We start from the raw sequence: 72,089 nt of genomic DNA on the forward strand, positions 1-72,089 counted from the left end.
ACTCTAAACACTTCACCATGTCCAATGGGCATCAACTCAGATTTTTTTTCAAACTAAATAAAGTAGTATTTACTTAGACAAACTTTCAAGTGTGAGGAAAAATCAAACAGGGTTGAAATATTTATCCCAATCAATTGACAAGTCAACATTCCACAAAATATAACTATATTTCAACTCAGATTTTTAACTTTACCAGCTAAAGTTTACCTAAGTATTGTCACTCCACTTCTCATCGTGCACAGGGCACCATAAATCTTCCAGATTGCTCAACTATGGGAATGAAGAACTTCAATTTTCTGTGGAATCATTGTTTTTGCTATTAAACTGGATTCTTTTTTGTTTTGTTTTTGTTTTGGGTAGTGCTGTGGGATTAACTCGGGACCTTCAGCTTACTAGGAAAATGCTATACTACTTGAGTCATTCCCCTAGTCCTTTTGATTTTAGCTTATTTTACAATAATATCTCATACTTTTGCACTGGGAGTTTCAGACTACACCTGAGTAGCTTGGATTAAAGGTATATAAAATCAAGTTTTCTTTTTTTTTTTGATTCCCATAAAGCCCTAATCTCCCAAGATATGATTTCTTTTACATTTATTCTTTTTCTTCTGGGGCTCCAGTTCTACACATATTAGGTCATTTTGACAATGTTCTATGCCCTTTTCTCATGTTTTATGTTCAAATTAATTTTCCTGATGTACTGCAATTCGTAGTGTTTCTGTTGAACTGCATTTACATTCACGGTATTTGCCTCAGAATGGCTGCTCAGGAAATGTGTGTTGAATGGGTAAGTTCTCAGCATGAACAAAGACATAGACATTTGAGACCAATAGTCTCTGTATAAAAATTTTAATTTCTTTATATTCTAAAACTAGAATTGTAAATGCAGTGCACATGGTAAATGGGAGGTGAAGCTAAAGATAGAGAAATTGAGCATTTGGGCTTTAGAAGTTAAAGATGCCAGGAATGTGGAAAACCTGTCAAACAGAACTGTAGGCAATGATCAGAGATTGCTCAAGAGAGGGATCAGGTGGGCTGCTGTCAGCAAGTCCATCCTGTAACTTACATGCCAGACATGGAGCTATAGGATCTAATATTTTTGTCCCTCTGAGTTTCAGTTATCTATCTATCTATCTATCTATCTATCTATCTATCTATCTATCTATCTAGTTATTTAGTTATTTATTTTTGCCACTCCTGGGGCTTGAACTCAGGACCTGGGCACTATTTGTGAGCCTGCTCAAGGCTAACACCCAATCATGTGAACCATAGCACCACTTCTCACTTTTTCTGTGTATGTGGTACCAAGGAATCAAATCCAGGGATACATGTATGCTAGGCAAGCACTCTACCACTAAGCCCTGCTCCTGGCTGAGTTTCAGTCTTGTTTTGACTCCTTCACCCTTTCAATAACACCATTTCTCCTGTTTGGGATATGCGTGAGTATTCTGCCTGAGCGTTATATATGGGAAATACATAGTTTTCCTTTTTATTTTTACACAGGCTGACAGTGAGAGCTTGTCTTGAGTGTCAGGAGACTCTGAGTTTGGATTTTTTGAGAAATGTTGGAAGTACTTAGACGTTGGGGATTTAACTGAAGAGAATGTGAAGAGTTATGAGGCCAGCATTAAGCAAATTAAGAAAAAAAAATGATGAAGCACCCAGCGCCCATAAAAAGTAGGGTACTTTTAGCACACTGTAGGTGACTAATTGATGCTTTTCTTCTAAAGAGGTCTACATCTGATTGTTGTCCTTAATGTACTATGTTATCTCTCATCTCTTTTGCTTTCCCTTGGTTATCTCATATTGTTATAGTATTACACCAGTTATCTGATATATATGCATATATGGTTATTTGATAGGGAAGGGAAGAAAACAAGATGAAGGGCTGGGGTGGGGGTGGGAAATGGGGACCAAGACATGAGAAAGTATATCAATGTATGTGAAGTAATGCACCTTCTATCTGGTGAATATAATGTAACCCTTCTATTAACTACAATAAAAATATATGAAAAAAATAAAAACAACAACAAAAAGAGATCTACATCTGAGATACCAAAACCCGTGGATACATGACATTATGGGCAAAAGAAACTTTGCCTATGTAATCAGGTTAAGTACATTGAGGGAAAAAGATGATTCTGGATTATCCACATGTGTCCAATGTGATGGTAGAATAAGAGGCAGAGGTCCGTGGCTACACTGGTAAGCTTTGAAGATGAAGGATGAGCCCACGTAATGTACATGGCTTCTAGAAGTTGAAAAAGGTAAGACAAGAAACTTTCCCTAGAGACTCCATAAAGCAAGCAAGCAAGCAAGCAGTCTCCCTAGCAGCTCTTCAGACCTTTTTTAGGCTTCCAAACTCTAGGATTCTAAAGTAATATTTTTGCACTACTTTTAACCTATTATATTTGTGATAATTTGTTACAGTAGAAATAAGAAATTATTACAGACCCCTTGGCCTACAAGGACAAGGAAAGAGGAAAGTATCACTAGAGCCTAGAAAGAGCTGGAGTTGTGGGCCAGGAAAGGCTGGATGGAGCTTGTACCCGCAGGGCAAGCCAGAATCATTAAAATAGTCGAGCTGCATTTTAAACCTATACTGCCTAGCTCTAGCCAGTGTGCTTCACAGTGCATTTGACAGTCATTCTGTAGGCTGCATGTGCTTTACTAGGGTTCTTCCTTCTCTGTTCAACTAACCCTGTTCATCTCCCTAGCTGGATAAGTACACTTCCTTCTAGCAAGTTTACCAGTCTCCTGCCCATCACATCAAAATTCCATCCCCAGCTCAGCCTTAGAGACATATTTAGATTGCCCATCCCATAGAACTTTCAGACTTAAAATCCAGCAGTGGTTTCCTGTTTAAAACTTGTTTTTATTTTTGATGTTGCTGAAAATAGTACATTTGAGTGCTTGCTGGTCACAGAAACTATCCTTCAAGTAAAAGCTTAATAAGAAACACTGTACATGAAAAGGACTATTTCTGATGGGAATCAATAGTGATCTATGTGAATAAATGATTTGTAATATTATATACTAAGAGATGCTAATGTTTGGAAGATCTTTAGAATTCCTGAATTACTATGTTTTTGTTTTTTGCCAGTCCTGGGCCTTGAACTTAGGGCTTGGGCACTGTCTCTGAGCTTCTTTTGCTCAAGGCTAGCACTCTACCACTTGAGCCACAGCACTACTTTTGGCTTTTTCTGTGTATGTGGTACCGAGGAATGGAACCCAGGGCTTCAGATGTGCTAGACAAGCACTCTTATCATGGAGCCACATTCAGAGAGGGAGAAAGAACAGTCGATGTGATTCTAAGAGTAGAAACACATCACCAGTGGTTTCAGATTTTATAGTGAATCTAACACAACAAATCACACGGTTAAATTTTAGTACAATAGAAAAGGACTCCACAATTATGTCTCTCTTTTCTAACAATCTGTTTATGTGAGGTTCATCATATAGTCAAGTAAAGCAATATATCAAAATAGATCGAGCACAGAAGTAGACATGTAGGGCTGTCTTTTACAAAAGAAATTTGCAAAATACAGTAAGATAACTTTTTTACTAGTAGTTTAACATTTCAAAATCTAATTTGTTTTTCATAAATGGTACATTTTACTTCAAATGAATGAGGGATGACTTTTCTGAGTTTTCAATATGATAGGCATTATTGTAGGATTTTGTTGCACTTCATTATTTTGAAAATACATTGTTTGACATATTACTTTACAAATAAATATATGAGTGAATTCATGAAAAATTCAACATATACGTGTGAGAAGATGTGTTGAAGGATTAATTATAATTATATAGTCACTTTTGTTCAAGACAAGCTCCAGCTGTCTCAGAGTCTTCTCTGCAAGTTTGCAAGAGTTCTAGGCTCCACTATTATATATAAGGTTGTGTTTAAATTTCACCCTTGAAACATCTATCCTGGCTTTGATAATTACATAAGGTAATTTGTCTAAAATTTCTTCCCCCTTCCCCATTGTATAAGCCTCATGTTCTATCTTGATGTCCTTGTTCCTAGAATGCTTGTGTATAATATGTACATAGTTTGGGTAATGTTTACAAGTACCACCACCACCACCCCTGGGGATTGAATTCATGCTTGCTAGGCAAACACCATGTCACATGAGTCTCTGTGATCATCCTATCTCTACTTCCACTTAACTAGGATTATAAGCATGTACCATCATGTCTGCTTAGCATGTTTTCTTGCTAACATATTTGTAGAGTGAATGAATACATGCATGTCCCTACGAGCAAAATTGGGGAGCTATTTCGAGTGGGGGGAGTAGGAAGGACATCTAGAGATGTGACATTTCAATGGACACAGGAAGGATAAGTAGGAGAAACATTTAGGTGTGGGGGTGAGTAGCGTTTGAAACTGAGAGTAGAAAAAAAAAGTTTTGAGCTAGATTGTTGAAGGACCATTTGACCATTCTCAGAATCTTAGATTGTGTGCAAAAATTAGAAGCTATTGTTAGTGTAGACATGTGTAGTTGTATATGTACATATAATATGCATATTTACTTTTAAAGGAAGTTCTGATCAATGTGAATAGAACTATTGAGAGCCAAGCACAATGGGGTGGGTGTGGAGATGGGACTGATACAGGGAACTCATCCTGTGGCTTGGATTTGGGGAGTGGCAGAGACTTTGAGAATCCATTCATTCATTTTTTTTATTCAACAAGAATTTACTATGCTCCAGCTGACAATATTCGAGGAAATGTTGAGTGTCATAGAGGTGGTGATACAGAAAATGTCCTTGAACATATGGGATTGGTACATTAATTGGGAAATCAGATATTGACAAATGAATGAAGAAATAAAGATATTGCCAGGAAAGATAAAAGTACCTGAGAAGGAGCAGCCAGAGGACTGGCTGGGATTTCCAACTCATACTTTGGGGGCCCACGTACAATGGAATGGCATGTGCCCATTTCTTTTCTCTTTTTTTTTGCCAGTCCTGGGCTTGAGCTCAGGGACTGAGCTCTGTCCTTGGACTTTCTCAAGGCTAGAACTCTACCACTTGAGCTTCAGCACCATTTCCAGCTTTTTTCTATGTATGTGGTACCGAGGAATCGAACCCGGTCTTTGTGCATGCTAGGCAAGCACTCTACCACTAGGCCAAACTCCCGGCCTGGCATGTGCCCTTTTCTAATGAGAAAGAAATGCCTAGAATGTCTTAGGAATGTAATGCATAGATTATATCCAAGTCATGAAACTTGTGGTGAAACATACCTGAAGATGATTCAGAAAGGAAGGCCCTTTTGTTGTAACCTAAAGATTCCATGAATGAAAAAAGATGTATCAAAAAGAGGGAAAGGCCTGTGAGTTTAGTTGTTAACAATATATTAGAAATAGTCTTTGAGGGGCCGGGAGTTTGGCCTAGTGGTTAAAGTGCTTGCCTAGCATGCATGAAGACCCGGGTTCGATTCCTCGGTACCACATACATAGAAAAAAAAGCCGGAAGTGGTGCTGAGGCTCAAGTGGTAGAGCTCTAGCCTTGAGAAAGTCCAAGGACAGTGCTCAGGCCCTGAGCCGAAGCCCAGGACTGGCAAAAAAAAAAAAAAGAAAGAAAGAAATAGTCTTTGATCCTAATAAAGATTCATCAGAAAGATGAACTATAAAACCATCTCCCATATAAAGAAGAAAAATAAGAGGAAGAAGAGGAAGGAAGAAGACAAGAGAGAGTAGGGGGAGGGAAAGAGAGAGGGCAAGAGGAAGAAAGCGGGGCTAGAGGTGAGAATGGAAGGAGAAAGCAACTGATCTTCCAGTGTTAACAGTAGGAAGAGGTTAGGAATGCATGAAAAAGACCAGGCAATGCTGTTTCTGTGTTGGAGTTTGAAAAGTAATTTTCTTTCCTTCCTTACCAAGAGCATTTTGAAATTGGAACAAATCATTTCATTTGCATGGACACATTTCTTTAGTGTCCAGTGTCTTACTATATAGCTCAAGTTGACCTTCACTTGGATAACTTCCTGCCTCAGTTCTCCAGGGATGATCACTGTGTGGCCAACCAGCAAAACCACCCAACAGCCATTTCCAATAGCTCAATTCAGCCACTCCTTAACATGTAGGGGAAGTCAGCATTCTATGTAAAAGACATGCTTTAGTAACTCAGAGGTGTGTCACTTGTGATAAATGTGGTGCCCGTTAGAGAACTGGGCAGAAAAAGGATAACCAAGTATAATTAAAAAGGCGGAAACAGCCAGACACTCGTGGCTTATGCTTGTGATTCTAGCTTCTCAGGAGGCTGAGATCTGAGGTTGGAAGTTCAAAATCAGCAAACAAATTGACAAACCATCAAAAAGCCAGAGGTGTAGGTACAGCTCCAGTGCCAGCCTTGAGGGAAAGGCTGAGGACTGATGAAAAATCTTGAGTCTCAGAGTTCAAGCCCAAGTACCAGTGCAAGTATGCATGTATGCGCGAATACACAGACACAGACACACAGACACACACACACACACACACACACACACACACACACAGGCGGAAACATCGTACGTTTTATATGAGTTTAAAATTAGCCCTTCTTCCATTTAAAGATGTGCCAGAATTTTTGAGCATGCTAATCTTTTCATGTCGGTGGACATGATTCGGAATAGAGGTATTTAAACATGTCTTAGGAGGTTTCCATGCAATATAGCTAACACTTTATTATGGGCTTTGCATAATCTGTTCTCTTTCTTCTTCTTATCTTCCTTCTCTTCTGCCCCCTCTTTTTTCTTCATCCGTCTGTCTGTCTGTCTGTCTGTCTGTCTGTCTGTCTGTCTGTCTCCCCCCTTGCTGGCATTAAGGAGCACTGAGATGATAGGTTTGACCTTCCGCTTCTGGCACATGTCCCATGACTCGGTGAGCCTCCTTGAATGCTGGCCTCTCTTCTTCTGCATGGACTCACAGTCCTTTGGCCTCTGCTCTCCCCTTTCTTCTTTTCCACAGTCAGTTCTCAGGCGGACCCAACCTGTCTTCCTAAAGCCACTTTTGAAAAGATGCAGAAACACGGATTTGGGAAGGGAGTTGAGAACATTTCCAAGTCCCCACAGTCCAAACAGTCTGCTGGGGGATTCACACCTGGAACCGTGCATGGAGGCCAAACCCTAGGGACGGGTGAGAAGTTTCCTTGCTGAAGTTTCGGAAGGGTGTTGGAGTGATCACCACATGGAACTTTCTGGATCCTAAGGTGGTGGGGTGGGGGAGGGGGGAGGGTGAGAACGTCTGTGAGGAAGATTCAGTGGCCTATGGGGATCTCTGCCAAGCCCTCACCTGATCCTGCACAGCCCACCTCCAGCATCCCCCGGCAGGCCACTGAGCATGGGCCTTGACGGGAGGCGGCACCAAGGCACCCATGGCACCCACAGCCTCCTCCTCCGAGGCCCCACGGGAGGGGGGTGGAGAAGGGTTTTGCTAAGAGGGAGGGAAAGAGGGAGGGCGAGAGGAAGGAAGCGGGGCCAGAGGTGGGAGTGGAAGCGGCAGCCTGGCCCGGGCTGATTGGCTCTGGGGCCAGCCCTCTCCATGCGGTTTATAAGGGTTGGGGCTGCCCGGGGCGCCCCTGCCCGCTCGGTCCCCCGCGCGCCCCACAGCCTCGGCTGGGCACCCAGAGAGCTCTCCACGCCCCGCCTGGCCCCGAGTCGGCCCCGCGGCTGCTGTGGAGTTGGCTGGGGACCTGGTAGCCCAAGAGGGAAGCGCAGAGTCAGGAGAGCGCCCGAGTCCGCGGGCGGAGCGTCATGCGCCGAGCCAGCCGAGACTTCAGCAAGTACCTGCGCGGCTCGGAGGAGATGGGAAGCTGCGGGTCCGGGGCGGCGCACGAGGCTCCGCTGCACCCCGCGCCACCGCCCGCGCCCGCCGCGCCGCCCCCGACCCACGCGGCCTCGCGTTCCACGCTCGTGGCGCTCCTGGGGCTGGGGCTGGGCCAGGTGGTCTGCAGCGTCGCCCTGTTCCTGTACTTCCGAGCGCAGGTGAGTGGCCGCGTCCCCGGGGCGCGCGGGCGCCAGGCTGCGCCTCGGGTCCCCCAGAGGGGGCCTGTCCGGGAGCGGGAAGTGACTTCCAGAGAGGGAGCTGGGGGCTGGGACGCCGCCACCGCGGGGCTCCCTCGCCTGGCTGGGCACATCTGGCCAGATGTGGGGGTTGGACACCCCCCCTCCTCCCCATCACACATACACACACACCTGGAAACGTTAGCCGCGCACCTCTTCTGGAAGCGATTGCACACACATTCTCTTTGGCATTTCTCACATGGAGTGAAGACTTGAGCAACTTTTAATCCACTTGGGGATAAAGTGGTGCGCCTTGTTCACAGAGCCTTGGGCTCTTTTCACCCCCCACCTGCCGTCGGGTGACTCCTCGGGGTTGGTTACTTTGCAGGGATGCTCAGGGTCAAGGCGCTGGAGAGGTGCGCGGGAATGGTGCCCAGATGTCCAGATTGGCAGAAGGGGAGAGCCCTACTTGAGATGCTCCGGGCTGTTGTGTGATACTCTGCACTAGACTGGCCTGTGAGCCTGACAGCAGTGAGGTGGGTGGAGGAAGGAAGCAAGGTGAGTGTGTGTGTGTGTGCACACGTGTGTGTGCACAGGTGCACGCTCGTGCTTGTGATGATGGCATAGCATTGCTGCTGCAATCTAGCCAGCAACCGACCTTTGAAGAGATGAAGAGGTGCAGTACTGCAGGGAGATGGCAGAAAGGGGTGAAGCGGTAATATTATGCTTTCTTGGTGGTTTGCTCTCTTGTGTTTTCTTGGAAATTGCAGAGCAGTTGCTTGGATTCATTCAAATCTTCTTGTCTGGTGTTGTAAACTCTTTCTCAGAGGAAGTGGGGGTGCTGACTGTGCGTTTTTTTTTTATGGGAAAAGAAAGTTGGGTTTGGACTTCATGGGTTTTCAGCTTCAAAGGTGATTACCAAACCAAGCTGGCTGCCTTAAACTGTGGTGGTGCTTCCAACACATAGGTTTTTAACATGCGCCAAGTCTTGATTTCTACTTTTAATCATAGGTTTTGTTCTTTTGGGTTAAATATTCATTATCCACAAATTTGCATCTTATATTATTGGTGTGGTTTTCTCCTAAAGGAAAAGTAGCAATGCTGTGAATCATACTTCAGAAAATTGTATTATTGATAGACATAACTGATACCTGTTGAAAGGATAATATTTGAGTGGTTTATTTGCAACTGGAATTATACAAGTCTGTGAAAGTGACTGCATTGCTTTTTATAAAACCTTTTTATTGTCTGGGTAATATATAGAAGGGTTACAGTTTCATTCATCAAGTAGTAGGTACATTACTTCTCACACATTGATACCCCTTCTCATGTTTTTGTCCCCATTTCCCTCCCCCACCCTTCCCAGTTACCTTGTTTTCCCCCTTCTCTTTCCTATTTCAAATAAACAAATAAATGTATATACAATATACCAGATAACAAAGTCAGATACAATAACAATATGAGATTAACCAAAGGAAAGTGACTATTTCTATTGTTCTTTCATCGGAAAACTTGGCAGTCAAGAAAGAATGGCTTATCCATTTTCCCATCCAGCATCTTGCTAACAACCCTGTGTAAGGCTTGTGTTACAAGAGCCTGCCTTGCACATGCATGACACTAGTGAATGGGGTGGGAAAGGACTTAAGACTCACTATTCAATACCTCTACGAAGTGGAATTGACAGGGGTACCTCCAGCAAGAGGCCATTATTAATCTAATTTTTGGTCCAAAGACAGAGCAGTGTTTAGGATGGAAGAGGCATTTCTCTACTTTTGATCTTTCTAACACTTGAGGGTCATGACATTTTCCTAGCAGTAATAGTGACATGAAGATTCTGTGTAGAAAGAATAGTAGGGGTTGAACAAGTTCAAGGGACCACGAAAGCTTAGCTTGCCAGGAAGCATGCGAGGGAAATTGGCACAGCCATTGCAGGCAAGTGCCCAGCTGGGATCTGGTTACAGTTTTCAGCTTTCTTCAACACTGGGGATGGGCCAAGATGTCTGCCCTTCTGTTGTCACATAGTAGTGTAGGTGGCAAAGGCATAAAAATGAGACACTGAAAAACATCTCCCTAAGGTAAACAAGAAGGTTTCATTTAGAGAATTTAATGTCATCTGATTTTTGAGTGCCATTTTCCTGTCAGGATATTGGTTTCTCTGATATTTTGCAAAGTGTTGTAATCATTAGTCTGAAACCAATTCTGTATTTTGTGTGTGAGTGGGGGTGGTGGTGCTAGGACTGGGGCTTGAACCCAGGGCCTTGTGTTCTTGCTTAGCTTTTTTGCTCTAGATTGGCACTCTATCACTTGAACCACACTTCTACTTCCAATCCTTTGTGGGTTAATTGAAGATAAGTCTCTTGGATTTGTCTGAAGAGCTTGGCTTTGAGTTGAGATTTTCGGATCTCAGCTTCTGAGTAGCTCGTAGTGTAGGTGTGAGCCACCAGTATCTGGCTTATATTACATTTTTAAAAGGTCATGTAGAAATAGCTTGTTCATCTGAATGTAGCAGAAGGTCTGAATGAATCTTAAGAGTGTAGTATCCCCATTTAATACATTCTTAAACAATTGCTAATCATTTAGAGACACATTCTAAACCAGTAGCAAATGAAACACTAGGAAGTCTGGTTATTTGTTTCATGGCTTGTGGGTAAATAAATAGCTGCTTATAATGAAGCAAGTTTCCTCTTGGATTGGGAATTGCAGAAGCTTGGCTGTGAACATGCAAGACCCAGTCTCCAATTCTTTCCATCCTTATATGCTTGGAAGGCTCTCTTTCACAGTTCTAATTAAGAAGAATCAATTCAGCAAGTCACTGATTTAACATTTTTGCTTTTATTGATTCCTTTTCATGAGAACTTGGTGCCAAATACAAATAGAACATTTGGAAAATTGTAGATCCAAGTACTTAGGTTTCTGAATGAGTTTGAATGAGAACAAAACCATGTGGTACCAGGGGACGCGTTCACAATTCTAATCTAAAGGAAATAACTAGCTAGGCACCTATGGCTTTTGCCTGCAATCCTAGCTACTCAGGAGGATGAAATCTGAGGATCCCAGTTTGAAGTGAGCCCTGTCAGGCAAGTCCATGGCTCTTATCTCCAACAACTCCCTATAGCCCCTCCCCAAAAAAGGGACAGCTGTGGCTCAGGTGGTAGCTTGCTTGCCTTTAGTATTAAAATAAAAGCTCAGGTCCCAGGAGTTCAAGTCCCAGGATTGTCATGCACACAGGTGCACACATACACACATATACACATATGTACACCTACATACAAGAGCTTCTTTTAGAGTCAGTTTCATTCCTACAGTTAAAGGTGAGAAAGAGTTATGGATATTTACAAGGAAATTAGTGCATTCAGAAGAATGCCTGGAGTAGTATAAAAATTATAGCAACTTAATTTTTTTCTTCTTTCAACTCATATTTAAGCCGGGCATGGCGGTACATACTTATAATCTTAGACCTCACAAGGCAGAGGCACTAGGATTGAAAGTTGGAGGTCAGAACAAGTGTCAGGCTACTTTGTTGGGGCAGGGGAGCAGGAGAGAGGAGTCCACTGGTTTTGAATAATTCGCAATAAACTTTCTGGGTGTTTCAGATTGGCTGTGCTCAGATTTGTCTTTCTTTCTTTCTTTTGAAAATGTATATACTAGACCCTTTGTAGATTTGCCAAAGTGAAAATAACATGTGGCTTGTGCTATATATTTAACCACATAGTACTCATACTTTGGTTTGCAAAGGAAAGGAAAAAAAAATCTTTCTAAAAACTTGCTTGTGAAATGTGCATGTGTGCTTAACGTCTGTGTAACCACACTCAGGGGGGGAAGGGTTTATCTCTAAGATAAGCTTTTCAGAACTTTTCAAGCTCTTTTCACTTTTAACTCCTTCCCTTCATGCCCTTCCCCACCTTGGTGGCTCTTTACCTAGGACAGCAGCCACTGCTGAGGTGCCTGGGTCAGATAAGGAAGTGGGGCAAACATCAAGCATCCTGCCTCACTCAGCCTGCCAGTGATTTTGTGTGGAGGATGTTGCATTAAATAAAAACATTCCTTTCACAGGCATTCCCTCACCTGAGGAAAATGCACTTTTAGATTTTTTCTTTCTTTTTTTTTGTGCCAGTTGTAGGATTTGAACTCTGGTCCTTGAATTTCCTAGGAAGGTGACCTCTCCACTCAGCAGTGTCTCTGGCAAGTAAATATGTTACAAAGTCCATTTTTAAAATCAGATGTTCAGGTTTGCCTAGGTACAACGAATTTATTTGGAAATCAGCTTTGCTGTGATCTTTCATGGAACTCATGTTTCTCAGCTGACTGTAATTTCCATGAACACAGGGTCTGTCTAGTGTATTTAATTGACTGAATGGACCTGGCAAATGACTGCAACACTGCACCTACGTCCACTTCTAATTTATGATTTTGTTCATTATCTGTACAACTGATAAAACTGGAGTCACACAACTCCTCTGTTAGGTTACAGTGCACTAAGAAACAAGTTGTTGGGACCGAGATGCACTCATTGGGTTGCATGGTGAATGTTGGTTGGGACTGCAGCAGCAGTTCCGCCCCCACTCTGTGGTGTGTTTTCCTTGTTTACCTGGAGTGTGTTTAGTACCCCACCCCCAACCCCTCCCTAGTTTCCATACTTGTTTTTCTCCTGGGCACTAGAGTGAGAACATGTGGTCATAGGTTCTAAGCTGGGTATGGTGACTTAAGTCTGCAATCCAGAACATCATGGAGTTTCCAGATCAATCTGAGCTATATAAGGAGACTTTGTTTATAAAGCAAACAAAACCAAAGAAAGAGGGGGCAGGAAGAGGTGGGGAGAGAGGATGAGATATATAGAGAGAGGGAGGGATGGAGGGAGAGAGGTGAGAAAGAAAAAGCAAGTCTAATTACGCCATGCAATCACAATTTGTTTGAGGGAATAAACAGCTGATAAAGTTTAAAATATACTTGAGCCCTAAATAGTGGATCTCAACTGCATTTTTGAACAATTTCAAGGGAGATACAACCACTGGACCAATCTTAGGAGTGCTGATAAGGCTGACAGGCTGGCCTAGCTCAGTGCTCACACTTATAATCCTAGCTACTCAGGAGGCTGAGATCTGAGGATCAAGGTTCAAAGGCAGCCTGGCAACAAAAGGATCTGAGACTCCTATCTCCAATTAACCTTTAGAAAATGGGAAGTGGAGCTTGGCTCAAGGGTAGGGCAAGTAGGCTTGGGCTGAAGAGCACAGGGACAATGCCCAGGATGAGTTCAAGCTCCCTGCCTCCCTCACCAAAAAAAAAAAAAAAGCTGACAGGCTGGGTGTGTGGAGGAAAAGGGAATGAATGAGGTGTGGGCATGGTCATTTTTAAGAGAAGAGACAACATTTTTGCATTCTACTTCCTTTTTTGTACTAATTACTGTTATTAAAATTTGTGAAAAGGTATTAAAATTTGTGTCGTTGGAGTTTTAGTCATTTTCATAATCATTTCATATTATCAGTATGGATTTTAAAGCAGTACCTTTCAAATGTTTATGTTTAAAATTCACCTTGGTCTTAGTTCAAATGCAGCTTCCCTGGCATGTGCCAGGGTGGGGTCTAACATTCTGCTTTTCCTTGTTTCTGTTGTACTAAGAGTTGAACTCTGGGTCTAGGTATGCTAGGCAAAGCCCCCTGCCACTTGAACCATACCTTTAGTGCCTTTGGGGTTTGTGTTTGCTACATTGTTGCTGGCTGCTCTCAAACTTGCCATTCTCCAGATTTGAGAGTATGTATTTCTGACATGCTCCATGCAGCAACTGGTGCTTAACTGCACATTAAGCATGGATATTGGATGGTCCCACTGCTTCTGTTAGAGAACTCTTCCTGTTTTAGCACGACTCACTTACTCAGCGCTGGAGTCCCTGGGCTTTTTCTCACTAGCTACATTTCCCCCTTCATTCAGTCTTATCTAGAGATGAGATAGCTTTGGCCTTTGCACTCTAGTACTTAGCTGAAGTCTGAACCCAATGGGCCTTCACCTCAGGTGCCCAGGCTTTTCTGGTTTTGTGGAGATACTTACTAGCCCAGTCAGACTTTGTCTCCCCCATTCTCTCTCTTTCCTATCCTTCCCTCCCTCCCTCCCTTCCCCCCTTCCTCCCTCCCTCCCTCCCTCCTTCTATCCCCTTCCCTCTCTCCTTCCTTCCTTCCTTCCTTCCTTCCTTCCTTCCTTCCTTCCTTCCTTCCTTCCTTCCTTCCTTCCTTCCTTCCTTTTCTTCCTTCCTTCCTTCCCTCCTTTCCTCCTTCCCTCCTTCCTTTCATTCCATTCTTCCCTCCCTCCTTTCCTCTTTCCCTCCCTCCCTTGCTTCCTTGCTTCCTACCTTCCTTCCCTCTTTCCTTTCCTCCCTCCCTCCCTCCCTCCCTCCCTCCCTCCCTCCCTCCCTCCCTCCCTCCCTCCCTTCCTCCCTTGAGTATGATAGAATGCTATCCTTCTAGAAATATATAGTCTAACTAATCTAAGTAATCTGAAGGCTGAAATCTGTTGATCAAGGTTCAAAGCCAGCCCAGGCACAAAAGAACCCGAGATTCTTATCTCCAGTTAACCTCTAGAAGATAGGAAGTGAGGCTTGGCTGAAGGGTAAGGTGGTAGCCTTGAGCTGAAGGGCCCAGGGACAGCGCCCAGGCATAGTTCAAGCCTCATGACCCACAAAAAACAAAAAAATAAACAAAAACCCCTATTATTCCATTTTCAATTTTAAGTATTGCTAAGATACTTTCTAGTTTATTGCTGGTGATTGGTTGATAAATCACAATTTCCTAATTATGTTTCAAAATCTAATTAAATCAAGAAGAGACTTCTGACTAAGTTGGACTGAACTGAGCTCTAGTTATTATAAGCTTATCATGTGTTTGCTTTCATATTTCTTTTAGTTTCCATATTTTAATGCCTTTAAGTAGTCTGTATTTCAAGCCAGTATGTTAGTTTATGAGTACAAAGCATGTTGATTAGTGTCACCTCTTTTATTATTATTTTTGACTGAGGTCTACTACTAAGCCAATGCATGGGAAATACATAAAATTTCTGAAAATAAGGACAAGTCAAACTGTCCATCAATTTGGTGAACAAGTAACAAAATGTACCACAAAGGGATTTGAAGTAGGAGAGTCCCTTCCTTCCAGCCCCAGCACTTGTCTATATGGTTACTTATGCAGTCCTCCCCAATCTAGTGTGACTATAAATGTCACTCATACATTCCAAACACCTTCTGATGAATATACACCTCTAGGCCAAGAAATATGGCTGAAAGGTTCAGTTAAGAGACATTGTACTTCTGAGCCAGGAGTTTGGCCTAGTGGTACAGTGCTTGCCTAGCATGCATGAGGACCTGGGTTTGATTCCTTAGTACCACATACATAGAAAAAAGCCAGAAGTGGTGCTATGGCTCAAGTGGTAGAGCTCTAGCCTTGAGAAAGTCCAAGAATAGTGCTCAGGCCCTGAATTCAAGGCCCAGGACTGGCAAAAAAAAAAAAAAGAAAGAAAAAAAAGAGAGACATTATATTTCTGACTTCAAGTGTTGCTAGGAACTAGGAGATGGATTTCTCTCTCCCTTGTTGGATTGATTGAAGTATGCATTGAGGTCAAGCACGGATGGCTCAAGCCTGTAATCCTAGCTATTCAGGAGGCTGAGGATTGGAGGATCCTGCCTCTAAGCCAGCATGAACAGGAATGCCCTTGAGATTTGCACCTCCAATTAAGCACCAAAAAAGTCAGAAATGGAGCTGTGGGTCAAAGTGGTAGAGTGCTAGCCTTGAGCAGAAATGCTCAGGGACAGTGTCCAGGCCCTGACTTCAAGCCCCAGGACACACACACACACACACACACACACACACACACACACACACACACACACCTTTCATTGAAGAAAAGGAAACGCTCAACCATACATGGTTTAATGATGATGTTAACTTTGCCTTATTTATGTAGGTGTCATGTTCTAAAACCTCCAGGTGAGTTGTAGGATCCCACAAAGACTGTTGTGTAGAGATAAATCTTTTGTATAGAGATGAACTTTTTTCTTTTGTCTGTATAGACTGATTACTTCTGATTTCCTTGATGGTATCCATTGTCTCTGACTTCAGTGTTAGATGATTTTGAGAAGAACCCTGTGAGTTACACGTGTACATTTCTCTTGTGAATTCCACCAGAGTCATGCCTCATGTTGTGCATAGCACTCAAATTCTCATCAAAATAAATTAGAAGTCAATGTTTTCAACGACCAGAGGGTAATTATATTAACTGGGAATCACTGGGGATATAAAATCTCTTCTAACAATGAACTTTTATTCTCACTTTTTATTCAATAGCAGAATAATTAACAATAACCACTCTAATGTTCTTTTCTGTTTTTTTTCTTCTCAGATGGATCCTAATAGAATAGCAGAAGACAGCACTGAGTGCATTTACAGAATTTTTCGACTTCATGAAAATGATATGCAAGACACAAGCATGGAGGGTGAGGACACCAAATTAATACCAGATTCGTGTAAGAGAATTAGACAGGCCTTTCAAGGAGCTGTACAAAAGGTAAGTGAAGGGTCCTTGCTAAAGCTATGTTCCCAAATATTAAAAGTTACTAAGAGTTATTCACTGTTCTTTTTCTTTTGATAATATGCAAAGAGCCAAAGAGAGTGCTTTAAAGAGATTAGCAAAATCTTCTGATGGTGATGGTGATTCATTATGGCACTGGGAGACATTTATGCAAATATCCTTTTCTTTCTAAGAGGAGGGATGTACATTAAGACTTGGCAAGAGTTCAAACGTAGCTTGTGCTTAGTGCATGGATCATTTGTCAGTTGGAGTTCCTTGGCCTAGAAACGGCTCCTTGGGTTTTCAGGGCTTTCTGGTAGCTATTTCCTTTCCATTTGGCTTTGCAATGGTAGACCCTTTGTGAACAGGGCTCTGATGAGAAGCTGTTGAATTGGCCCTTTGTTGGCACATGCGGTAAGGAGGTAAACAAGCAGGGCAGGAAGTGATGTGTTGGCAGAGTTGGAATTATGAATCTGTGTTCTCACATTTGGGAAGAGTCAGTTGACTGAAGAGGAGATGGGAGACACACAAGACCAATGGCTTTCCTTACACCAACAACTTAACCTGGAGACCCTTTAGTAATTACTTGTTTTGTTTCCCTGAATTTAGTCACCTGGGAAGTCTGCAGCCTTAGAATTAGGTTACTTACTGACTCCACCAAGAGTTGGATATCTGTGCCAAGAATTGGCATCCATGTATCTGCTTGTATTCTCCAACTTTTACTCAGCCATTCTCTGGATTAGCTCTTACCATTCAGAGTAAATCTGGAAATTCTCAAATCCTTAAATCTAAAATTTGTTCAGATTTAATAACTACCTCTTAAATTTAATCCTATTAAATTTATTTAAATTATTTATTTAAATTAATTATATTAAAAATCCACCTAGAGTATAATATTTTTTTAAAGAGGGTGTCAGAACCAGATGCTAGTGGCTCTGTAATTCTAGCTACTCAGGAAGCTGAGATCTGAGGACTGAATTTGGAGTTTCCCTGGTAGGAGAGTCTGTGAGACTTTGATCTCCAATTATCTCCAATGAAGACAGAAATAGAGGTATAACTCAAGTGCTAGAAAGCTAGCCTTGAGTTTGTACTCAAAAGGTCAGGGACAGCACATAGGCCCTGAGCTCAACCCCTAATATTAGCATCAAAAAATAAATGAAATTAAAAAAATAAAGCACAACAATACACAAAAAAGAGGTACAAGTCAGAGGTACATGAGACAGAGGTAGAGGATGAGTGGTGAATCTGTTTTGTAAAACTAAAGGTAAATAAACACATATCAAGTTGAGATTTGCTTGTTTTTTTTTTTTTGTCAAATTTAGACAACATTTTCTAGTTTCCCTCATTATTTCATGCATCACAAAGAAAGAACCATCATCAGATTCTAGTGGTATCTTCATTTTGGAGAATCTACACAGAACATCATGAATGATAGACTCCATAAAGCACATATTATTGTAATATGTATAAAAGAGCACGAACATCTGAAAAAAAAGGGTTTCATTATCATTAACACGTGGTTGCTTAACTTTGTCCTTGTGGTAAATGCGGAAATGTGGGTTTAAATCACTATTTTATGTTAGAGGATAGCCTTCGAGCTATAGCCACATCAGTGTTGCTAATCTAGCTATTGCTCTGTTGTTTTATATGCATTAATTGTTTTTTTAAATCCCATTTGTGAAGCTTATCTCTTAAATACTGAGTGCCTACAAATGACCATTTACACATGCTGGGGATTAATCCATTACTTCAGGGCTGAATCTCTCAAGATAACGTGGGTTAGGTAAAGGAGTGGGTCCTAATTTTGTTTATATTGGTTCACAAAGAATCTTATAAAATGAAGAGATGAAAGTGTAAGGTAATTGATGTTCCAGTTCTTCAAAAGCATCTTTTAAATAAGCTAAATTCAGAAATGCATACTAGTGAGAACAGACTCCATTTACATCTACTTACGAGACTCTAAGAATTTTTAGCTGGCCTACAAAGAAAAATATTATCTTATAGATCATAAAAGGAACTGAAGAAATTCATCTGCTTATGATGTTCAAAATCTACTGATAAATGAGTATAATTAGATGGGCTCTTGAGGTTATCACAAGATCTTAAACAGAAAATTAGTTGATGAAAAAGTAGGAGTGTTTTTTGTCAAAGTCAGGAACACAATGGGCAGAGTTCAGTAGTTCAAGGCCATGGAGAGAGAGAGTTAATGCGACTCTGTTTTAAAGAACAAAGCCAGGTTTGATTACATGTGCCCACAATTCAGTAGTCGTAGTTGGGAGGATCAGTCAGTGACACACACTATCTAGAAATGTCTAAAGTAAAAAAGGATGGAGGTGTGGCTCAAGAGTGGCACACAGTGCTGCATAGCCAAGGTTGGCTCTAAGTTCAGACCCTGAGTACTGCAGAAAAGTAAAATGAAATAGAAAGACAATTAGGAACACAGCATACCTACCCACTGACCCACTTCATTTAACATTGGTTTGAAAGTGCTAGCAAATACAGTTTTATCAGGGAGTGAACTATGAAACATTCTTTACTTGACTCTACCTAGATTTCACAGTAAATTGAAAGGCTTAGGCAGTTTTTAAAAATTAGTACCCATCACTAGCTGTCTCTATACTTAACAATAGAAATTATAATTAGAAAATGAGTCCTTTTAAAATCTGTAAAAATAGAAAGAAGGAAAAAGAAAAAATGCCTAAACAACAAAAATGGTAAAGCTTATAGAAATAAATAGAAAACTCTAGAGGAGTGTGTGCAGTGCATTTGCACAAAGTACAAAAACAAAGGCATGGAAAATCCTGACAATTATTGTGATATAACTTGGGTGAAGTATAGCAGAGAGATACAACCACAAAAATGCCATCTTTAAGGAGATCTTTCTGTGTGTGAATGTATATGTGCATATAATTTAATATAAAAGTTTTAAATAAGTGAACATAGTTTAGATTATTAAAATGGATTGGAATAATGTGTTCACATTTATTTTCTAGTGAGTGTGTTTATAATTTTATTTTTTAATTTATATTTTTATCATCTTTAAGCAGTTGTACAAAGGGGTTTCAATTTAACATGTCAGTTTGTGAGTATGATGAGCCTTACTTTGTAAACAATTTTAGCTTTCCTGTGGCTTAATGGTAAAATGAATGTTTAGTATTTGAGAGGTCTTGGGTTAAATCCCAAGACTCTATCCCTCACCAGAAATTAAAATAAAAGTCCTATCCACTCATTATCTTCCAGGGGGAAATATTCCAGGCTGTGGAGCCCTCCAATTAGTGAGTTTTTCTCCCTCTCCTGTGGACTCACAACTTCTTTGCAAGTTCTGACTGACTGGTAGTATGAACTTCTGGATTGTCCTCAAAGATTTTGATAGCATTTCTATAATGGCAGAATTTTCTTTCTTTAAAAAAAACAAAAACAAAAACAAACAAAAACTAGGGCTGGGAGTTTGGCCTAGTGGTAGAGTGCTTGCCTAGTATGCATGAAGACCCAGGTTCAATTCTTCAGTACCACATACATAGAAAAAAGCCAGAAGAGGTGCTGAAGCTCAGGTGGTAGAGCTCTATGTATACTACTAGATTGTCTAGAACTTTATTTCATTACTTTTACATTTGTTGTAGGATTTGGGGGAGGGGGTTGGGTAATCATATGTACAACCCTTTTTTAAAAGTAAGGAGCTATAACTATTAATATACTAATGATCATCGTATATAAATATATACTGGAGGTAGAAGACCATATCTTTAGGAAGGAGATGAATGTTATTCATAATTTATCATTAGCTTCAAGCAACAGCCATTGAGTACAGATACTGACTTAGGCATTTTGACATATCTTTTTTTATGACTTTACAAGGGTTTATTCTTTGCCTCATTCAGCAGATGATCTTGCCAAATGCTGTCTTCTTTGACAAGGATTGTTCACTGGTGTGACATTTTAGACAACTTGCCAAAGCAATCAGATTTTGTATTTCTCTTGCAAAAATTCAAATGGACCTATTAGCCATTCAGAAGTAGATTTGTGTCTGACTTTTCGTTCTGACATAGATATCGAGCAAGCCCATAAAACAACATTACATGTGTGGCTACCATAACCATTGAGAGATCAACTCATCTAGTGGCAACAAATACCAGACATAAGCACAATATTACATTATATGTGTGCAAAAAGTGGTGTTTGCCCAGCCAGTTTGGTCAGACAAGTAATGTTGTGTTGTTTTTCTCCCCACTTCCCTTCCTTTTCTGTTGTTGTTTGTGGTTAGAATTTCTTGGCTTTGTTTTTTTTTTTCCACTTTAGCACAGAACTCTGAAAGTCTCTTAATGATCCAGCTCAACCAACCACAATTTATAAAGTCTATCATAACAGTCTACAATGATAAAGACAGCATGAGCACAGAGATGGCGTCTGATTTGTAAAATGATTCTTGTTTTCAGTTTTGGAAGCCTTCCTGGCCGTGGCTGACTGGTGGGGTTGGGAGTTTGGTGAGCTCAGGCCTCAGTGAGGACTACCTTAGATGGCAGGGAGAAATCTTAGCCCCAGAACTGTAGGAGCCATTCTCCATGGAGATGTGTCTGTTTATGCAGTAACTACATTCTGGGTCCTCAGAAGTGTGACTCTGCTTGAGCATGTACAGGTATTTCACATCGACAATTTGTTTGTTCAAGACCCTGAAACCTTATTAGTAAAAGTATTTGGATGAGTTGCTACATGGAACAGAGATGAATGTAAGAAATTACAGCCGGAGGCTCACATCTGTAATTCTATTTACTTAGGAGGGTGATATCCGAGGATCACAGTTCAAAGCCAACCTGGGCAGTAAAGTCCCCGTGAGACTCTTATTTCTAATTAACCACTCTAAATCCGGAAGTGGAGCTTTGGCTCAAAGTGGAAGAGTGCTAGCCTTGAGCAAAAGGAGCTCAGAGACAGTGCCAAGGCCCTGAGTTCAAGCTCCATGACTGGACCTTCTCCTCCAACCCCCCCCATCCAAAAAAAACCCCACAGAAATAACTATATTCTTCAAAAGGAGATATCCAGACATGAAGCTTTAGGAGTAAAGGAGGGATGAAGACTTACCTGTGTATTTTTAAAGATACTAGATATAGCCTGAGTTTAAATTGTAAATATTTTAGTATAGATAATACACTAGTTTTTAAAATAAAAACAGTATATTTAAGATGAAAGTAAATAACTATGTACATTTGAGAGAAGAAAGGTCCTTTTTCTGATAAATTTGAACATCCAGCATGATGCTTCATGCCTATAATCTTAGTTACTTGAGTCTGATATTGTGGTTCAAAGCCAGCCTGCACAGAAAACTGTGAGATTCTTATCTCCAATCAGCAAAGTGATCAGAGTGTAGGTGTGTTTGCACAATAGATTTGAATGAAAAAGTCAAGCTAAAGTGTGAGATTCTCAATTCTCAGTTCAACTTTCAGTTCCAGTACACACACACACACACACGCACACACACACACACACACACACACACACTCACACATAATTGAACAACCAAAAAGGTTTAAAGATCATGGAATGAAACTAACAGCTCCTTGAAAATAAGAACCCATTTCAACATATTGTACCTATTTTCCCCTGCTCAGGAATGAATGAAAAAATAAATGATGGTACTGGGAGTTTGACCTAGTGATAGAGTGTTTGCCTAGCATGCATGAAGACTCGGGTTTGATTCCTCGGTACCACATACATAGAAAAAAGCTGGAAATGGTGCTATGGCTCAAATAAGTGGTAGAGCTCTAGTCTTGAGAAAGCCCAAGGAAATTGCTTAGGCCCCAAGTTCAAGCCCTAGCACTGGCAAAAAAAAAAATAATGAGGGGCTTATTGAACTTGGTGCACAAATAGTGAAAGGGAAGGGTATAAGGAGGCTCTTATCTTGGATCTCATCAGAGCAACACTGAGTCATAATGGCTATCTCAGTGCACTTGTAATACAGTTTCTTTAAGTTCTCTCCAGCTGACTTCTCTTATTAATCACCCTTCCCTACACAGATCTGTTGGCCTCGCCATAGCATGTTCCCTCTAGATTGAGGGCCTACAGTGTGAACTAAAACTTGTCTCTGCCCCCTCAAAGAGGTATAATTAAAAAAAAAAAACCTTTTGGATAACACTCCAGAATAGAAAATACCAGTGATGTTAAAGACTACCAATACGTTATTTTCTTGGCTTATCTCAAAGTATAGATGTTTCTTTTTTTTCCTTCCTTTCTTCCTTTCTTCCTTTCTTTCTTTCTTTCTTTCTTTCTTTCTTTCTTTCTTTCTTTCTTTCTTTCTTTCTTTCTTGTCTTTCTTTTTTTTGTTGGTCATGGAACTTGAACTCTGGGCCTGGGCATTGTCCCTGAGCATTTCAGCTCAAGGCTAGTACTCTACCACTTGAGCCACAGTGCCACTTCAGGTTTTCTGGTTGTTAATTGAAGACAAGAGTCTCACCGACTTTAGTGCCCAGGCTCGCTTTGAACCATGATCCTCAGATCTCAGTCTCCCGATTAGCTAGGATTACCACACCTGGATAGAGTATAGTTGTTTGAATTCCTAAAAACTTACTAGAGAATGGGGTGGAAGGGCAGAAGACCAGAGACCTACAGTGACTGAATAATTCACCCTCATCTCAAGTTATTTATTTTTAAAAATTCTCTGGGTAATCAGTACACACTTGGCTTTATCTCCTCCAGAATACATAATATAAATGGTACTATTCCTTAATATGAAAACCAATGTACGCAAAGATTTTCAATGCTTTCAACTTCAATAAAATATTTACTGTTATTTGGTATAGTCTAAGCAGGGTAACAAAGAGATCCATAAATTCAGTACCTAAACAAGACCTTTTTTTCTATCACATATTAATCCAAAAGTGAACCAGGGCTTGGTTGGGTTGCTTTTCCTTCCTCAGTGTGTACCTTCTACTTTTGTGTCCAGTTTAGCTTCTCCAGATTGTTGAAGAAAGTGTATAAGAAAAACTGGGTCAGTACCTGAAAGTGAGACATCATTACTAGTGCATCTGATTGGCTGGAAGTTACTCATGAGATGAAAGGAGGCTGGACGATATACTCTTCAACTGACTGGCTATTTGTCAATACAGTTTGAGGAAAAGGCTTCCTATAACTAATAGAGGCAAAGAGAGGATGGGAAGGGTAGTATGAGCAGTCTCTTACATTCACTAATCCTGGGTGGGTAGGAAAATAGATTCACTAATGCTGAGCGAATGGTCAGAAAATTCAAATCTATAAGAACTTTTGCTGGTCAGGATTTCATTTTCTAAAATTAATTTGCTTGAAGATTATTTGGATTACAGGCGAGAAAAAAATTAAAGTAGATTATAAAGTATTTTTTGAGGAAGTTTTTTGGGTCCATTAGACATATGAGACTATGATTGTGATTGCCACTTGCCCAAGTTTTAATAGTTCTGTGGGTTATAGGAGTATTACTGAGCTGGAATTTGAATTCAGGGTCTGGGGCTTTCTAGGCAGGCTTTTTACCTGGTAAACCATGCCCCCTAGCCAGGAATATTAATTTAAAACCACACATTTAATCAGGTTAAGTGATAGTGTTTCCTGATATGTAAAACTTGCCCTTGATAATCAATATCAATCTTGATTATTATAAGAAGGCTATTCTCAGTTTTAAACTAAACTAAATCAATTAAAATTTAGATAAATTGTGTCTCCTTATGAAATTGCTGTCATATAATTTCTCATTTGATCTTGAGTTTAGTTTTTAGTGTTCTTTTTTTTTTTTTTAAGAAAAAAGGTCAGGGAAAAAAATGAATCTTCATTCATTGTCACTTTGCCTTCAGAGTCAAGAGTATACATCCCGTGAAACTTTTTCATAAACCTCAAAGGAAACTGGTGTTCCCAAATCAAGATGTTAGTCATGTAATGGTTTTCCCAGGAGATTTTTGTCTCTGCCATAATAGTTTTGGGAATTGCAATTCAACCCCAATCACAGTTAGTATTTATAAAAGTTGCCTTGATGGGAAAGCTGAAGTAAGACCCACAGAGTTTTCCTTCAAAACCCAGGCATCTACTGCCATTGGCTGGGCAGTAGGCTATGAAAAGGATACTCCATCTCACTGGATACCCAGGCAAGAAGAACTTCCCTTACCTGGCTATGCTTCACCTCTCCACCTCATTTCTATGACCTTAAACACAATAACGACTGAGGTCCCTCTCTGTCCTATAAGTGGGCTAGGATTCGGGCTGCTTGCAGCCATCCATGAACTTACCAAATGGATGGATGACTGAATTAGGTACTTTGCACTTGCCTTCCAAGGCCACCTTAGACCCTTTTGTGAAGTCATTTTTTTTGTGGCCTCAAAATTCAACACAGGCATTATTTCCCAAAGGAAGTCACCACTGGCACCTGCCCTCCTGCCTGGGGATTAGAGGCCACCCCTGGATGTACCTGCTCTGAGTCAGACATCTGTGGTCTTCTAAGGACAGGGGCTGTGTGATGTTCCCAGGAGCAGGCAGATAGTAGGTGCCTGACAAATGGTCAAATAACAAATTTGGTGAATGGACTGATCTTTGCCACATCTGCTTTCAGTGTCACTGGTGTCTGGTTACTGTCAGTACAAGGCCCATGGTAAATCCCCAAAATTCTATCACAGTTATGTGAGAACAAGGTTTTTCTTTTTCTTTTTTTTTGCTGCAGAGGAGATGAACCTTTGAAAAATATAGAAGGCACCGCCAATATAAAGGTGGTATTATTATTTTTCATTTGGCGGAGGAAAGCAGAGACACGGTAAATAAATAGCACAGTTAGCTCAAGATGCCATTGTTCCGCCAATTCCTAGATTAAACTTTTTAACCAAGTAGAGTCATGTAAGACATTTGAAGATCGGAGCTCCTTATGAAGACTAATCTTGCTGTCATAAGGCTACTTTATGAAAGCCCAAGGGGACTTTTAACTGTAGCAGAAGCTTTCCCATTTAAACCATGAAGGTTAAACAATAAAAACTAATTTTCTATTCCCAGCATACCCATCTCAGGAAAAGCATCGTTCTGCTGGGCCTTTGCCCTTCAGTGCATAAGAGTGCATTAGCTGTTTGTAGACATGTATCTCTTCCATGCAGTGCACTTCCGGAAGAGATGCTATCCAAGCTGATTATTTCTGGGATGACAGGTTCTGACTGTCACCAATGACTCTTCCTAAGGACTTAGGGAGGTGTGCAGCCAGCTCCATCCATGGCCACATTAAGTATGCCCCCTCCCTCAGATCCTGTGGATTTGAAAGGTCAATATGAGCTTTACAGGACGGAGGACAGCTAGCAAGCAGTGCTAAAATCCTGGCTCTTCAGTGCTTTCTGTGCTGTGAATCGAGATTGCCTGGAAATAAAAACCAGATAGATGGTTCAAAAGGAGCCATTGCAGATGAATGCCTAAGACATCCTTGCCAGGATTGGTGGAGGTCAAGGTGCAAAGGCACAGATGCCAGAGTCTTGGAGGTAGAGTAAGCCCACACTCCTCTCTGGCTGGAACCAGCCTCATTAGCCCCTTGGGAGGAGGGAGAAGATTGCAGGGAGGAAGAGCTGGAGAATCGGGCAGGGGCAGTAATGTGAAAAGCTACTCTTACATTAATACGTCTACCTCTGCATGTTCCAGTCTTTAGTCCCCCTCTCTTCAAGCAGTTTCTGAAGACAACAATTGGGGCCCTAGACTTAACTATTACCAACATATTATGAAGGACACGAGTCAGGCACAGCTAAATGGAGGGAATGGAAGAGTGGTGTGTGATAAAGAATGGGAGAGGGGTTGGAGATTTGCAGCTTTTGAACACATCACGGTGATGTGTTCAGAAGCACACAAGCTTTCGAAATCCCATTATTTGGAGTTGTTTTTTTTTCTTGTGGAGGTTATTTTTGTCATGCACACATGACAGCTAATGAAATCATTAGCCATTAGTGATTGAAAATATGAAAATGTGATTAATTAAACCCATTGGCCATTCATTGGTGATGAAAACATTTTCCATCCTCTCTTCCTTCCTGGAGGTTGGGCGTGGGACTAAACAGTCTTTTGTTTTCTAGAGGTTAATTGGAGATAAGAGTCTCAGGTCCTTTTATGCCTGGGCTGGCTCTGAACCTTGATCCTCAGATCTCAGCCTCCTGAGTAGGCATGAGCCACCATGCCCGGCTGTGCACAGTCTTTAATCATGAAATTGGTTACTCTGGTAACCAGCTTCCCAGCGTCACCTCACAATATAAACTCAGGTCTCGTTAGTAGAGACTTATGAGTAGCAATATCCCTCCCATCGTTCAGGAAATTCCAAGAATGGAAGGTGCTGTGTGCCAGGATCTGGGATGCAGGCCAACTGCATATTTCATTTCATATCACAATGTCACACGGAGTGTCATAAGCTACAGTGAGAAACGTGGACTCATTCCTGAGATGTTAAGCAGGACTGTATGAAGAGAAAAGACATGCTTCTACTTGTGCTTTAGGATGCTCAGACTAGCAGCAATGGATCAGTTTGAAAAAGGCAGGAGCCTGGGAGAGAGGAGACCGGAAGCTCTTACCGTACTCCCAGTGAGGTAATGGAGGCTTCAGGGCAGGCAGTAGTACCAGGGCTAGGGAGGAGGAAAGGGAATTTCTCTGTTTCCCATGGTGGAAGTAGGCAGGACTTCTCTGCAGGTTGTTTCATTTTCAGAAACAACTCATGTGTGGCATTCATGTGCTGACTCGTTGATGAGTGTACTATTCTTGTAACTAGGCTGGAGAATTGCATGAAGGGTATCATTAAGATGTTAAAAGGAATGCCTTACATATGTTAACAAGTGTATGAACCCTGTATTATATTTGGCAAACGGGGTGTTAAATCCTTGTTCAACCAGCCAGATGTCCCTGCAGCTGCTTCTGCTACTACAGAGGTAGGCATCCACCTGAGACCCCCAGCTACTAGCTAGTGCCAGTGGTTTTAAGCATCTGGTTATATCAATTGCATCTTCTATGCTGATTGACAGGTATCCCCCAGATCACATGACACAACTGACATGACTCAGGTGGGTTTTTTCAGACCAAGAAACCCAGGCTCCAGCAACTTGACTCTCAGGAAATCTGCAGCTAGGGGATGCCATCAGTTAAAAATGGAAATCTCTTTACATTAGTTTGTGGGATAAAAAGAAGCATTAGTGGAACAAACTTAAGATGAGCATAGTAACAACATCCACTTCCAAATTAGCACGTTATCCAAGTCTTGTTTCAGGCAATTATTCAGCAGGGTTTGCAAAGTTGGACTGGATGTGGGCTGTAAATGTTTATGATGTCACCTTGCCCCTCCCATTAAAGAATCAAAGGCAGGAAATATGTATTTGAAAGTGAAAGAATAAATCTTGAAAGAAAGTAGCAAGTCTGTATTGGCATCCTCATCTGGGCTCCACACTGATTGCTTGATGGCTTGTGTATGCCCTACCTTGACTCTTTTCACTGTTTGAGTAGGTACCAAGGGCATTATGGGAAGAAGAAACATTTGAGTGGAAACTCTCAGCTCTGTGCAAAGAAGTGGCATAGTGAGACACATGTTATCTGCCATTTGTTATATTTAACCACTTTTTATCCCTGTCTCCTTAACAGTTCCCCTTTCTCTCACCTAGGCTATTGGGAAGAAAATTCCCTAGCTGCTCAGGACTCAAGATTCCTGTGGGTTTCTGTTTATTTGTATACAGTATAGCCTTATGTAAGTAGGCCCAACCTATCAAAATAGATCCAGCTTTGGGATGGGGTCTTCTTTCCTATATTTGGAAAAAGAAGCTAAAATAATTGTGCAAGGCAATGTGGAGTCAGGAAGGAGCTCAATCCTAGAAGAGTGGGGTGAATTTTTTCTATGAGGCTTTTAGGAAATTATGATTTTTGGTTAAGTTTAGGACAAATTAAAGAGATGCAGTTCTTTAGATCACAGTGACACAATCTCCTTGATCTTTACTATGTCTTATTTCCTGGAGGAGAAATAGAAATTGTGCAGGCTCATTATTATTTTTTCCATGAGTTAAATGAAAGTTGAGATTAAAAAAAAAAGTCATGTTGGTTGTTTTCATGTCTGTTCAAATATGCTCTGATAGCAAAAATGAAAAATGAATGCAATCTAAATAGAAAGACACCACAATGAAAAACTTCTTTAAAAAAGAGTGATGAAACTTCCTCATCTCTATTGTTTATAAATGTGTTTGATCTACTAAAGCCTGGCCAGTAAGTTTCCCTAGACTGGTCACTTTTGCACAGTGTCCACAAGGTGGCAGTGTGTCAGAGGGTTTCCTTTAGCCTTGATTTGGTTGGTCTGTTTTCAGGGGTTAACAGAAGCTATTATAACTTAGGCAGAAGTCACACCTTTCTAAGAACAAATACATTTTTTTGAAAAGGCTACTTGTTACAGTTTGACCAGAAGTATGTTCATTCATTCATGTACATTTTCTTAGTAACTTGTAGGTAATGATCTTGTCTAGTTATAGAAACCAAAGGATTTTTTTTTCTGTCCTTTGCATATAGGAGCTGATAAATTAACTGTCTTCTGAGAAGGCCAGATGTTGATTTTTCCTGGGACTGGGGGTGGGTAGAACATTAAGTTCTCTTGAAGATTATTTGTTTGTGGCTCTGAGCCAAGAGAAGAAGCTGGAGGGCTAGCTGCCCTGTTTCCTCCCACTGAAAGCTGTTCCTGGCTTCTGCTTCAGGCTGTTTTCTGGGAGACCTGTACTTCCTTATGCAAAGCTGTGGCAGGCTGGTAGTATAGGCAATATGTGTCTACACTGGATGTTTATGCAAAGAACTACCTAACTGCTTTTTATTAATCTACAGCTGGCTTAAAAAATGAGATAAAATATATCTACATTTTTTAAAAAGGTCTCTTTCATCTGAATAATTCGTTCAGAAGAAAGGAATTAGGTTACTGGAGTATTTGTAGTCTTTTCCCCAAATTAGATCACCTGAAACTCCCTGAATTCAGAAAAACCAAAAGCAATAGTTGAATAAGACTTGGAAGGGAAAAGAATTTTTATACAATTTAATATGCTGTAATTAACTTGAGAGATTATAGAAGATTAATGGGGATGAAAATCAATGTAAAGGTGAAGCTTAGAAGATAAATGGGATTGACAGTGGTGAAGTTTGGGTGTCTCTTTAGAAAGGTTTCTGTAATCTTGAAAATGATCAGCATTAGCGGACATTCAAGGACTCTGTAAAGAGCTGGTGTCTGGTTCTTGAACTGAAAAAGCAGAATGGTTGTGCTCTGTGGCACAGACTCGTGTCATGTTAAGAGATCGGCTCTCTCTTGACCTTTGTTTGGGGGGATTTATCAGTTAATCCCACATCATGGACTAGCTAGTTATGCGTCAGTTGTTTTCTGAGACTCCTGGTGAATTCTGAGCTTGTATTTTATGAGTGTTTCAGCTGTCTTTGTCAGATCCACAGGTACACAGCAATCACATGCACAGACAGGTGTACTTGCTTCTCAGAATTATCTCTGGGGGGACCAGTATGAGGTGTGTGTGTGTGTGTGTGTGTGTGTGTGTGTGTGTGTGTGTGTATTTATCATGTGCTAAGGATTACAGGGGATAGGATAGATGCTTTCCTTGACGTTTACTAGAGTGATGATGACTTTTAAAAGTTATGAACATAGCTCTAGAAAGCTGAGATTCAAGCCCCCAACTTTGTTAGGTGAGTTCTCTCCCTCTCTGTGGCCTCAGGTTTTCTCAGTCTGCAAGTTCATAATAGTTACCTTGGTTCTGATTGTCGCATGTCAGATGTGATCATAAAAAAAGAAAACACTTGATTGGCCAGAAATGTAAGAAATTATTTACTTTTCAACATGTGGAATAGAAATATAGCTTGTGAGAATATAATAAACCCTTGACTAAATGAAGTTGTTGCCAACAACTCTTCATGAGAACACTCAATTAGCAATAATTTTCTTAGCACCTGCTGCGTATTTAGTATTACTGAGGAGCATCTTTTTTTTTTTAACAATATCAAGTCAGTATCAGACCAACTGAATTAAATCCACCACGAATGGGGCCAGAACAACCCCAAACTTCCCCCTAAAATGCAGTCACATTCATAGTGGTTTGCATTTATTTCTACCCACATTTTTTAACAGCCTGAAAAACCCAAAGGTAGCCTAAAAATATAGTCTTAGAAGAATGTTATATCTATGATTGCACACGAATAGCTATAATTCTAAGCTCCGATAGTTGGACTGGAGATGTCCATACTGGGAATACATTTTTTTTGGTAACTTAAGTGGTAGACTCATCACAAGTTTCCTTTTGCACATTGAAACTTCCTTATCGATTTTTCTGAGATGAATCGCAATTCTTGGATACCCTAGAGAAATAACACAAGAGAAGCATTACCTCATGGGTCTCTAACTGGAAATTTAATTCATCCTGGGGCATGAAATCTTTGCTCTGACAAAAGACATTGAAAGTGCTTCTGAGAGGTGCTAGTGATTGAATTTTCTCATAATAGGTCGGTGGCAGCGCTGACCTAGAATCCATGGATTAAATGGGAATGTTGGAAATGTTATTCTCTGTCACTGCTTACCTGGGAATGAACTTGCCTTATTTCTTTAATCAGTGGCTTGAGCTGCAGATGCTTTGGCTTAGGTCTCAGGCTTCCAGGTAGTTTCTGCAATTTCCCAACCTGTGAATCTCTTCAGACAAGAAGTGGATTTGTTATTGTCACATTAAGCACCTGCCAGTAGCACCAGATCATCTGTTAGAAATGCAAAGTCTCTGGCCTTTGCCTCATCTGGATCACAGATGCAGAATCACAAATGCAGGATCACAAATACTGTCATCCGACTGCATCTTCTCAGAGATTGCAAGCATGTGCAAGTTTGGGAATCACTGAGCTGAGGCAAAGGCACTTTTCTGTAGATAATCAGTGTTTGTATAAAAAATTATGGAACAGGCACTGGTAGACATATGCTGTACTTAGTTCTGATTCCCTCTGTGCCTTTTCTTCTCTTTGAGTGTGAGGCTACTGGGGTGGCTTTAAATTCCTGGATTCCTGTCTTCAAGGTTTCTATTCCAATGTTTAATCAGGTAAAGATTTATTGTTTACATATATCTCTACACAGTAATTTGCATATAATATATATACATTTGTAAAGACATAAACAATAGATAATGATGCATCAGGCGTCTATACATGTACAATGAAGTGCAATGGATAAAGATTGTTACCTACCAATTATCTACTTATCTCTTTATGTATATATTTGATCTCCATTTTGAATCTAGGGGAACATGAACCAGACAATTCTAGTAATGGGGGTATCATCAAATATTCAAAGACCTTGAGAAGAGAATGGAGAGACTAGAGATGAGCATGAGTAGGGAGAAGAACGAAGCCTAGGAAGGACCTCTGTTTTGTTCAACTCAGAAAGGGCATTCATTTCTGGAGTATGCCACACAAAGTGTGGGCTGTGTCCTCAGGGCAAAGAGTGACTTGAGATAAGCCCCTGAACACTTCTTCTTAGAGTTCACTACAGAGAGTGGCTTTAGGACTTTGGAATAAGTAACTGAAATGAGCCTCACTGTGTCTTTCAAGGGTCATTAAAGATAGCATATCATAGATTGTTATCTCTCTTGGGAGTGCTAAAGGCAGGAAGAAGAATAAATGTTATCTTATTTCTGGAATCCATCTATCTATCTATCTATCTATCTATCTATCTATCTATCTATCTATCTATCTATCTATTCATCCATCTATTCATCCATCTCTTCATCCATCTATCATCTATCAATCATCTATCTTAAAACACTCTATCTTGACATTCAAAGAACTTAAACTATCTGGCCTTTTAAACATAGTGGGATACAGAACAAGCCATTATCCTATTAAGAAAAGAAATCAGGACTCTCTCCAGCATTTCTAGTGTTTGCCCTCAGCTAAGCTCCTACTTGCTTTATCTCATTTAGTCTTCTTAACTAGACTATGACAGAAGTGCTTTTAACATCCCCAGTTTATGAAGGAATTTGAACCAAGGCAAAAGCCTGAGCTTTCTTCCACTCTACCATATTATGTGGATGGATGATGGGACATTTAATAGTAGCTAATGCCTGGATTTAGGTGGGCATGTGGCTCCCTATTGGAGCCTTCATTTTGAAAGCTCAAATCTCGATATTAAATTATTTTTGCTCTTTATGTACTTGTATTTGTGATTTGTGCTTCTAATCTTGTATTTGGAGCAACACGTTAAACTAATTATTGGTACTCTAAAAGCTCTTACGCTTCCATATGGTACTTTAAGTGCACTGTCACTTATATATAAATATATATTTAAATATATACATACATACATACATACATACATTAACCATTGGGAGCGTGGTTGGCCCCCTTCTGTTTCCTGTGGGCTGAGCTTCAGTGTTATACCAGGAATGCATTAATGAAAGAGGCAGAGTGCCCCTGTGATTTAAGAGGGTTGTGTGTTCTAATTATTACTTGGCTATTTAACTTCATCTCCATTTATGTACTTGCTGCAGAGTTTTAATTAGGCTCAATTATTTCAAGTCTTATAATTTACCTTTTTGCTTCTTCTTGTAGTCCAGTGGATTCTGTTTGATGGCGTGTCTAGTAAACTCTTTAAGCACATCGACATTTGTTTCTTTGGAACAAAACATCTTTGATAGTAATCTGACCTAGGAATTCCATTATCTCTGCACTTGGGCATCTTTTATAGGAAAAAGAGTTGCATGTTTCATATATCTAATACTCCTAAATAATGTTATTGCTTTATAGAAAGAATTATTTTTATAAGATTTCCTTTTTTTTGTTTCAGGAACTGCAGCATATCTTTGCATCACAACACATGAGAGCTGAGAGAGGTAATCACAGATCTGGGGGAATGTTTGGAACCACAGAAGGTCACTAGTGTCTGGATTAATATAGTCTCTCTCTTCTCTAGTTGTGGAAACTTCATCATCTGGTCTAACCAATAGGGGCAAGCTGGGATCTCAGCCTTTTGCTCATCTCACTATTAATGCCACCAACATCCCATCAGGTAAGGTCTGCTTTCATTTAGCCTGGAAAATATTTCAAGCATCATGTGTCAGTTCAGTGAAATACTCAAACTTATGGGGGGACCAGTGGCTCACACCTATAAGCCTAGCTACTCAGGAGGTTGAGGTCTGAGGATCTGGGTTTGAAGCCAGCCTGGGCAGTGAGGTCCCTGAGAATTTTATCTCCAATTTTTATCACCAAAAAGCTACAAATTGGCTCAAGTGGTAGAGCTAGCCTTGAGCACAAAAGCTGAGGAATAGTGCCCAGGTACTGAGTTCAAGTCCCAGGTTTGGCACTAAATTTTAAAGAAGATACTAAAAATTATTCAAATCTATTATCAACCTGTTACTAGAATTTGTTTTTTTTTTTGTGGGTCATGGGGCTTGAACTCAGCTTGTCCCTGAGCTCTTCAGCTCAAGGCTACCATCCTACCCTTGAGCCAAGCCCCACTTCCCGTTTTCTAGAGGTTAATTGGAGATAAGAGTCTCAGGTCCTTTTGTGCCCAGGCTGGCTTTGAATCTTGATCCTCAGAGCTCAGTCTCCTGAGTAGCTAGGGTTCCAGGTGTGAGCCACCGTGCCCGGCTTGTTACTAGAATTTTTAAGAACACTTACTTCTACGTCTTCCTTTGATCCTGATCCTGGGAACAGTGTCTTGTCACTCATGTCAGAATGAACATCCTCATTCTACTCACTCTCTGATCATGAGTGTGTATTTATTTTAAATGACTATCAGTTGGGATCACAGAACTAGGAATGACCATTCCTTGTGTGATGTGCATCTGTTTTCACTCATACTAGAAGTGACATAGGCCCAAGGCAGACCTGTGAGCTGAATGAATTCACCTAGGTAGTCAGAGCCCTAGCTGTTTCCCATTGAAATAATCTGGGTTGAGGCTAACAGAATGACATGTAGGAAACAGTAGACCTCTGGACAACGAGACAACCATCCCCCTTCTCTAGAGGCCTCTTATTTCCGATGGGTAAGAATTAATATGGAGACCCAATTTCCATTTGAAAATGAGGACCAGAGTTCTGTGCCTGCAGCTACCTTAATACATTAGGTATTACCTCACACAGCCCCACTGATTTCTTGCCTTGGGTTAGTTGAGGATCAAAAAGCTGTCAGTGAATGTTCTGATAGAGACCTGATGGAACATTATTGTTATAATCATTTTAAACACTGTGGATCAGGCATTTTATTCTTGTGTTCTATCTCATCATCACCACAAGACTGCAAGATAGTAATTATCAACACATTTTGCACACAGGGAAAGAGGTTCATATGCTCAAGGTCATAAAGGTAGCAAAGTTAGAAGCTGATTTCTGCTCTCAATAATTCTGAAATCTAGGCTTTTAATGCAATAATCTAGCCTAAAAGCAGGCTACAAGGCTCTTGTGATGAATTGGCTTGGCCAATGGTAAATAATCCAAAGCCCTTGGTTCACTTTCCTTGGAAGAAGTAGCTTCGTGTCTAATGACAAGGACTCTATGGGCTACCTGCTAGTGTACTACTTACTGGCTCTGTTTCAGTCCAAATGACTGACACAGGTGCCTCTAACCTCTGTTTCATTGCAGAGAAATTGCGGTTGCACCTTCCCTGTAGGGTAGCTATGCAAACTGAGTGAAGGCACATGTTCACATTCCTGTTTAGAAGAAGTCTAGGGTAACCACTCAGTGAATGTGGCTTACAGTCATTTCTTTAAACAAGGCAAATACATAATCTTAGATTTGAGTTTAAATAATCTTTATTTGTTTATTATTTTAATTGTAATTAAATAGAAGAGTTACAGTTATATTCGCCAGATAGAAGGTGCATTATTTCACAACCATTTGTACCCTTTCTCATGTTTTTGTTCCCTTTTCCTTCCCCCACATCCTCCCCTCCTCTTGTTTTTCCCCCTTCTCTTTCCTATTTCAAATAAACAAATAAACATATATACAATATACCAGATAACAAGGTAAGATATGGTAACAATATGAGAAAAACCAAGGAATAGCAAAAAAGATGAGAAATAACATAGTATATTAAGACCAACAAGCACACATTATATAGCTCTTGTTTCCATATCCTGGAGGTCCTTTCATTTAGCCCCATCCTATATGGCCTTGTGTATCCAGGTTTTGAGCTATTGTAATCCTCTGTCAGAAGAGTCCAGGGTTTGTGCTAATTATGACAAATGAGGGAAACCACTGAGACTATGTTTCTCTGGGTCTGGCTTACTTCACTTAATATGATTTTTTCCAAGTCGTTCCATTTTCTTACAAATGGGGCGATGTCGTTCTTTCTGATGGCAGCATAGAATTCCATTGTGTTAAATAAATAATCTTGATTTGAGTTTAAATACATATAATCCACCTTGGTTTGTAAGTGTTTTAAGATTTATGATTTGTTTTTGGTTTATGATTTTTTTAAATTTATTTTTGTGTTTATTTTTATATATTTTTTGCCAGTCCTGGGCTTGAGCTCAGGGCCTGAGCACTGTCCTTGGATTTTCTCAAGGCTAGAGCTCTACCATTTGAACCTCAGCACCACTTCTGGCTTTATTTTACTATGTATGTGGTACCGAGGAATTGAACCTGGGTCTTCATGCATGTACCGCTAGGCCATGGTTTATGATTTTTTTAAGTTAAAAGTATAACTTTTAATAAATAATTGTGACATCTGGATACAGAGGGATTTTTTTTATCCTGATTAAGACATAAAAGTGAGAAATCAATTCTTGAGCGCTTTGAACATTTCTTAAACTGCCTATCCAAACCCCTGAACTTGCTTCATAGGAACAGTCTCTTGATTTATGCTTGCCCTGTCATGGATCTCCACTAATTTTCTTTGAGTGGAAAACTATTTTGCATGTTTGCCAAGGCAATCAAATTATTGCTGATGCATCAGCTGTGTATGCTGTGAATATACCCTACACTTATCTTTTCAGTTCACTCTAAATGGCATGTGATAAATATTGCTTAACACTGTGTGCCAAAGTCTGTTTGGCAATAGCAAGCATGTTTTAGTTAGAAAGCTCTCTCTGCAGTCACCTAGAATGAAATCATCACCAAAAAGAAAAAAAAAAACTCCTGGTTATTTTCTGGCATCTAATGGGTTGGTGATGGAAGGCAATGTTAGTATATATATATGCCTGTGTTGAAAAGAAACAGAATTTGCTTCTCTGGTTGGATCAATAACTCCTTGAGCTCATTGATCTTTCAAAGCTAGCCAGCATGGTATGCATCAAAGGATGTTGACTTTAATTTTGCATTTTCCATTTGGACTCTTTTATTTTCTTTTTTTATGCTGGCACTGGAGTTTGAACTCAGTGCCTAGACACCATCCCTTAGTTTTGTCATTCAAGGCTAGTGTTCTACCACTACCCACTTGAATCACACATCTACTTCCAGCTTTTTTTTTTTTGGTGGTTTCTTGGAGATGAGATTTTTCCTGCCTTGACTGGCTCTGAATTGCAATTCTCAGATATCAGCCTTGTGAGTAGCTGAGATGACAGGTATAGTTGGTATAAGTGTGATTTCATGTCCTATGTGGATGGATTTATACATACTTTCGAAGTAGCTGCTCTCTTGGAATAAGGTTGGGCTAGGTGGAGAAATCAGATGATAAGAAGAATAGAATCTAAGTGCTTGGCCATTTCCCCAAAGTTACCCAAACCCAGATTTTCATCTCCTTCTACATAGGGGGGTAATATTAAGATGTGTAGCTGATGGAAATTAGCTTTCTATATTCGTTTCTTGCTCTCCTGACACATTTGTCTCTGGCTTGTTCTTTTGCTTTTGCCTGAAATAACCTTTTTATTCCTGTTGGTGTGGCCAAATCTTCTTCTTCTTCTAAAGATTCTTGGCTAAGCAGAAACTCTACTAAGTCATTTTTTTAGTTTGTCTGGGTTAAAATAATTGCACTCATATGCACTTGTCTTTCAATCATGTTCTTTTTGCTTTTATGTCAACTGGATCTTACTCATCTTCAGTGTGTAATCCTTTTCCTGAGGACAGGAAAAATGAGCTTTTGTCGTGGTCCTAACCTAGAGCACTAGTTCCATATCAGTGTATCACTCCCTCTATAGAAAAACAAATTCCAAGAAGGGAATGTCCCATTGGAATGATGGTTGTTATGCTAATCTTTCACCTTCCCACCTCAGGAAATCATGAAGTATCTCTCTTTCAAAGAATGAATTGTAAGTCCTGTGCCTCTCCTCTCCACAGGTTCCCATAAAGTGAGTTTGTCCTCTTGGCATCATGATCGGGGCTGGGCGAAGATCTCCAACATGACTTTGAGGAATGGGAAACTAGTAGTTAACCAAGATGGCTTTTATTACCTGTATGCCAACATTTGCTTTCGACATCACGAAACATCAGGAGACCTACCCACCGAGTATCTTCAGCTGATGGTTTATGTCACTAAAACCAGCATCAAAATCCCAAGTTATCAAACTCTGATGAAAGGAGGAAGTACAAAATACTGGTCTGGGAATTCTGAATTCCATTTTTATTCCATAAATGTTGGAGGATTTTTTAAACTCCGATCCGGTGAGGAAATAAGTGTTGAGGTATCCAATCCTTTCCTGTTGGACCCGGATCAAGATGCCACGTACTTTGGGGCATTTAAAATTGGAGATATAGATTGACATCAGTTTTAAGGAGCATTAGCATGCTTTAAATTTTTTTTTTGAGTTCTTTGGAAGTTTTCTTTTTTCAAAACAAGCCAAGAAAGATGTACATAGGTGTATAAGACTACTAAGAGGCATGGCCTAATATTGTACAAAACTCACCATCTGTAAATACATGCGTGTGCACAGCCAGTGGGAGAGATGGACTTTTGGCCATGGTGGTCACACAGTGGTTTTTATAATTTTGTAATGAATTCATGGAATTAAACCAGACTGGAGCAAGTGGGGTTCCCCTGAGTTACAGAAAGCATTCCTTTTCCCAGTGGTTAAGGTGCCGTCATGAACTTTAAAATAGAGAGAATGCCATGTCATAGGAGTTGAACCATCATCTGAAGGGTTAAATGCTTCTGCATTGTTACATCATGCTGGAACCTGGGAATAAATACTTTTTCTAACAAGGAAAGGAAAACAAATTATGTATTTTTATATAAGGTCTAAAGTTATATTTCAGATGTAATGTTTTCTGTGCAAAGTCTTGTAAATTATATTTGTGCTATAATATTTGGTTTGAAATATTTAAAAATTTCTCACTGTTGACATATTTAATGTTTTAAATGTACAGATGTATTTAACTGGTGCACTTTGTAAATTTCCTGGGGAAGACTTGCAGCTAAGGGGCAGGGGGAGGAATACCATTATTATTTTGTCTAATATCAAATGTAGTATATTTCTTCACTCTTTTTAACTTAATAGATTTTTCAGACTTGTCAAGTCTAGGCAAACAAAATATGAAAATAAATGCTTTGAATAATAAACAGGATGTGGTCACCAGGTGCTTTTCAAATTTAGAAGCTAATTGACTTTAGAAAGCTGACATTGTCAGAAAGGATACAAAATAGGCTACTGAAATCTGTCAAGAGTATTTATATAATTATTGAACAGGTGTCTGTTTTTTCTTCAAATATTTCAAATGGTAAACTTTAAGGTGTTTTTTATTCCCCCTAGAGAACTTAGTAGTGGTTTATCAGCAAAAATCTAGTTTTTAATTTAGTAGAGGTTATTTTATACTGTATATTAAAATAACATTGCCTTTGAATGTTAATTTTTTGGTACAAAAATAAATTTCTATGAAACCTGCTTTATTATTTTGTAGGTCTCTTTAATGTCTGTCTTTCTCAGTGATTTTTCTTCTCTTGAGTATGAATAGTTTCTTTTTTTTCCAATGGTTAACCAAGAGAAATGCAGATTTAATTTAAAAATGAGGAATAGATTCAAGGAAATGAATGAACTTTAGAATTTAAAAAGGAAATAAATTTCAAGGGATTGGTATACAAGGATGTAGTCAGAGAAAACAGGTTTCTTCACTGAAAGAAAAAGAGAGTAAAGTTTATGTTAATATTATGAGAAAAATAGCAATCGTTGGGTAAATTTATAATGTCCTGAAGAAAAAAAAGCAACCAACTACTTAACCTGGAGAAACATCTGGACATTTTCTATCGTACCACATGAAAGCAAGCATACACCACTGGCCTGGATACCTGTCCTCATGGAGATTTATGTGGGTGAGCTGTCTAAATCAGGTTGGTTACTTGTGAGAAATAGGCATGAGAATATTAACACTTTAGAGGGGCACAGGAAGCCATAATTCAAGACACTTGGCATTTGTGGATAAATGTTTTTTGATGGCCGTGACATGCCAGAAGCAGAGAAGGAACTGCCAACAATACAAAGGAGAAACTAAATTTTAAACAGCAAAGTTGTAATGGCAAGATTCAGTCATTAGCCAAAATATGCCTATTGTAAATCTGAGTAGAATGATGCAAAAATAAGACTTGTGTGTTGCATATACTGATCGCTGTTGCTTGGTTTGAAGACAAATTAATTTTGCTGAGCAGCAATTGGCCTCTCCACTTTGCATTGACATAGAATCTTGTAATGGCCTCATTTTATGATCCTGTCATTTCTAACAGTGAGTATCATTCATTTGTTTGTTGATTACTGTGTTCTAGGCATGGTATCAGGCACTTCCTGTGAGTACTATGGTGGTCCGTCTGGCCTTCAGGTTCCATTCCAGTGGGATGCCAATCTACCAAGGATATGGGTTGCTGTGGGCACAAGGACAGTGGAGCATGCTCTGGGAGCAGAGACAAGCTTATTGGACTCTCTTTTGGGACCCATGAAAGTTTTGAAAATGAAATAAACTGGATAGAAAGTGGGATTTAAAAGTCTTCAAAAATGGATATAGAATACCATGGCCACTTCTTAGAGGTAATATATCAGTCACTTAGTCACTTTCACATTGTTAAGGGGACAGTTTAAGGGAGGAAACATTTGTTTTGGCTCATTATTATAAAGATTTCTGTCCAACATGACTGGAAGGATTGTAGAAGAGAGCAGAGCAGCTCCCATGGTGGCCCAGAAGCAGAGACAGAACACTTGTGTGCTTGGCTTTTGTTTTTTTTTTTTTTAAATTTGACTGTAAAAGGTGATGTCCTGAGGGGTTACAATTACATAAGTAAAGTAATGAATGAGTACATTACCTTACTTGTAATAAGTACATTAAAAGAGGTAAAAAGTAAGGTTGTTATCTTCGCCCTCATTTTCTCCCACTTTCCCTCTCTCCTGACTCCCCTCCCCACAAGTTGTAAAGTTCATTTCCAGCACATTGTCCAGTGAATACCCTCCTTCCTTTTCTCCCTCCCTCCCTTCCTCTCTCTGTTGGACTCTCTTCTCCTTGTTTTGTCCCAATGTCTGACTCTTGCCAGGAGGACCTTTAGTTACTCTGCTGGTCCTGAGTTTAGGTGGAAGGTGCTGCATCTTGAGATGGAACCAGTCACATTACCACTCAGCTACAGCTACATAAATAAATGGAGGTATGAGAAAATCATGTCAGGAAAACAACACCTACTGCACACAATGGTGGCTGAACTGTGCATTCATTTATTTGCTCCATTTCAAGCTGTGTAAACAGTGCCAAATCTTCAGGAAAGCATGCCAAATTAGAAGTTACCTTGTCTTCTAGAATCAGTAGTTACAAGTACACCAGATCCACCTACCCTTGTTTCTTTCCAAAACAACATATGCAGCGATTCTTGTTCTGTGTGCATACTTTCCATCTTACCCTTTGTCTCATTTTATCCATTAGACCATCTTGAAAAATACCTGGAAAAGTGTTATTTCCTGTGAGGTATGGCAGAAAGTTGGGCCTCTCATGCCTTGTTTTTTTCCTCTGAGTTTTTTTTTTTGTATGCTTATTCACTTGATTTGAGATAGTGGTATCATGATAATTGCGATTCCAAAGGGCAGATCTTAATTATTTTATTTTATTTTTTTATTATTGAGGTAATTAATGTATGGAGAGGTTACAGTTACATTCGCCAGATAGTAGGTGCATTACTTCTCACACACTGATATCCCTTCTTATGTTTTTGTCCCCATTTCCCTCCCCATCCCTCCCAATCATTTTGTTTTCCCCCCTTACCTTTCCGATTTCAAATAAACAAATAAACACATATACAATATACCAGGTAAAAGTCAGATACAGTAACAGTATGAGATTAACCAAAGGGCAACAAAGGAGAAGAGAAATAACGTAGGGCATTAAGAACAACAATCACTCAAGATAAAGTTCTTGTTTCCATATCTTAGAGATCCTTTCATTTAGTCTCATCCTATATGACCTTATGTATCTAGGTGGGTTTTTTTTGGGTGGGAGAGGTGGGTCATGGGGCTTGAACTCAGCATGGGCACTGTCGCTGAGCTCTTCCCTACCCTTGAGCCAAGCCCCACTTCCCATTTTCTAGAGGTTAATTTGAGATAAGAGTCTCTGGTCCTTTTGTGCCGGGGCTGACTTTGAACCTTGATCCTCAGATCTCAGCTTCCTGAGTAGCAAGGGTTACAGGCCTGAGCCACCGAGCCTGGCTGTATCTAGGTTTTGAGCTACTATAATCCTCTGCTAGGAGAGTTCTAGATGTGTACTTATTACAAATGAGGTAAACCATTGAGCCTATGTTCCTTTGGGATTGGCTTACTTCACTTAATATTTTTTCCCAAGTCTTTCCATTTCCTTAAAAATGGGACGACGTCCTTCTTTCTGATGGCAGCACAGAATACCATTGAGTAAAAACACCATATCTTTTGATCCAATCATCTACTGAGGGGCATCTGGGTTGGTTCCATATCTCTGCTATGGTAAATAGTGCTGCAATGAGCATCGCTGTGCTAGTGGCTTTAGTATGGCCTTGTTTCTGGACATTTGGGTAAATTTCAAGGAGTGGGATTTCTGGGTCATAGGGGAGCTCTATGTTTAGTCTTTTGAGGACCTGCCATACTGCTTTCCATAGTGGCTGAATGAATTTAAACTCTCACCAACAGTGTAGTAGTGATTCCCCCCTGTTCACATGCCCACCAGCATGTGTTGTTTTTAGATTTCTTGATTATGGCCATTCTAACTGGAGTGAGGTGGAATCTCAAAGTTGTTTTGGTTTGCATTTCCTTTATGGTCAGAGATGTCAAACATTTCTTCATGAGTCTATAGGCCATTCTTATTTCCCATTCTTATTTCCTTGTTAGAGAAGACTCTCTTTAAGTCTTTGGCCCATCTTTTTTTTTTTTTTGCCAGTCCTGGGCTTGGGCTCAGGGCCTGAGTACTGTCCTTGGACTTTCTCAAAGCTTAGCACTCTACCACTTGAGCCTCAGCACCACTTCCAGCTTTTTTTCAATGTATGTGATACCGAGGAATTGAACCCGGGTTTTTGTGCATGCTAGGCAAGCACTCTACCACTAGGCCAAACTCCCGGCCCCTTTGGCCCATTTTTAATTGGAATGATGTTTCTTTGAAGATTCATTTTGGAGAGATTCAATTTTTTTTTAGCTGTTGATATATTTTAGATATGAGGCCTTTGTTGTATGGCTAGTGAAGCTCTTTTCCCACTCTGTGGGATGTCTATTTAGCTTGCTATGACCTTTGCCATACAGAAGCTCTGCAGTTTAATGCAGTCTCATTTGTCCAGACTTTCTTTAATTTGTTGTCTTTCTGGGTCTTTATTAAGAAAGTTTTGATCTGTGACAAGGAGACCTAGTGTATCTCATATTCTTTCTTATAAAGTTTTCAGTGTATCTGCTTTTACTTGGAGGTCTTTGATCCATTTGGAGTTAATCCTGGTGCAGGGTGACAAAGAAGGATCCAACTTTAGCTTTCTGCAGGTGCTTAACCAGTTCTGCCAGCACCACTTGTTGAAGAGGCTGTCTTTCTTCCATTCCATTAGGTGGCCATAGGTCTGTGGGTTGATTTCTGGGTCTAAGTTCTATTCCATTGGTCCTCAGGTCTGTTCTTGTGCCAGTATCAAGCTGATTTGATTTCTATAGCTCTGTAATAGAGTATAAAGTTTGATATTGATATTCCTCCTGTGCTGTTCTTTTTGCTAAGAATTGTTTTTGCTATATGGGGTCTTTTATTATTCCACATGAAATTTTGGATTGCCTCTTCTATTTCCTTAAAGAATGATATTGGGATATTGATGGGTATTGCACTGAATTTGTACATAGCCCTTGGCAAGATTGCTATTTTCATGATGTTAATTCTTCCAATCCAGGAGCATGGGAGGTTTTTCCATTTCCTCAGTTCTGCTTTAATTTCCTTTTTTCAGGTTTTTAAAGTTTTCATCATAAAGGTCCTTTACATTTTTTTTTTTGCCAGCCCTGGGCTTGAGCTCAGGGCCTGAGCACTGTCCTTGGACTTTCTCAAGGTTAGAGCTGTACCACTTGAGCCTCTGCACCACTTTCAGCTTTTTCTTTTCTATGTATGGGGTACTGAGGAATCGAACCCGGGTCTTCGTGCATGCTAGGCAAGCACTCTACCACTAAGCCAAACTCCCGGCCCGGTCCTTTACATTCTTAGTTAATTCCTCGGTACTTTATTTTCTTGAGGCTATTGCAAAAGGAGTTACTTTCCTGATTTTTGCCTCGCTCCTCTAGAGGGCAGATCTTTGACCTCACTTGTAATCCTGCTTTTAGCTTGTGGATTTGCCAGGGGCACGCCACACATGTATTTGCTTCACTTTTAGCCTTGCTAATTGATTCTCTGTTTTCCTTTCTATGAAACTGAAATATGCTTCCCAGTGCTGCATTTATAAGTGCTAATTAGTTATTGATTCACATTATCATGATTTAGCCTTGTGTCACTTTTTTATAATAAAAATGTGTACATAGTGCACACTAGATTCTAGCTATAAAACAGAAAACCATCCTTTTGGTAAATGATACTTTTATGATGCTTCCATTCTTGTAACAAGAATTCTATTGCTTAGTCATCTATCCTCACTTCCCCTCTTTCTTTCTGATGGATTTCTTGTGCAGAGGCTTGTTACTAGTGCATCTTGACCAGTGCTCTGTCTATCTGTAACACCAATCTCTAAAATAGAAGATGTGAACAGAACTAAGAGGACTGATGTCCAAACACAAGAAAGGAATGACGTTGCTTTTATTCTATTCAGACATTCATTGGCTTGGGTAATACCTATTCATATCAGTGAGAATCAAATTTTTAAACTTGGCTTAATAACTAGAATGTTCATCTCATCTGTAAACATCCTCCCAAATACATCCACAAATCATGTTTTGTTTGCTATCTGGTCTTTTCACAACCCAAGTTAAGACATAAAATTAACAATGATGGTATACTGAGGATACCTTGAGAATCTTACAAAGTTTCTTATTCAAATTTAGAGGAATGATATCCTAAGACTTAATAGATGAAAGGAGACAAGTTCACATGCAACTCCAAGAAAAACAAAAATAATAAGCAAGACAATGAAAATACTGATATCTGACTTATCAAGGCTCAGAGAGACATTGTCTTTAAGCCTAGGGGAAGAGGGACTCTCTCCTGCAGGAGTGGATATATATCCATGACAGGGAAATACCTCTACAAATTCACCCATACAAGTGACCCAACTTGTGTGGGTCACTTCCAAAAGTCAACTTCCAACTGATTTCAAGCCCCGGTCGTCTGTAGTATGGGAATGAGTGGTAAGATGCATGTGGCTTGTAGGAATCATTGTAAGAGGGAAACTTGGGGAGGGGAAAGTGAGATTGCAATTGGTTCACAATGGAGAGCCACTAACATGGATATCATTTTAGTGTTTTTAATCCAAGAGCTTAAAATGGAAGATTTAGCTCTTGAAGAAGACATGCAGGATCTCTAAAAGTGGACTCAAGTGGCTGACCAGACATAAGAAACACCTAGATGGATTAAGAAACCCCAGATGCTCATGGTCCCTAGACAAAAGGACCAATCTGGTGGACAGGATATTCAGTGAGGAAGATTTGGGAAACCCCCATGCAATCCTATCTTTAAAATTATGAAAGACTATTAACTTCTATGTTACTTTGCTGGAACTGCAATCACAAGTGTGATTACAGGATTAGAGGTGTGAGCCATGGGTGCCCAAATTGACATGTGTTCTTTGAAGAAACAAATGCAGTGTGAAGTAATGCACTTCTATCTGGTGAAGATAACTGTAACCCTTCTATTAATTACAATTTAAAAAAAGATTCAGAAAAAAAGAAACAAATACAGCCAGTCACCAGTAGCTCATATCTGTAATCCTAGTTGCTCAGGAAGCTGAGATATGAGAATCAGTGTTTGAAGCTAGCTTGGGCAGGAAAGAGGTTTGTGGTACTCTTATTTCCAGCTAAACACCAAAAAAAAAAAAAAGCCAGAAAATGGAGCTGTGACTCAAGTGGCAGAGCACTAGCCTTGAGGAAAAACAAAAACAAAACAACAAAAAAGAACAACCTCTGGAATAGCACCTGGGCCCTAAGTTCAAGTGTCAGGACTGACCTGCACATGCACACACGCATGCACGCACACATTCACTCATGCAGGCACACACACACACACACACACACACACACACACACACACACACACAGGCACTTATCATTGGATTTAGGGTTCATCCTGATAATCCAGAAAGGATTATCTCATCTCAAGATCTTATGGTTTATTATATCTGCAATGATTCTTTTTCTAAATGAGGTCACATACATAAATTCTGATATTTAGGATGCATCTTTTGTGGAAGGTCGACATCTGTGTGCTACTATGCTCTCCCAGATTCACGATTATGATCCCAACTGTTGCAAGGCCTATCACCCAATGCTCTTCCCTTTTGGGTTCATGGCTTCCAAGGGAGGGCAAAGAGTCTACAATAAAGGGACTTAGATGGTGAGATTAATAAATGAATAGGTTGCCAGTAGTAGTCTTAGCTACACAGGAGGAGGCTGATATCTGAGGACTGGAGTTTGAAGCCAGTCTGGGCGGAAAAGTCCATGAAACTCTCATCTCCAAATAACATCTGAAAGTAGAGGTGTGGCTTAAGTGGTAGACTGCTAGCCTTGAGTAATCAAAGCAAAGCTAAACTGCTGTGGTCCTGAGTTCAAGCACTAGTCCTGGCATGCACGCATGCGCGCACACACACACGTAGAATAGAGGATGATGCAAATTCCTAGATCATCAAATTTCTAAAAGAAATAAATCACAGAATGGGAGTAGATAATCATTAGTCCAGTGCTGTTAGGGAGAGGAGTTTAATGCAGGCCTACTTCTTATAGAATTTCCTTACTGTTGTTACATTGCCATTGAATTCAATAATAAAGAGCATCAAACAGATTTTCCTTTTCAGCAGAGAGAAGAGATAACCGCTTTTGGTGTAATCTAGGCTCTTGAGTATGAGCCTGTTTGCCTTTGAAAGGAAAAACCCTAGGGCCTTTGGCAAAGCATAGAAGTTACAGTAGTGAGGGCCAGATTTTTAGTGGCCTACTGCTGTTGACAGGCGTTGTCCTGGATTGCATTCAGAATTTGCAATAGGATAGGGAAGGGGGGAAAACAAGATGAGGGGCTGGGGTCGGGGGAGGGAATGGGGGAGCCAAAACATGAGAAAGGGTATCAATGTTTGTGAAGTAATGCACCTTCTATCTGGTGAATATAATGTAACCCTTCTATTAATTACAATAACAATTATATGAAAAAAAGAATTAGGGGCTAAAAACCTCTGCTGGAGCTGGGCTTAGCTTCCTAAAGTCCATCATGTCTTTTAATATCCGTCTTATGTCCATTTTTCCTGATTCTAGAAGACAAGATGAGAAAGAAGAACAAGTTGAAAGAAAGATACTGTTTTCTTAAATGCCTTAAACATACCCAAGAGGCTCAGAGTTAAGTTTGTCTAAGATGACTTGACAAATTGTTTTCTGCCATCACCAAGGGAGTAAGCATGGCAGATGGAAGGATTAATTGGAATGTCCCCCTTAGCATGTAAACTTCCAGGATAAAGAAAGGATCATGTGCCATGACTATTTAATCAGGTATGTGTTTTAATGGATTGCTGAAAAGAGCTCAAAGACAGATGCACATTATTTTGTGTATATCAGTTTGTGAGAAGAATTTCCTTTTATAATATAAAATTTATTCTCTCCAATCCAGGAATTCCTGTGTAAGACTGAGGTATTGTCACACAGAAGGCCCTGTAGGATGCAGTGTCTAGAGGATATGTGCTGCTGTGAGAACAGGTTTTGGCATGTGTTCCAAGACCTGTGCAAGTATTCAGATTTTCTGGTTTTTTTTGTAAATTGTAATGTATAGAGGGGTTGCAGTTATATTCACCAGACAGTGGATGCATTACTTCTCACACACTGATACCCCTTCTCATGTTTTTGTCCCCATGTTCTTCCCCCCACCCTCTCCCAATCATCTTATTTCCCCCCTTTCCCTTTCCTATTTCAAATAAACATATAGTATTCAGATTTTCTATTAGTGAAAATTAACTGGGTCCTGGAGTTTGGCCTAGTGGTAGAGTGCTTGCCTAGTATGCATGAAGACCAGGATTTGATTCCTCAGTACCACATACATAGAAAAAGCTGGAAGTGGTGCTGAGGCTCAGGTGATAGAGCTTTAGCCTTGAGAAAGCCCCAAAAGAGTACTCAGGCCCTGAGTTCAAGCCCCAGATCTGGCAAAAATTTAACAAAAGGAAATACATTAGTCAGTGATCTCCAGAAAGGCAGGGAGCCAGTAGGCCTTTGTCTTTCTTTGTATTAGTCCTGGGGCTTTTCTCTTGATAATCATCTTTTTAAAAAAATCATTTCCATTAAGCTAAGAACCTATGAGTATTATTGTTTCTCTTTATAATTCCCCTCAGGAGCTTGACAAAAAACAAACTGACAAAAACCAAACAAAACAAAATACAAAAATCTCTCCCAGACCATGAAGAAGCCCATATGTTATTTCCATCTTTTAACATTTCATGCGCCATAGGCACTCATCCCTCTAGCTTACTCTGTTTGGCCCTGTTACCATAGCCATAACACCACCTAGCAGCTTAAATTCATTCCATCCTTGTCATGGGACAAGAATTATGACCCATGTTACATCAAATTGTCAAAAAAGATCAGCATCTACTACTATACTTTGATGTATTTTTTTCCTTTGGCCTGGATGAATTAAGAAACATGTGAGTTAGTTCCATCCCTCTTTGAAGACTCATCTAAACAGGTGCCCAAAGTTATAAACATGGGTTGGACAGTGGGAAGAGAGGGTTCTGGGTAACAGATGATTCTGTTACTGGGCAGGTTGACTGGAGATTGTTGAGAACCTCTCCTTACTGGCTGTTCTCATACACAGTGTCTATAACTCTCATTACAATTCTATATGGTGAGTATAGTTATAATCTCATTTTACGGCCTGTAATCTCCATTACGTATGCATACATGTGTGTGCATGGAGAGGGAGTAATAAGCCTTTAGAATTCTGAATCTTTTGGAAAGGTTCACATTAGAGGTCTCAAAGTCCAGTTTCCCTGAGATCTGTTCACAGCAGGTATTTTAGGCAGCCTTTGTTAGTATACCTTTTCAGTGAGTAATTAACTGTTAGTAACACACACACACACACACACACACACACACACACACACACACACACACACACCACTACACCTCTCCAAAAGAAACAAGTCATTAAAAGTCATATGGTATATGTTCATTATAAAGAAATGAAACACATTGGCAGTTGTCCAGACAATTAGCAAGCCTCTCTCATCTACGATGTGGGGAAGATTCAGGCCTTCTGGAGAGTTGAAGAGTTGCTATACATCCTATTGCAAAGAACAGCACCACTAACTCCTTTTTTGTTTCCTTCATGTTCCTTTTATTTCAAACCGTGCCATGTTTGGTCTGCTGTGAAACGTAAAGTGGCCTATCGCTGATATGTGGTCTAATGGTGAAGCTGTGGAAGTTTTGATGAGCAGGAGACTGAGTAAATCTTCCCTGGGTGATATCTGTCACTCTGCTAGAACTGAGTAATGTGGGAATTTGACTGTCTGGTTCCATGCTCCTGGTGAGAGCTGCATGACTTTAACTGTGCCCACCTCTCTTCCGAGGGCGGGTAGGTACTATCTTACTCGATGAGCACAGGCAGAATTCAGGTGAGCCCACAGCCATCTTCATATCTCTTTCAACTGTGGTCCTTTGGCCCTCTTGTTTCTTTCTACCCTGCGGTCTCCTTTGCCACTTAGAGAGCTGATACAGGAATGGAACCATGAGTGTTGGTAATGCTCAGAAGACTTCCAGCTCCCAGGATGGAAAAGGTCTACTGGACTCAGATGTCCACTGGATGCCCAGGATGTGTTTGTTCTAAGTATCAAAGATGAGTTACAGAGATCTCAAAAATCACCCAGCATTGTCAGGTTTGCAGCTCATGACTCCTGGAGGGCTTGAGATTTCCATTCAGAGGGAAGTAAAGAGGTCTTCACAGGACATGTGTAGGCACCATCCTGGGCCAAGAGACTTCATGGCAAATTAGTTTTCCATTTGTTTAGTGTCTATTAGTGCCAGACAGGCAGTGAGGGCAGAAGGAAGAACAGCAGAATCCTAGACTTCTAGAAGCTTTAAGGAGACTAGCTTTCCATGTAGGGAAAACACGTTACAATAGAAATAGGTCCTTGGGGCTTTGGGAACACAGAAGAGGTGCATGCTGTCTTGGCCAAAAAGTTCAGAGGTTGGGAATGTGGCTTAGTGGTAGAGTGCTTGCCTAGCATGCGTGAAACCCTGGGTTCAATTCCTCAGTACAACAAAAACAGAAAAAGCTGGAAGTGGCATTGTGGCTCAAGTAGGAGAGTGTTAGACTTGAGCAAAAGAAGCTCAGGAACAGTGCCCAGGCCCTGAGTTCAAGCCCCAGGACTGGAAAAAAAGAAGCTAAGAGAAGGCTACAGGGCAGTAACAGCTGAAGCACAGTCTAACAGCAGTTGAGCAGATGAAGAATTGATTGGGGACCAAGAAACAGGTGAAGACAGGAAGAGGCCACCAAAGGAGTGGAGTTAAGAAAGAGGTGAGAGATGCAAGGACAAGAACCATGTAGATCCATGTAGTTTTTCTAGTTTCATAGGATGTAGTCCTCTCCTTGTCATTCAAATATACAGTCCACAGAAATTCTTCCCTGAGGAATAGCTTTATTTTATTTTATTTTTTTTAAAACACCAACCATGTAGTTTGCCTGCTTTGGACAGTGAGCAGGCGTGTGCCCTTGTGGAAGCTGAGATGAGATCTGGAAGGCCAGGTTACTTACATGGAGCTCTCACATTCAAGGACTTTGTGGACCAGCCCCTTCCTGGTCTGTTTGTTCTTACCCAAGATCCAGGAAGAAGCTTTCCCAGGGGCTTGACTCGGCAGACACCTGCACCTGCTTTGAGAAGGTGTAGTAGCAGCAGCTATTCCTCTTCCTACCTTTTAAATTATCTTCCCATATGTAACAGGTGGGCATAGTATACAGCTAGTCCATCTTGTATCTAGATATGATCAATAACTAGTTTGGGATGGTGGGTTGTAAGTTAAGTGATATCCAGGTAGAAACCTTTAATTTCTGCTGTCCAAGTCTCTACTGATCTCTTTCCTTTGTCACCAGAAAGCTGTAGTTTCCCAACATTATGAATAAAACCAAGGGAAATCCTAAATGATCCCTTTAGCTTCGCTTGCTTTTAGTTATTTGCTTTTATCACTAGTGTTAGAGGTCATAGAGCTAAACAATATATTCCTGTTAGCTGTGTATCAGAAATACCTCCAATATGTGTGGTCACTGTAGTAACAATTGTTTGGGTAATTTTCAGGAACCTGGAGACAACTTTTACCTACCTCAAGCTGGTTGAAATCAGTAACCCTTCCCTGGGGCCTGTGCATTTGTCTAGTGGCTGACATTCATATGTCAGACAGCTAAAACTTTACCTGTCAGCCATCTTCACATGGTCACTTTCTGAATCTGTGTCCTTTGAGAAGCCATATTGTTTACACATGGATATATGACTTTCCTTATTTCTATTTTTATTTTCAGTTGTGCTTGAGGATTGGGAGCTATCCCTGAGCTCTTTGGCTCAAGGATAACCCCCTACCACTTTGAGCCACAGTGTCACTTTCAGTTTTTGAACGGTTAATTGGAGATAAAAATCTCACAGGGACTTTTCTGCCCTGGCTAGCTTCAAATTGCAATCCTCAAATCTCAGTCTCTTGAGTAGCTAGGATTATGAGTGTGAGCCACCAGTTCATGGCTTTCTTATTTTCAGACCACCCCATTTTTTCATGCCTTAACCAGTTCCCAATTCTAACCATTGTTGGAGATCCCCTCTAGATTTTGTCATGAATACACACACACACACACACACACACACACACACACACACATTTTCAAAGCTCACACACACACACACACACACACATTTTCAAAGCTCATTACTTTAGGGTTTGGCATACTTGAAAGTAAGCAAAAATCAACTTGGTCGAGTAGCATAAGCACATGAGCAAGAAATAAAGTTTTGGTTTAGAATCTGGAGTTGTTTGTTGTTGCTGCATAACACAGTAACCCCTCCCCCCAACTCCCCACCTTGCCCCACTTCCCAAGGAAAGATGCAGGTGGGCTGCAACTTTCCTTGGTCTTGAACAGTAGTTGCCATCTGGATTGTTGGTCAGAAATAACAAACACATCTGACTCAGGCTTGGCCTACATGTTTAGTGATTCCCACAAACCACCTCTAGCCAGGAATGAAATGAGTGCGTAGGGAGCTATTTGCTTAGCCTATGGAGAATGGTGATGATAAGGACTTCAGTACCATTTCTGTGTGGAGAACACAAATCAGAACCTTGGTCTGCATCAACCCCACCACCCCTGCTTGAGCTGTAATTTACCATAGCTGTCTTAACCTTCCTTCCCTGCAACTTGAATTACCAGCAATGATTTGGAGACTGATCTTTTTCTACACTGTGTACATTTTTCTGAAATCATTAATTTCCTTGAAAACTTTTGCCTTAGTTAGTGTATGAGGATCTGGGCAGAAAACTTCTCATCCCTTTTACTTTAGCCATTTTTGGCTTGCTAGAACCTCTATTCAAGCCTTATTTTTCCAAACTAGTTTAGCTGCTCAAAACAAGATCAATAATCATTTCAGGTTCCTAGATAACAACTGTTTTTGAACCAACTGTACAACTGTTCCAAATGACTGTAGGAATTGGCCATTAAGATGACTGAGAAGCATGTTTCTCAGGAACGACAGTTGATTTCATGTCAGCAAATTGATGTGGTTGGGCCCCAGCCAGCTCTTTCTGCCTACCTCCTACCTCTACCAACCTCCCAATCTACCTTCTCTGTTTGGAAGGACAATTTTCTAAAACAGGGTTGTAATCCTGTCATTCACTTTTTCCAAAGCCTCCCATCATGTCTCACTGGCAACAGGTGATGTGCAAAACCTTTCTGGCATGAGCTGCTTTCTGCAAGATTTTCTCCTTAAAACTCTGTCTCTGGGCATAGGTGTATATACAATGACACGTTCATGTCACTGAGCTTACCTGTTGCCTCCTAAACCATGAGTCTGCTTCCATTCCTCTGTTACTGGGCATCTTGGTCTTGACAGCCTTCTGCTTTCTCTGCCTCATCATCTGAGATTCACTCACATATCAGCTTTCCTGTGAAGCTTTTTTTCTCTCATGTCCATCAGGCTGTTAGTTTGTCCTGTGGGTCCCCTGTGGCACTTTGCTTCAGCCTCATGAGTTGTTTCGGATTACTCATCTGTTTGTTCCGTCAGTGGAGCTAGGCCTCATTACCAAATGTGTATGTGGTAACTATGCAAAGACCAGTTACGGGGAGCTGTCTGAGGAATATCGAAAAAGAAGGCATGGAGGAAGGAATGGAGGAAAGAAGGAAGAAAGGGAAGAGAGGGAGAAAGTAGAGGAAGGAAAGAAAGAAGTGAGTGAAGTGAGAAAGAAATGGAATAGAGCTTGAGAAAGAAAGTTAGCTGGATTGCTGTGGGTAATCCTTGTGGACACAGGAGTGGAGAGAACTCCATTGTCCTATCAGCCTTCAGTTCTAAATACACAAAAGATCACACTTCAAAACATTTTATGTTGCCTAAGGCAGAGCCTCAAGTCCCAAGCACAGGGACTTTCTGGGTACCGGGCCTAGTGCAACCAAAGTTGTGTCTTGTCTCTGCATGCTTCAGATGCTCAGGAACACAGTTCTCTTGGGCATAGACTCACGCCTCCGTGGGTAACATCTACTTGTGTTGCAAACAGTAAAGCCCCAGTTGGAGTCCCTGCATCACTTCTTCTGTTCCTCCACCCACCTTTTTGGAAATCTGGACAGTTGTTCTGTTTGTTTCTTACTGACCATTCTCCATGGGGAGTGGGAATTTGACAGTGATGTTCAATGTGTTGAAGTGGTTATGCTAAGTGAAAATAAACACCAGTAAATCCTGCCTTCTGCCCTGGGTTCACATGTGGCTTTGGGGAGCCATTTGTGTCTATCTTTATATTTTACTGAGGCTTACCATAGCAAAGGAACATTATTCACAAGTCACTGTTGGACATGAATTTTATTAGATGTGGGCCTCTAAAAACCATCCCCTCCAGCCAATTTTGACCTGCTACAGACATAAAATTACCGCAGTCTTCACCTTCAGTGAGTCTTGTTCAGGTAGGGTCACTTCTTTGTATTTGATTCATTTCTAAAAATAGCTCCCCAAAATGAATCTCTACAGAGGAAGTAGGCTGCATTTTTTTTCAGATAAAAGAACCAGTTATATACCTGTGTAGCCAATGACATAATCCAAAAGCACAAAAAGAGCATTTTGTATAAAATCCCAATTCCATTGGTATTAGAAGGGTCCCACATGCAGTTTAAATTTTAAGAACATTTCCTAAGAGTATATTTCTGATTTTTATATATCCTATCTAAAATTATAGTGTTGCCTATGGGGTATATTAAATTCTTACGTTTTTTTTTTACTAATCAGTATAATTATTTGAATACTTTAAACTTCTTGGAATATGCAATCAAAAGCATCAAATTTTAAAGATGTTTATACCTTTTTTTGGAGAAATTCTATCCTTAAAAAAGAAATTTTTGATAAGCACCTATTTAAGAAGATGTTTATCAAAACATCATTAGTAATTTCAAGTCATAGAAAATGATTTAGATACCCAAGAAAAGAAAGGCTACAAAAATAAAACAACATTAGAAAATCAATAGATTTGTCTCTTTTTATCTGTGGAAGGTTGGCTCTAGAAAGTTCCACCCTCATATGGATAACAAGATATGGTATTGTATTCATACTTAACCTGAAAATTTCCTCCCATATACTTTAACTCATCTCTAGATGACCTAAAACAATGTAATTTCTATGTGAACAGTGTGCTGTATCATTGGGGAACAAACAGCAAGAGAAAAAATATATTTAGCAGGAACACATTTTCCCTGAATATTTTCAATATCCTGAATCTGAAGGTGCTGAAACTGTAGATACAGTGTTGATCATAAAGTTGAAAGGTTTAGAGGGTGCTGGGGTAAGGTCTGAGTTTGAAAACCATCTTACTGAATAATTTTATGGCATAAGATAAATCGAGTTTCTCATGTAATTACTAATTAGCTCTTGCTAAATAAAACTCATTGGCCCCAAATAATAAACATCAATTATCTCACACATGTGCGTGTTAGCTGAGCAGGCAAAACAGTTGTGTATGTGTGTGTGTGGGCGTGTGTGGGCGTGTGTGGGTGTGTGCGTGCGTGTGTGTGTGTGTGTGTGTGTGTGTGTGTGTGTGTATGGTTCACATATGATTTGCTCTTCTCTCATTCTAGACACTGGGCAGAGCATGTTCTGTACATGACAATAAAAAGCCAGAAGGTGATGTCACTTTTAAATGCTTACTCTATTTGATTGGCTAAAACATGTTAGAACAAAGAGAGAAAAAGCACATAGTAACTAAAGGCAACTCTCTAGCAAAGTTTCTCAATCTTACCACTTGTTGACCTTGAGGTTAAACTTTTTTTTTTAATTATGGGAGGTCTAAACACATTGTCAAATATGTAGCACCACCTGTGGTTTCTCTGTACACACTACATATCATGGACATCTCAGCAGGATGACAACCATGTACTACAGAATGTCCTCTGTCTGGGGTGCAGAAGGGGACCTGGCCCTATGTTGCAAAGAATTAGGGGCAATAATTAAATATGCCATGGTAGGGGCTATAATATTAAATATTGTGTTTTAGAGGTTAAAATTTAATTGCTGCTATCCTAATAAACCAAGTTGGGAAAAGATGTAAATATAAATGTGAATAGACAACTAGGGGAATAAACAATAAAAAGTTAAAAACTCGAACTGCTATACTGCTTTCAATAGTGGTTGAACGAGTTTGTATTCCCACCAACAGTGTAGTAGTGATCCCTCCTGGCCACATCCCCTCCAGCATCTGTTGTTATTAGTTTTTTTGATCCTGGCCATTCTAACTGGAGTGAGGTGGAATCTTAGAGTTCTTTTGATTTGCATTATTTTTTATGACCAGAGATGTCGAGCATTTCTTCATGTGTCTATAGGCCATTTTTATTTCTTCTTCAGAAAAGACTCTTTTAAGTCTTTGGCCCATATTTTAATGGGGTGGTTGTTTCTTTGGAGATTAGTTTCTTTGGAGATTAGATTTTTTAAGCTGTTGATATATTTTAGATATGAGGCCTTTGTCCGTTGTATGGTTAGTGAAGATCTCTCCCACTCTGTAGGCTTTCTAGTTAATTTGCTAGCTATGTCCTTTGCAGTTTAATGCAGTCTCACTTATCTAGCCTTTCTCTGATTTGTTGTGTTTCTTGGTCCTTATTAAGAAAGATTCGACCTGTGCCAAGGAGGCCTAGTGTATCTCCTATTCCCTCTTGTAAAGTTTTCAGTATATCTGCTTTTACTTGGAGGTCTTTGATCCATTTGGAGTTAACCCTGGTGCAGGATGACAAAGAAGGATCCAAGTTTAGTTTTCTGCAGGTGCTTAACCAGTTCTGCCAGCACCACTTGTTGAAGAGGCTGTCTTTCCTCCATTCTATTTTTTTGGCTCCCTTATCAAAGATTAGGTGGCCATAGGTCTGTGGTTTAATATCTGGGTCCTCAGTTCTATTCCACTGGTCTTCTGGCCTGTTCTTGTGAGAAGGCACATTTTTTTAACAATCATTGCTACCCCTTCTCATGTTTTTGTTCCCATTTCCCTTCCCTACCTCCTCCCCTTATCTTGTTTTCCCCTTCCATATTCTATTTCAAATAAACAAATAAACATGTATATAATATATCAGATAACAAGGTAAGATGAGAAATAATATAGCACATTAAGAACAACAGTCACACCTTATATGGTTTGTGTTTCTATATTTTGGAGGTTCTTTCATTTAGCCTCATCCTATATGGCCTTATGTTTTGCCTGATTGTAAATCTGCGCTAGGAGAGTCCAAGGTTTATACTAAGTATAACAATTGAGAGAAACCATTGAGCCTATGTTCCTTTGAGTTAGAGAAAATATTGTTATAGGTGGTCAATATGTATTAGAATTTGATTATTTCTTCTAAAAGTAAAAAAGTAAAAAGTACTTGGCTTTAAGCCAAATATGTATTAAACTGGAGGAAGACATTTAAAAGTTTAAAACATTAAGCATTAGAGAATATTTGGGAGAGGAAATAGATTTACATACTGTAGCTCGAATGATAAATGATTACAATCATATAAAAGGTAATTAGTCTTTTAAATTGCTCATATATATCATTTCCATATCTAAATAACTATCTTAAGTAAATGATACAGGGATATATATTAAAAACTGTTAAATATAGATTTTTAATAAAGCATTATACACTACAGACCAAATTAGAAAGCAATGTCAATGAGAAATTCATATGATGAAATGTTCTATTGCTGATAAAAATTCTATGTATCGGGGCCGGGAGTTTGGCCTAGTGATAGAGTACTTGCCTACCATGTACCAATACTCAGGTTCAATTCTTTAGTACCACATACATAGAAAAAGCCAGAGGTGGTGCTTTGGCTCAAGTGGTAGAGTGCTGGCTTTGAGAAAGCCCAAAGACAAAGCTCAGGCCCTGAGTTCAAGCCCCAGGACTGGCAAAAACAATTTGTGTTTAAAATCACATAAGCATTGGGAAATACTCATTTTTCAGTTGTGTTTAATTGTGTCTGGTTTTTATTTGGTCTTGTTGCATTTAGAAAAAGATAATCCTGTCCCAAGTTTGTAAAGACATATAGTCTCCTACTGCCTAGAAATGGATATGGGACCAGATGTGATGAGAGTTGCTTGTCATTTGCTTTTCCACCAGTTTCCCTGGCTTGGAATGCAGATATGATACTTGTGAGCAAGTTCAGTCATACCTCTGGGATGATTCCCAACAGGTCAAAGAGATGCAAGACAGAGACCAATGCCCCAGATGCCCTGATAAATGGAGATACTTTCAGTGTCTCAATTCCTTATTTTGTGTGTGAGAGAAAAAGTTGTGTGCAATACTGTATTTTGATATCTTTTATAACAGTAATTTAGCCTGAGTCATAATGAAACCTAAATTGATATCAGAAATAATAGCCTGCCAGGTCACAGAGAAATAAATCTATATCAGACTCATTTGTCAATTTGGTGATAGACAACGAGGAAGCAGATATTACAGGCTGGACATCTGGAGAGATTTCTCAGGCGATGGCAATATATTTGATGAAATTGGTCCCTTTCACAACTGGGAAAACAGGTTACCCACTTCCCTCGCTTATAGCTGTGGAGCAAACAGTGAAACCAATAAAAATACTCGTTTCCGTTGGCCCTTCTTTTTTGCTTTTAGTAAGGGAGATGAATTTTGACCAGAATTCATTAGTTTAAGCAAAGAGAAGGAAATATAGCTCTGATAGGACTGCAACCTGAACTGACTAGTAGTCTGGTAATTTAGGCATCATGGAGTTGGAAAATTGCATAGCTTCAGTATCATAAACAGAAAGAGATGATACCATGTCTAGAAGCCTAGAGAGCCATGGGAGCCAATCCAGCCACAAAGACAGAATTAAGCATGGTGTTGTCTTTTGTCAGCCTGTTATTTCAGACAGCCTCAAAGTTGCTACTGGAAAAGTCAAAGTCCAGAGATGAGTAAATAAATGAGTGTTCAGAAACTGAAGATTTATACAGACAAGATCTTTGGCTACTGTTACTTGTTCAAAGATAGGACTGGAAGTAAATATCCCCCAGGAAACTGTTAGAAGTTTTTTTTTTTTAAATAAACTATGTGATCAAAGAAACCACAAACCTGGCTTGCAAAAGCTACAATTTTCCCATCTCTAAAGCAGCCCTCAGTAAAGATTGCAACTCTTTTAACTACTTACTACAGTTGTGGCTGCTGAAGTGAATGGGCAAGCAATCTTCAAGAGGTCAGTGGATGAAGCATTTCTACCAGAGAGGAAAACCAGTGCCTACAGCCCAAGAAATTTTCTACATTGGCTGAGATTTGTTATAGTGTTTTTCTAGGGAGAGCTTTATTTTATTTATTTATTTATTTATTTATTTGTGCCTGTTCTGGGAATTGAACTCAGGGCCTGGGTGCTGGCCCTAACTTTTTAAATTTTTTTTGTTTGTTTTCTTTCCTCAAGGCTAATGATTTACCATTTGAGCCACAGCTCTACTTTCTGTTTTTTTGGTGGTTAATTGAAGATAAACATGTCCAGACTTTCTTGACTAGGCTGGCTTCTAGCCACGATTCTTAGATCTCAGCCTCTTGAGTAGCTAAGATTACAAGTGTAAGCCACTGGTGCCCGATGATTTTTACCATTCTCTCTCTTCTTTTCTTTTGTCAATCATGGGACTTTAACTCTGGGCCTGGGCATTGTCCCTGAGCTCTTCAGCTCAAGTCTACCCGCCTTACCTCTTGAGCCACAGGGCCACTTCTTGATTTTTATCATTCTTTTTTCTTTTCTTTTCTTTTTTCTTTTTGCCAATTTTGGGCCTTGAACTCAGGGCCTGAGCACTGTCCTTGGACTTTCTCAAGGCTAGAGCTCAACCACTTGTGCCACAGCACCATTTCTGGCTTTTTTCTATGTATGTGGTATCGAGGAATTGAACCCGGGTCTTCATATATGCTAGGCAAGCACTCTACCACTAGGCTAAACTCTCAGTTTTATTTTTATTATTTTTAAGACACATAATGATATTAATTCTCATTCGTAAAAAACAGCAGAAAAGCTAATCATCTCTAGCTCCTTCATGGTAAGATGGATTTCTAGATAGAAATCACATGCAAACAACATGTTAGCTAACTGTCAGCTCTTCATTACCACACATGCCCATTTATAAACCTGTACATGGAGAAAGGACATAAATCGTACCTAAAATGTGTCAGACATCCACTTCAGATGTTCCACTTGTGTCTGTTGTATTTTCCTTGATGAAGACCATTTGCAAAAGAAAAGTGAGTGGTTCTTCTACGGAGTTACTTGCATTGTAAACCAAAGGGTATGGGGCCTCTCAACTAGATAACTTCAAATTCTCCTTTAGCCCAGTTCCTCCTTTCATGTGGGGAACCATACTTGGGCATTTGAGCTGCCAGATTTCACTAAAGGAGGAAGACAGGTCCTGTAGTAATAATCAGTGCCAGTGGAAACCTATGTCTTTCTCATATAGCTGGCTATTGCACAAGGCACAGTTTACTCCGGCAAGCAATACAAGGTACAGCAGAACACTAAGATAGCATCAAAAGCAAGTTCAGTGTTTTTTAGCATCTGTGTTAACTTGGACAACAATTGTTCTATCTAACAGTAATTCTAGGTTGAAGGGACAGGAGGTGAAGGGTCTAAGTATGGGTTACACTGTGACAGCTTTACACTGGTACACAGTGCAATAATCTAATATTGCTTGTATCTGATGTCTACTGAATCTTAAAACCCTTTAAGGTCACTTCTAGAGGTACTATTCTTTGAGATCATAGAATACAAAAACTTGATGAAATAGAAAGTTACCATTATAGCCTGACAAAAAGGAGGTATACATGGCATTGTTGCTGTTTGGATTTGCCTTTCTTTTCGCCATTTTACACACAGCACACATTTGTTTTCCACCCACCATCATGTGTTATTGTGAATGTTATATTGTTTAGCTGACATCTTTCACCCCATCAGGCATGTAATAATGGTAGTTCTCAAAAAGTATCGATTACCGAGCATTCTGGACTACATTGTGTGCTTCCACATTTTGATGCTGGAGCCCTAATCCCTTGCGTGACTGACCTTGGAGATGAGGTCTTTACTTAGATAATTAAGATTAAATGAGGTTCTAAAGGCAGGCCATCATCTGAAAGGGACAGCTGTCTTATTAGAAGTCAGGGATGTGTGCCCAGAGGAAAGGCAATTGGAGGATATAAGGAAAAGCTGGGTATCTCTAACATTATATGATTCAATTAGAAAATCCAATTGATGATGAGATGCAGTAGTGAACCAGGAGTTAGAGACCCCCAGGCTCAAACTCCTCAGATTCCATGTGGCAGGTCCAGTGACTCACTCCTATATGTTCAATAAAAATAGGGTATGATGAAAGACAGAGAAAGAAGGCTTATTATATGCCATGGTGTGACATGCAGAAACAGCACTTTAGTTTACTTTCAAGTCATCTTCAGGTTAGAGACAACAGTTTTTAATCTGAATAAACATTGAAGATGGCTATTTACAAGCCATCTGCAGACCTCCTCAGACTACAGCTGTACTGGAATCTAAACTTTTGAACCTCTATCCTCCAGAACTGTGAAAAGATAGTTATTTAAGCTACGTGGCATGGAGTATTTTGCTATGGCAGTCCTCGTCTATCATAGTGAAACTGAGGGAGACTTAAGCCAGACGAAGCTCTAATGTAGTAGGAAGCTCTGTGTAGACCTTAGCAATGGTTTGTGAATGGTTATTCCCCATCATGAAAATCATTGAAAAACTTCAGAATCTTTGATTTTCTGAATTTAGAACAAGGACCACGCTGTTCTGTTGGCTCTCCAAAAGTCTTTAGACGTGTAATGGAAAACTAGGAGTACATACGGGATTTCTGTGATTATACCTCACAAGAGTGAAAATAACTACACAATTTCTCTTTAGTGGCAGCAAAGGAAACCGAGAATTCTTCATGGTATATTCCACACAGCTGCCCAGAGTGTTTACATTTTGGACTAGAGAAAGCTGCAGGGTGTAAATGTTCTGAGAGAACTGCTTGCATGCACATTTAGACATCACACCAAAGGAATAAACTTCTCAAATGTGGTCCTTAGTCCTTTCATCAATAATTTTAGCTTCTGCCCTGTCAGACTCAATTGGCCTGATTGTAAGTATAACTTTTCGGGCAAGCTAGTTCTGGTTCGAACAGCAATAAATCATTGATGGGCACCAGGGAACTCAGATTTCTTCCCAGTGTCTGATCTCAAATCATCTCCTACACATGCCTCCAAATAGGCATATTTTAGCTGACTGCTGAAAACAGAGGAACACATCAGAAAGTCAATTGGCCTCTGACCTCCCCCCTGTGATGAGATCTCTGCCTTTAATGACTTTCATTTGAAGCTTGAATAGAGAAAATGAGTCTAAACAGAAAATACAACAAGCAGAGATTGGCCAGGCAAGAGAATTTCAACTACCTTCAATAGTCCAGTCACCCCTTGCCACATGCTCACATTCAGAGACGGCAAGCTGTAGATTGCAACTTTTTTGGGTTCAGTGCACTGAGCTTTAAGCCACCTGTTTACTGGAGCAGAAGAGGATTAAAGAAGCTGAGCTGCAGCCTCTGATGACCTAACGTTTATACATATATGTTGTGGGCTAGCTGGTAGATTCAGGATTTCAGAAAGCCTTCTCCCTGTTTTGGAGCAGCCTTCTTTATTTCCATAATAATGGTGAGCTTAAAGAAGAGACTACTATATATATATATATATATATATATATGTATGTATATACATGATTACATTTGAAAATATAATACATATTGCATTATTTTAGGTCACCCATGACCTAACAGCAAAATTTGCTAAAATCCTACTGAGAGGTATGGTCCACTGGTGAAAGTTATAGATCCCAGGTCTGTCAGCTCTGACTGCTCACCCCTATATGCCAAATAAAGAGATGGTGAAGGGCAGAGATAGGATGTTAACTATGACTGCATAGGTATGTCAGAGGGAAACAGTACTTCTTCAGGGTACAGACATAATTCTAGGTTTAAATAGACAAAGAATTAGGGCAGGAGTGAAAGGTATGAAAGCCTCACAGATGTGGCTTGGCTGATCGTCACCTCAGTCCATGTGTGGGAAGGGGTTCCAGAGAAAGCAATTGTTATTTCTGGTCCTGAGGTTCTCATTTCCCCTTCCTCCGTTGTAGTTTCCTCCATCCTTCTGTTGAATATGTTACCCAATGAGACCTTCCTGGATTTCAAAATGACTACAGTAAGAATGACTGAAATATGAATGGCTGATACAATGTAGGAGCAAGAATTCCTAGCCTTTTAGCCTCTTTTAGTAAGGATTCTGCTTTTAGTTCATTCTTAGGCCCAAGGAAGCAACCAGTGGTTCCCAACCAAAGCAGCGGTTACGCTCCTGTTACACTAGCAGTTGGGACTCCCGACACGTTCTTGTGATTGACAGCTGCCACTACATATATGTGGCAAGGCTGCAGGATGGTGACATGAGCCTGCGTGCCCTTCAACAGATGAATGGATAAAGAAAACACGTTTTATATATATATACATATATATATATATACACAATAGAGTTTTGTTCAGCCATTAAGAAGAGTGAAATAATGTCATTTGCTAGAAAATGGATGAAGCTGGAGATCGTAATGTTCAGTTAAATAAGCCGGTCCCACAATGAAAGCTAACGGATGTTTTCCTTCTTTTCTTGTTGCTAGGGAAAATGAAATAAAGCAGATAACAGTAACAGAAAAAGAACCCAACAATAAAAAAGTCATAGAAGTAAAAGAGAAGCTAATAGGAAGTTAGGAGGGGGTGGAAAGATGGGGGGAACAGTAATAGAGGACTGTTAGAGGAATAATAGATGAGGTAAATGTGATCAAAGTATGTCATATACATACATGGAAATGCGATGATAAAATCTCTTACTATGGATAATTTAACATATGCCAATAAGAAAATTAAAAGATTAAATTGTTGTGAGCAATCATTAAAAAAAGGCTGCGAAAAAGGAGTCTTGGTGCTTGTTCTGTATAACAAAACATGAAGGTTATACTCTGGATAATGGCTGCTCATCCTGGGAACCTTATGATTCCATAATCCTCTGCCTGTGTACAAGGGATGCTTATCTGACCATCTTCTTCCCCTTTTCTGCTTCTCCCAGACTCTAGACTATTTAAATTTTATGATTAAAGAGCAGTAATTTCTTAACAATGGGATATGTATGTCTCTTCAGGCATGCCTAACTTCTTAAACTTTGAAATCAGTTCTTCATTTCCTGTTCTATAAGTGGCACTGTTCCAAGCGGTACTTGCGTTTTTTTTTTATTACAGCAATAGCTGAAAAGTCAGATTAAAAGACATTATTAAAATTAATGTAGTATGATTTAAGAATGAAAGTGCAAACCATCTGAAGCTAGAAGTCCTTTAGGGATGGGAAGATATGGAGTACTGCTAGACTCCCTAAAAACAGTCAGCTTGGTGCACACTTGGCAAAGGAAGGTTCACTTCCTCCCTCTGCCTCCTCTATCTGCTAGTTGATTGGGGAGGACTTTGGGGATTCAAGACATGCTGAAACCTGCTGGAATGTGGGTCTCTGAATCTCCACAAGAGAAGTACCCAGAACCACTTGATGAGGATCTCTTGCTTTGGCCTGTGGGAGGAATGAGATATAAATGTTTCTCTTGACATGCCTCCAATGTGGGGGGTTGTCAGTAAAGGTAATTGTTCTATCCTGACTCTACAATCTCCAGATTCATCAAACATCACTGGAGTTGCTTTTGTAAAATCATGCTTGGCTTCACATTGGATGTTTCTTTGTCTCATGGAGGATTAGTCTTAGGTAAGTTAGTTTCTAAGCTTTTAAGACTGCAATAATGCATAACATTCCAGGAAAACACAGACAACTTAAGGAGGACTACTGTTGTTCAGAAACAGGTGTTCCAGAGTCAATATAATATAGCATGAGAATGTTCTCCAGGGATCGTATTGTAAAGAAAAAATAAAGATACTTGGGAATTTAAGGACTGATTGTTTCATCAAAGAACAAAATATTGCTTTACATTTTAACCATGGGATAGTTGTTTAGTGGTACATATCTGTAATCCCAACAACTCAGTAGACCAGAGGCAGGAAGATGGCAGGTTTACCAGCTCACCAGTTCTATGTGAGCCTGGACTGCAGAGCACGTTCCAAGCTAGCCTGAGCTACATAGCAAAATCCTGCCCGACCCAAACAAAAACACAAACAAACACTGATCATTCTTCTAGCATGGGGCATACGTTCTGAATGGTGACAATCAAATGCACCTTCCCATTTAGAAAGCCACCATGAATAGGTTTAGAGTCACAGACCATTTCCTGAAGGGAGCAACACAGCTTGCCATAGAGCATCAGTGTGGAAAGTTGCTCTGGGCTCAGTGACCTTAGGAGATGTGTCTTCTGAATTAGATCATGTTTTCAATGTAGGTCTTATTTCCTTACCTTCCTAGAGAAAATGGTTGTTTTCATTGAGGTAATGGTCTCTGAAAGTTTCCATCTGCTTGTGATCTTACTTGTGACATTTCTGAGAATCCCCTTGTGCCCAAATTATCCTCAAGAAGCATAGGACGGAAATAGAGGTTTTCTTATTCATCTTGTGAATATTTAAACAGAACCAGCCTCTGAAAACTGTTGTGAAAGGTTTTTTTTCATTTGAAAAAATTAATTTTATTGCTAGGGTGATGTACAGAGGGGTTACATTTATATACATAAGGTAATGAGTACATTTCTTTTTTCTTTTTTCATTGTAATTAATAGAAGGGTTACAGTTATATTCACCAGATAGAATGTGCATTACTTCACATACATTGATACCCCTTCTCATGTTTCTGTCCCCATTTTCCTCCCCTGTCCCCTCCCCTCATCGTGTTTTCTCCCCTTCCCTTTCCTGTTTCAAATAAACAAATATATATATATATATCTATATAAAATATACCAGATAACAAGGTAAGATATTGTAACAATAGGAGATAATCAAGGGACAATAAAAGAGATGGGAAATAACATAGCACATTAAGAAGAACAATAACACATTATATAGCTCTTGTTTCCATATCCTGGAGGTCCTTTCATTTAGCCTCATCCTATATGGCCTTTTGTATCTAGGTTTTTGAGCTATTGTAATCCTCTGCTAGGAGAGTCCAAGGTTTGTACTAATTATTACAGATGATGGAAACCATTGAACCTATGTTCCTTTGGGTCTGGCTTACTTCACTTAATATGATTTTTTTTTCTGAGTACATTTCTTGTTGGGCATTGTTACCCACTCCCATGTTTTTCTTGTCTGGGCTATTTAATTTATTACTGTGGGCCAACAACTGTGTCTGTAGGTTCATTTAAATGATTAGCTACTTGGTATAAGTATTAACAGAATTTGTAAAAAGCAACTGTGGGATTTTTATAATTTTGAGGTGTGTGTGTGTGTGTATGTGTGTGTGTGTGTGTGGTATGTCCTGGGACACACCTAAGCACTGGCCCTGAGATTTTTTGCCCAAGGCTAGTATTTTCCCATTTGAGCAACAGCTCCTTTTCTGGCTTTTTGGAAGTGAATTGGATATTAAAATCTCAAAGACTTCCTTGCCTAGACTAGCCTTGAACCATAGTCCTCTGAGCTCAGCCTCTTGAGTAGCTAGGATTACAGGAGTAAGCCACCAACTTCTAGCTCATTATTGTAATTTTAACAAAACCACTATTATATCTCCTGAGATACTTGTTTGAAAGCCTGGATTGCAATAGGCAATCAGAAACTGAGGAAAACCCAGAATTCTTACTTCTGGCTTTCAATTGATATTTCTGTGGAAACATAGTAGATCTGCACAAACAAGTTAAGTGCCTTCATATCGTCACCATTCAAGGGTAGAGACTTCCCATGTTTTAGTCTGCTAATATCTATGTCCAGGATAGAAATAGAGGAGAATTGGCATCAGAGACATAAAAAGAAGTACACTTATTTCATATCAGTGGTCTATTGTGCAAACACTGAAATGGTCTTTTCTAATTGCCATTCGATTTTAGCCAAAGACGAAAAAGAAAGGCATCTATGGAATCCTGCCTCAGGAATTTTCTATTTCTTTTTTTTTTGTTGTTTGTTTGTGTTTTGGTTGAGTAACTTCGCTTCTTTTTTATTGTTATTGTAAAGGTGATATACAGAGGGGTTACAGTCATATAAGTCAGGTAGCAAGTACATTTTTTTTTTGCCAGTCTTGGGTTTGAGCTCAGGACCTCAGCACTGTCCTTTTTCTCAAGGCCTTAGCTCTACCACTTGAGCCTCAGCACCACTTTTTTCTATGTATGTGGTACTGAGGAATCGAACCCCGGTCTTCGTACATGCTAGGCAAGCACTCTACCACAAGGCCAAACTCCTGGCCCTGCAAGTACATTTTTTTGAACTGTATCATCTCTTCCCTTGTTTTCTCCCACTCTTTCCCCTGTTGACTCCCCACACCAAGTTGTATGGTTCATTTTCAACACAGGCTAGTGAGTAGCTCTGCTGCATTTGTTCATTCTTTGTCCCTCTATTTCTGTGCTCCCCACTTATCCTCCCCCAAACAGATAACCTTACATACATATATGAAAAAATAAAAAACAAAGGGAAAAAAAAGAGCAAAGTAACCAAAGCCTCTTATTTCCATTCCTTGGAGCTCATTTCGATGAACATTTTATATGAAGTATGTCGTCGTGGTTGTCCATGAGTACTATTTACTCTCTGCTATGAATACTAAAGATCAATGTGTATGCCCTAAGCCATGGGCACATCAAATGTTTTCCAAAAAATAGAACGATCACCACTGACCCAGGAGTTCAAAGAACATTTCGAGGAGTAGGTAAACCAGAGGAGTCTTAGTAGATACAATGTAAGATCCATCCCTTCTGTAGGTTGTTCATTTTCTTTAGAGGATTTTAAAACTCTCAAGCCTCAGCAAGAGGGCTAATGAGACAACATGAAAGGTTTAGATGTTGCATATTGAGTTTCTCTTAAGGAGGCTCGTGAACAAATAATGTGTGTAATTTTAAGACTATTACAAGTTCTTGGGTGGGATTTGGGCTCCTTCCCAGAGTTTGGAGGTTGAGACAAACAGCTTTGAGATGACACTACTTTGTAGTCCATTTGGTTCATGTGGCTGTTGAAGTTTTCAATAAGCCCATCTGTCAGTGACAGTTCTCGGATACCCACTGTGTGGAAAGCATTGAGCACTGTGGGAGGGGTGCATTGGAGTAAAGAGAAGGCACAGCTTCTTCTCCTGAAGAGCTTTAAATTTACTCTTGCAGTCAGGAGCACAGAATGGAACTGTGCAAGAAAGTAAATAAGGAAAACAATGTGTATACCACACCAAGACAAAATCCTTGACACCGCCATTTTCCTGACTTGTTAGCTGGGTTTGTTTAAAATGATTGGGTAACTACAGTTAAATGGAATTCGATGGAAATGTGCGGTTTGGGGAGGAGGAGGAGAAAGGGGTGGAGAAACACTTCCCAAAGGAGTTATTAAGGAAGCTGTGAAAAGAACATGATGGGAGGGAAGCTAATGAGATAGTGAAGAGGAAACAATTTCTACTCATGAGCTAGGGCAGATCTCCCAACTAAAACACAGATTAGAAAGAAAAAGGTGTACAGCAACTAGTGGTGTTCAACAGCCTTCATAACTCAAAGTGGTGGCTCACACCTATAATTTATATAACATCTTAAAACAACAAAATTTGGAAAGGTGATAAGATAAAGAAATTCAGTTTTAAGTTTGCAAAGGTGGGAACAGGTAAGTATAAGCTAATTGAGTAGGGTATGCTGGCCAACTCTTTTGGTTCTATGCCTGAGCTGAGAGGAAGAGGAGAAGTGATACCATTTTTATAGATGGAAAGAAGGGAGGTGATAGAAAAGTCTTTTCTTCTGTTTGCAGCTTAAGATATTTATGTCCATGAAGTGGCAGACACATTGTAGCTTCCTTTAGGGATTTGTTTGGATTAGAGGTGGGAGCCCAGGACTAACAATGAGAACAAAACTAGCATCATAGGAAGGGGAAATTATGGCATCAAGAATCCTGAAATTCCAGATGTAGAATTCAAGTTGGCCTTAAAATAATAAGACATTTGTACAGATTTCTGAGAAAGGATTGTATAACATAGAATAGAGCCAAACACAAAAGCAGAATGGAAAAGAGACACCATTCTTTAAATCCATCATCAGTGGAGAATTTGCCTCCTTTTTCTCTGCTTAGAGGTTAGACCACTAACCATTAAATTAGCACTTTGCTCTTCACCAGTTTAGCTGTTCATATTATACAAAACCAATGTTCAGAGCCATGGGTAATACAAATGTCATGCCATTATCAACAAAGAAGTATGTTTCTGGAGGAAAAAGAGTAAGTAATAATTTTTTATTTTTTTTAAAAGGTTAGGAAATAAGCTCAATTAGACGCCAGATCAACTTGTCAATTTGAACTGAAACGTCTGCTTTACAGAAATGGCTATGCATTATTTCGAAACTGGAATCACATGGCAACATTGATGTTTTGGTACATTTTTAATATCCTTTCAGATTTTCAAAATGAGATATGGTCATTTTTGACTTCTGCTCACTAATGATGAGCTAAGTAAGAATTGCCAAAGTAGGGAGCAAAATTTCTCTGTCTTCTCAGCTTAAGTCTCACCTATAAAGTTAATTCAAGAAGAACTTAGTATAAATAGATGATTCTAGGAAAGGAGTTTAAACTTCATAATTCTGGATCAGACCTTGAGAGGGAATGGGAAGAATGAAGAATTACAGAGGGGATTTTGTTAGGGAAAGGGGAGGTGCTAATATTCTAGAACATCTGTGAATAGCCTGAGCCCCTCTCATCTCTCCTACTCTAGATGATTTTGGTCTCAAACAGTAATGGTTAAAATGCAACTAAGCAATAAAACCATTAAAAACACTCAATCTCATCAAGGACCCACTAAACGGAAATTTAAAACAGAGTTACATATGTAAGCTTTTAAGTGAGAAGGATGCAGTAACAATGCTTTCTCCGTTATGGCACTTGTGATTTGAAATCTTAACTCTAACTTTCTAGATGTAACTTGTAATTCAAAATATAAGCTTTAACATATTGCAAGCATTATCAATGATTTTTTTCCCATACTGAAAACTTCTAGAACAGCAGCATTTGATATAATGACTGTTTCATCCCACTCAGCTAACATTTCTAGCTGATGCCTTATTTTCTGGGACAAACACAATCTATGCTCATGCCATTCCAGGTACTGCACTAAGTACTGGAGGGCACTCTGTCTCATTGGATTTCCAAAGGAATCCCCAGAAGTCAATTCTTTCATCGTGTCTCTGATTCCTGAGACAGAACTATAAAGGAATTAAAGCCAACCATGTAACATTGCTGACATTTGGCTGTTTTTGACCTATACAAATTGTAGTCTCTTATCTCAGTCCAACCTGGTAACATGTTCAAGGCCACATAGTTAGCACATAGTGGAGTGGACATTATTCAACCCTTTCATTCTGAAATCCAGGGTCTTAAACATTAGTTAGCACTGCCTATTTTTAGCTTAAAATGAGGGGAGGTGAGTAGAAAAAATTAGTATAAAGTCTAAGAAGACACATTAGTCCATTTTTCATTATGGTGATTAAATTCTTGAGTACCTTATAAAGAAAAAGTTCATTTAGCTCAGAATTTTGGAGATTAAAAGTCCAAAGTCTTACCTTCCTGGTTGTGTCACTCATAGTGGATATTATCAGAGGAGCAGAGTGTGTAGTGATCACACAGGCAAGACAGGCAGTGGTTTTATTGTAATAACTTGCTCTTGTAAAGTCTCAGGAAGACAACCCTCTTCCTTCTGAGGGAGATGTTACCAGCAACATAACCAACTCCCACTTTGCCTCATCCCTTAAAGATAACCCCTCCTAATCCCACTATTCTGGGGACCAAATTTTCAACATAACCTTTAGGGAGAGATTAAAACCACATACAAAGTATAGCAAAAGGAAATCTGATTCTTCCCAAGGTAGCAATAGTTTTCCATTAAGGAGAGCTCTGATTATAGAGCTTTGTCTTTGACATTATATTTCCAAAAGTGATTTCTTCTTTGCACCTCATAGTTTTCCATTTATGACATACAATAACCATGTGTATATCTTGGAGGATGCTTTGGAAAAGATGCTTACGCTAAATGCACCAAAAGCTAAGAGCCAATCCATATTTCTAGTGAGAAACACCTAGGCTCTGGGGAAGTACTCTTCAGGTTTGTCTAGATGAGCAGCTATTTCCTGTTTATAGGATGTTTGCTTCTTAAGGGAAGGAAGCGCCACTGTGCTCCTGTTGTTCTGATGCATTTTGATGAGTAAGCTTCTTATGAACTTAATGTCGGATGAAGATGAAAACCCACTTCCATATCACCAGGTCAAACCCTGGCTTTTGTCCCTGGAAAAGCTCCCAAGTTGCTGGCTTTCATAGCTGGTGTTACTAAGAAGAAATTCAAAGGAATGGTTAGGCAAAAACAGTCTTTTGTACTTCACAGAGGGTATGCAGCCAGGCTGCAGATAAAAATGATGATTTATTTTGAAATTTGCTCTTTAATTCTGATGGATTTTCTAAGCAAATGATTCTGATTTCAACAGCTGCCAGGCGAGCGGCATGTACCAAAGATAAATCAATCCTTCTGCTACCTCTAGAAAAGTGAATAATATGTCTTAGTTAGGGCAATAAAGATTCCTGAATTCAAAGTGCAGAGCACTGGGCACAACATGTATGTGATTGGAAATATTCAAATAAAATGCAGAGATTCTTCCAAGATGGCAATAAATCAGGCAGCACCTTCAGATTTGCATGGGATTTCTGTCAAGTTGAAAGAAAAAAGAAATGACAGAAACTTTCACAATCCAAAATCCAGCACAGGACGTCTATTTCTTTTCTTCACCAAGTGGGAGCCTGGTCTTGCAAAAATTTAGATATAGGATAATGTGGGCACCTCTAGGAGGTCATAGATTGTGTGTTCCCTAATCTCAACTGACAGGCTCTGGGTAAGACAATTTGAACAAAAAAATGTCCTGCAATAGTAACAAATGAAGAGAATCCTTGTTGTACTCCCCCCAAAAACATCATGGAGATCTCTGGGTAGAAGAAAGATGGGAAGAGAAAAGAAATGTCATTATTTATAGAGGAAATAAAACAATGATCTAGGGGAAGAAGGAAAATCAAGCAGTCAGTGAAATGAAGTCGAATTTTTATGTTTAACTTCTATAAAAATAATTGACAAAAGTGTATGCACTTATGGTATATAACTTGTTATCTAGGTACATATATACACGTGAAAAGGTAAAATCTGGCTAATTAACGTATCTATTACCTCACATACTGTGTTAGTCAGCTTTCTGCTGCTATAACA

General features: G+C 39.8%; 1 protein-coding gene across 1 annotated transcript; it reads left to right on the forward strand.

Annotated features, from left to right (window-relative positions):
• The first annotated feature begins 7,734 nt into the window (after nt 1-7,734).
• On the forward strand, nt 7,735-38,976 carry Tnfsf11 (TNF superfamily member 11). The gene is made up of 5 exons (XM_090341720.1): nt 7,735-7,965; nt 16,363-16,527; nt 33,317-33,362; nt 33,443-33,538; nt 37,747-38,976. The coding sequence occupies exons 1-5, from the start codon at nt 7,735-7,737 to the stop codon at nt 38,166-38,168; spliced, it is 960 nt and encodes a 319-aa protein (XP_090197846.1). The 3' UTR covers nt 38,169-38,976.
• Nucleotides 38,977-72,089: the final 33,113 nt, after the last annotated feature.

This window comes from Megascapheus bottae, chromosome 11 (assembly GCF_031878675.1).
Source record: "Megascapheus bottae isolate mThoBot1 chromosome 11, mThoBot2.hap1, whole genome shotgun sequence".
NCBI classification, from domain to species: Eukaryota; Metazoa; Chordata; class Mammalia; order Rodentia; family Geomyidae; genus Megascapheus; species Megascapheus bottae.

Coding starts and splice junctions, on each gene's coding strand:
- Tnfsf11 (XM_090341720.1), top strand. CDS start 7,735: ATGCGCCGAGCCAGCCGAGACTTCAGCAAGTACCTGCGCGGCTCGGAG. Junction 16,528..33,316: donor TTCAAGGAGCTGTACAAAAG/GTAAGTGAAGGG, acceptor TTTTTGTTTCAG/GAACTGCAGCATATCTTTGC. Junction 33,539..37,746: donor TGCCACCAACATCCCATCAG/GTAAGGTCTGCT, acceptor TCCTCTCCACAG/GTTCCCATAAAGTGAGTTTG.